At 37.1% G+C, this 72089-nt stretch overlaps 2 protein-coding genes across 3 annotated transcripts in view; both read left to right on the forward strand.

The window, feature by feature from the left end:
* LOC142339513 (eukaryotic elongation factor 2 kinase-like) overlaps positions 1 to 1957 on the forward strand; it is a 21373-nt gene extending 19416 nt beyond the window's left edge. Inside the window, exon 5 of one of the 2 annotated variants that reach the window (XM_075389599.1) lies at positions 1426 to 1957. In XM_075389599.1, coding sequence (XP_075245714.1) covers positions 1426 to 1752 — 327 coding nt within the window. In that variant the 3' untranslated portion in view covers positions 1753 to 1957. The remainder of the gene's footprint in view (positions 1 to 1425) is intronic. The other variant, XM_075389598.1, reaches the window with a different exon arrangement.
* Positions 1958 to 11913: 9956 nt separating this feature from the next.
* On the forward strand, positions 11914 to 45612 carry LOC142339514 (AFG1-like ATPase). The gene is made up of 10 exons (XM_075389600.1): positions 11914 to 12417; positions 15522 to 15588; positions 15872 to 16164; positions 16420 to 16519; positions 25810 to 25920; positions 26300 to 26324; positions 35793 to 35972; positions 36151 to 36337; positions 43530 to 43670; positions 44661 to 45612. Exons 1-10 carry the CDS (start codon positions 11947 to 11949, stop codon positions 44949 to 44951), a joined length of 1866 nt encoding a protein of 621 aa, XP_075245715.1. The 5' UTR covers positions 11914 to 11946; the 3' UTR covers positions 44952 to 45612.
* Positions 45613 to 72089: the final 26477 nt, after the last annotated feature.

Below are 72089 nucleotides of genomic sequence, written 5' to 3' on the forward strand. Positions count from 1 at the left end.
GGTTTTTTTTTTATTTCGTAGTCCAAATTTTTGCTACGAGCATATGAGGTCATAATCACTTCAAATCTGTTGTTTATTCATTCGTTCATGCAATTTCAACTGAATTGCGCGCTTGACGCCATTTTTCACTCTCATTGAAGCCAGTGTTTTGTTCATTTGTGTGCTAAGTTTTTGGTGACGCGTGACTTAACGTACTCTCAAAAATGACGTCCGGACTCTGAAACAGATTTTCTTTACTTTAATTCAAAGATATAAGGTCAAGTGAGTGCGTGTCACTCTGTTTAATAGCCGCACAGCGGTAGCTGGGGCTATTATTGGCCTTCTCTTTGTTTTTTACAATTCAAAGAATTTGAATTGTATTGGGGCGCTGTCTTTTTTTTAAGATCTGTTCACACATTTTCATGATTTTGAAGTCAAATTGGAGTGGTAATTTTGGCCACGCCGAAACAGGAAGTGGAGCGAAAAAGCGAGTGGTTTTGCGGCGTGAATTTTTTCCGCTGTGTTTGAACAAAAATTCGCTTTCTCGCTAGTGGTTTTTTGTTCACATGCGGCAATTTCACTTTGGTTTTTACTATTTTTTTTCGATTTTTTGGATCGGATTTTTTTCTAAATGGGTTTCCCAATCCATTCATAGTTCATTCCAGGTCTAGTTTTCTGTTTAGTCAATGACAACTCTTTGAATTGTACGTCAGGACTTGTCGTGCTATGTTTTTTTATTTCATCGTCATGAGTTTTGTTACGACCATATGGCGTCACAGCCACTTTTTGTTCATTCGTTCGTGCAATTTCAACTGAATTGCATGTGTGACGTCATTTTTCGCTCTTAGTGGAGCGAGTTTTGTGTTCATGCGCGTGATTAAATTTTTGGTCACACTTGACTTACCTCACTCTTAAAAATGACTTCCTCACTTTGAAATTGACTTTTATTTACTTTATTTCAAAGAGATAAGGTCAGATGGGTGTGTGTCACTCTAAATGAAGGTTATTTGAGATCAGCTAATAGAGGCAGCAATAACTTATGCAGATTTTTAATCAAAATATAACAGATCAGCCTTCAAGGAAAAGACGAATTTTTTTGGTCTGTCTTTTTTACTGTTTTTTTTTAGACTGCCGATCTACGAATCTATTGCGGCTATTTTCTGGCAATTTGCCAGCTATGTTTGAAGGTTTTGATGGTTTTTTGAGAGCAGCTAATAGAAGCAGCAATATGTAGATTCTTAATCAAAATATAACATCTCAATATTTAATAAAAAAGAATTTTTCGGTCTGTGTTTTTTCTGTCTTTTTGAGACTACTGATCTACGAAGCTGTTGCGGCTATTTTGTGGCAATGTGCCAGTTGTGTTTAAAACACGTAATTATTGCTCATTTCCTGGTTGCGTTAATTTTTCTCCAAGAAGCTTAATTTATCACTTCTCTTCTGTAGGTGTACATGGCCAAGGCGTTCGAAACAGGGTTCGGGTTGGGAACAAGTAGAGAGAAGGACTGGAGAGAATCTGCTCTCTATTATGAAATGGCAATCAATTCGCCCTCTGGTGGTTGCGTTGGAACAGATGAGCCAAGTTATAAACTGATGGCCTCCTTAGCTAATTTGTACCAATTGGGAGGATTTCAGTTAGAGAAAGACCCAAGTCAGGCGGGTGATTTGTACAACGAAGCAGCAGAAACGGCTATGGCCGAGTTCAAAGGGTCGCTGGCAACAAAGTATTTCGAGCTGGCTGAGCTTGCATGGGCAGAAATGGAAGAGGAGTGACTGACGTGTTGTTGTTGTTTCGTTACTGACAAACAATTTGAGTCAGCAGAATGTAAAATTCAGCTAAAATTCTGGAGTGGGATTTTTTATTTTGGGTTAAGAAGCTGCTCAACTTAGTTGCACTGTTGCGTCAAGTATTAGTATGAAGAGAAGTGTTACTGATGTACTGTGATTATGGTTACGTCATACCGATTTCTATAAATTAAAAAGTTGAAGAAATGAGCAAAAAGTTTACTGAAAAGATAAACGGTATGAAATGTACTTTCAAGTACCGGGTTTAAATGAAGTAAATTTTTTTAAAAAAATTAATTTGTTTTGAGTAGCCTCTTAATGGTCGCGATGTTGGGAGTGTATATTTGAACGAAAACTCATGAACGCAGTTGTAATCTTTGTTGTAATGCAAAAATGGCTCCACAAAAAGCTATTCTCAGAATCTGAAAGTGACTAACTCAGTTTGGGAACGTTTCTCAGAGTTTTCTGATGACTAACTATATTTGAAGATGTGTATTTATTTGAAGCCTTATGATTATGCTGTTGTGCGTAGAAACAGTAATGTTTCGTGGTTGCAAAAAGAGCAGAAGAGACTTAAATTTGACACTTTAGAGAACTGTCCTTGCCAACCACCCCCCACCGTACCATGATGCCATGAATAAAGTTTGTAATTCATAGACAAGCAGGATCACAGTTCGCATTTTGTTCTGATACGGGTTTTCAATATCGTAATGAGAGGTGGGGTTACCCATTTCAAATCAAGTATATACATTTATATTGGGAGGGGGCAACGGTCAATTAGAGGAGGTCAGTTTCTAATTAAACAGTTGCAAAAATGTGTTATCCCTCTGTTTCGTTTCAGTAACTTATGTTTGACTTTGTACCTCTCAGCTTCGTTTGACGCAAAATGCTTCTTAACCGGGCTGCCGTTAAAGATATAGTTCTCTCTTCTCTATCTTCGCAAAACTCTGTATATCTTCAGAAAACTTGATTATATAAATAATATCTTTGTTATTTTTATTGCTTCAAAATTTAAACGTTCTTGTTGTATAGTTTTCGTTTGCTTTAAAGCAATATGTATGCAATGGCTCGTAATCATAGTTTTCACTACTTAATAGGTAGCCAGTCATCTTTCATAGTGGGTGCTTATCAATTATAGTAAAACAGAATATCTTAGCTGAATGGAAGATGAAAGCAAAACAGCAACTTTCTTTTTACTTTGTAGGAGAAATTATTTCAGTAATTGCTCTCGAACTTTGATACAGTTGTAAGTCTGTTGTAAGAATGTCTGTCCCTTTTCGAGGCTGTAAAAAGCCATTAATTTTTGTCAGAGAAACCGTTGGGAGTATCAAAAGCGACTTATATGCATTTGTCTTTTTTGGCAGACAAAAAGGAAACCTCCTTAGCATATTCTAGAAAGATAATTGTAGTACAATTTGAAGGACACAGACACAAACAAAATCACACACACACACACACACACACACACACACACACACACACACACACACACACACACTCACTGCACATACAAAGAAAATCACATAGATACAAACCCAGGCACCAAAAAAAACATTGAAATTTTTTTTTTGGCAACTGATCTTTACTCAAGGTTCGTCAGTCAATTAGGTTTTCTTTGTTATAGGTTTCTTTGTTATAGGTTTCTTTTCTATATAACAAGATGTGGATTGGTTGAGGCAAGTGTTTCGGTAATTGTAATTTTGACTTTATACTATTTAATTGCTCTTGAACGAAGTTCATAGCAATTATTGTAAACTTGTATGTCTTTTTTTATGCAAAATTTTCGCTTGACAGTTTTGACTTATCCAGTGACTCTTACGCCCTTGACTTTTTGCGTTTCGCGTGATCTAAAATTCTCTGTCAATCACAATTTGAAGCAGCTGAATTCAATTGGCGGCAATTTAATACTAGAAGCCAAATGAAAAGTGCGCCGAAACTGGTGCCATTTTTCACTTTAAGTCTTAATAGTGGTATATCTTAACTTCTAATATTGTTATTTGAAGCCAACTATTGAACTTCTCAGTCCCATTTAGGGTCCCCCTCCCCTCCCCTCCCTCCCCCCCCCGACTAAAGCAATTTGCAATTGATTAGAGCTCCCACTAGTCGTTCGAGACGTTCGAGAGCAATTCTTCCGACGTTTAGTCGGTTATGTTTTCAATTTTTTTATTTCTGACAGTTTTACACTCTGCCCCTATTTTTTTCTAACATTTACAGGAACTAAGTATCTCAGACTAACTTTCTCTCTCTCCCTCTTACAAAAAGATACCCTATACAATGCTTTACGTAACGCTGCAATTTAAAGCCGCTGTTTGTAAGATGTTATATGTAATTTTTCTGTCTTCTTCTATTTCGGACCATTTCTGCACTGTGCCTCTATCTGTGCCTCCATTTAAAGGAAATAACTCTCTCAGACTGTAAGTTTCTGTCTCTCTCTCCCTCCTTCTCTCCTACACACATACCACATACACTACAATACATACCCTCGCACTTATTAACATATACTCAAAAGCGTACGCACACATGCACACAATCAAAAACACAAAATATTCCGACACAGTAAAACTTCTAAAAAAATTCTTTAGGGAAATTATCTTCACTCGTGGTTTGTCACTACAATTTAATCTTTTTGAATTTTCGTTCATAGTTTTGTACAGTTTTTGCACTCTGCTTCTAATTTTGTCCTACATTGAACTAACTATCTTTTTCTAAAACACACATAACACACACATTACATACACGCACACACATACATACACCCACACAAGCGCACGCACATAAGCACAAACACAAAGCTCGATACCAAAAAAATTTACAATTTTTTCTTTCTGGCAACTGGTCAATTCTCATGGTTCCTTCCCGTTATTTTTAGTCTTGTTTATTTTATTTCAAAATTAGTTGTGGACTTTTTGAGGTAATTGCACCGCTATTTTTAAAATTGACACTATAATTTGGAATCGACTCTCTGAAATTTTGTTGTTTTTGGTGTGTTGTTTTTGGTGTGTTGTTTTTGGTGTTTCATGAGAAGAAAGAACCAATTCATTTTGTTTTTTCAAAATCTCGCAAATGTGCTACCACCTGCATAAAAAAACAGTATTAGTTCTCAACAAATTTAAAACCGCAATTTTTAGCAAATGCTACGTAAGTTTTAAAATTTTAAGGTTTTTGACAGTTTTTTGTACTCTGTCTCTACTTGTCTACTTGCGTCTAACATGTACGATATCGTTAATGTCTGTCCTCAAAGACACTTAACTTAAAGTTTACTTGAGAACAATTTATTATGAGTAATTTTCACGTTTCGGTTTTTCCATGTTTTTTTTGAACAGTTTCACTTCCAATATTCTTCATAAAAACTTCATTTTTTATTTGGAGAATTTCACAACCAATACACTATTTAGTAATTTTAAAGCAGAGAGAAATTTAAAGTCATTTTCTATTTTAAAAAAATTATAAATATTTTTTAACCTTGCTATCAATGCACCCTATAACTCTCAAATTCTGTTTTGCATCATACTAGAGGAGACTAGTTCGAACGATCTGCTCCGATAACATAAGGAATACAAATAGAAAATAAAGAAAAGATGAGAAAAGATAGTTCCATTTCCGAGCATTTCTGCGCTGTGCCTCTATTTGTGTCTAATTTTTAAAGGAACTAACTGTCTCAGTCTAACTTACTCTCTTTCACACACACATATACCACATACACTAAATTACGTACAGACGCACTTATAAACATAAATACACAAGTGCACGCACATATACACAATAAAAAACACAAAAAAATTCCGACACAAAGAATAACTTTAAAAAATATTCTTTAGGCAAATGATCTTCCGTCGTGGTTTAACACTACAATTTAAACTTTTTGAAATTTTTTCCATTTTAGTTTCGTACAGTTTTTGCACTCTGCCTTTAATTGTGTCTTACATTGAATTAAATTACCCTTTCTAAAACACACATACACACACATTACATACACGCACACACATACATGCTACATCTACGCAAGCGCTCGCACGCAAGCACAAATACAAAGCATGATACCACACAAATATACGAAGCTTTTCTGGCAACTGGTCATTTCTCATGGTTCGTTCCCGTTCTTGTTTGTATTATTTGAAATTAAATTGTGGACTTTTTGAGGTAATTGCATCGGTAATTTTAAAATTGACGCTATAACTTGAAATCGAGTTCAATGAATTTTTTTCCAAAAGGTTTATCGTTTCTGATGTTTTATGAGAAGATGGGACCAATTCATTTTGTTTTTCAAAATCTGGCAAAGTTGCTACCATAAGAAAATCGGTATTAATTTTCAACAAATTCTACACATAACTCTCTATGGCATTCTGTATGGCATTATACTAGAGGAGACGAGTTCGAATGATCTGCTCCGACAACACAAAGAATCCAAATAGAAAAGGTAGGAAAAGTTTTCATCTTTACTTTTCAATAAAAAATGTGATTGATCTGATGTTCTTTTTATGAAAACTGTTTTTTAACGTCTCAGTGGTTTTTAAAACACTGATATGGTGATTTCTACTGAAATAAGATGTGCAGCAAAAATAACTGTAGAGTTCAGAAAAGAGTACATTTTTCTGCTTTCAGTTATTTCAATGTTGATTTTTGCTATTTTGATAGCTCTAAGCTGCCTGAAGTCTTCTATTTTCTAAAAATCTGTTCCATACATAAAATATTGGTTCTTACATTATTTTTTCATCAGCAGAAACAGAGAGAGATGGAAAATAATTTTAGACGAAGTTTATAATGAACAATTATTTTTTTCGAAGTTTTTGGTCGAATACTCAACTTTTATGCTTGGAACAGTACAGAAATGATCCTGACACTCAAAACTCCCTTCAACCTACCTAATTTTACAATAAGTTTCTCCGTTTGTTTTATCTTAAGTTTCAACGCGATCTGTCGCCAGCGATTTTTTCTTCGATTTTTCCTTCATAATTTTAAAGCGTTCGCCCTTCTTAAATTTTTTATAAAATTCAAAACTGGATCCTGTTGACTACAATGTTTTTCCTGTACAATGCATACACAAAAAGTGAAAATCTGACTGAAAATAGCCAGCCTGGCATGTATATAATACCCCATTTTTTAAAAAGTTGTTGGAACAATAAAAAGTAAATTGAACAACTTTTCAAACCCTTCTGTGAATTTTTTGCACTATATGCCCCCACAACACCCCCACATAACACCCAAGCTTTGGCCCCAGACTGATGGCTACAGGCTACAGTACAATCAAGTCCCATGGCTTCAAGTCTTTTATTTATTGGCAATTTTAAGCTACAGCTTCATTATCATTTGAGCTTCTTGATAATCATTAATTGCTAGCAAACAAACTTTGCAAAAGTTATGTGTTTCCTACTTGTCTTAAATTCCGGCGAAATTTGTTTTTCTTCCGATTGGTTACGAGCTGATCCGATGAAACTCAGTGACTAAATGATCCGATAATTTTTGCTTTTATGTTCTCGAAGATGCACTTCTTTTCGAAGACATGGTTTAAAACCTATTTTTGTAGTCTGTTAACTTTGTATTCTTTTCGGGTCTTTTCTTACGTTAGCTTTTTTGATTGAATATTATTTATTAATTGACCTCGAACGAGTCTGCAGAACTTTTGTTTCCATGTGTAACTTTTTATCGTTTTTTAGCTACCAATTTGGGATCAATTCTGCCCCCCGTGTTTTCCTTATGACCCCGCAATTAATTTGTGCTGTCATAAGCAGGTTACTATGTGAAATATAGCACGTGCCTCTGGGGGCATAAAAACTATATCCCCCCTAAGCAGGGGTACCGAAACAGAACAGATCCACTATTTGGATTTTCATTTTTTTGCCGTGGACATCCATCTTGCGTAATCTAAATTGCTCTTTAAAATTTGTTAGCAACCGAACTTAATTTGTGGAAACTTACTAAGACCAAGTCAAATAAATAATGACCTATTTTCCCCAATAAAACATGTTGCAATCAAACCCCCTTCTCGGCGCCAATCAAACCATCAAGTCCTATCAATGTCAAATTTTGTTGCGTTCTAGTTTTTGGAAAAATAGGAATTTTAAAATACTTTTGCGTGGTGTCAAAATATGAAGCCGGGAGCTGTTGCAAAAATTAAATGTTTCTTGTACACCTGTAATGTTTCTTATCAACTTTGTTTGTTAATATTATTTATAGGAGTGAATCCTTAATACACATTGCTTTTGATCATCAAATTGATTGAACTTTGACTTACCCTGACTTTGGTGCCAATATTATTGGTCTCTCGGGTGCTAGGTTAGGTCGCAAAAAGAGATTAATTCCTCGCTTAAGTGATCAATGGATATTACTCTGCTGAGGTTCATATTGCCTTGCCTGCTGGTTTTTGGCATTTATGCGACATTTATACGAGAGTGCAAAACGCACCAATAATTTTATCTATTTTATTAATTGCTCTCGAACGTGTTTCTTAGTGAAATGTTAGTTATCCCCCTGACTGAAGCAGCCTGCGATAGATTCGAGCTCCCTTTAGTCGTCCGAGAGCAATTCTTCCGACATTAGTCGATTATTTTGAACGGATAATTGCATCTAATATGGGACACTTTCTGTACTTGAGGCAGTCAATGCACTACTCTTGAATTTCTACTTCTGGAGCTACAAGAGCTTTGAATACTTATGATATATCGACCTGCCGAAATAGACAGCTCTCAGTTGATAGTTTTTGATGGTTTTATGTGGAACACCATCATGATTGCGGTTTCGGGAGAATAAAAGAAAGCGTATAGGAGTTTAGTTTGATTTGAACCGGTGTCTTTTTGAGGGTTCGCTTTCTCGTGGTAGTGGTTTTAATCAGTATACGAATTTCTCTGATAAATTATTGGATTTAATCTGTTTTTGCTTTCCCTATAATTTCAATTTTGCATACATGGTTCTCGATTTTTCTGATCGTGTTTCAAATTTTCTACTTTTTGGTTTTTCCATTTTCGGTTCTAACAAAACTTACTTTTTGTTTTATTCCTTCGTATTTTCTTAAAGTTTCAACTGATTTTAGTTCAAACTATTTTTCTGCACTGCATTCAAAAATCGCCGTCGCTTCGTCAAGTTAAGTTTAATGGAATCTTTAAAAGTCTATCCTGGGTCGCAATGCTCTTGATCATCAAAAATTTTGAACTATATGAATATTTTGGTGCAAATATGATGCGTCTCTCAGTTATTAGGTAAGGTGAATTAGATGGAAGGTGAATTTACACTAATTGTATAATTGTTGTCTTGACTGCTTCTCTTTGGTATATTAAGATCTCAGGTCTTTTAATTTCGCATGATTTTGAAAATGATTGTACGTGGTATCAATTTTTGAAGAAATGGAACTGCAAAAGGCTCCAAAAAATGAATGTCCCACGTACAGCTGTAATGCTCCTCTGGAGTTTTCTTCTAGACATTGTTTTTCCCTAATAGTTATCATTTAAGTAGTATTTATATAATATCATAGTATTTATCAAATTCTGTCTTTAGTACACATTTTTTGATGATCAAAGTTTAATGGAACGCAAACTGCATTTAATTTTTTTGTTTGGATTTCTTCCTACTTCCTTTTAGGCCATGGTCAAAGCAGTAGATTTCGAATCAGCATTTTCTTGCTTTTTTGATTTGGAATTTTGTGTCGAGTAGTGATGTGACTCATTGGAATTGGAATTCGAAATGATTTATAATACAAAATTTTAAATTTGGTAGATGAAAAGTGCGAAATTACCAAAAATTGTGTTTTTCACTCATTTCAAGTATCAATGCTCACAAGTTCATTTGATGTAAACTTGGCAAATTTAGTTTTCAGGACATTGTGAAAGAGCTCAATAGAGCCTTCGCCTTCCTGTGAAATTATTTTCTTATTGGTTTTTTTTTCAAAAAATCGGCTAATCCGTCGGTAATTTTTTTTTTAAAAAAACGTTAAACTTGATGATTTTCATAAGTCGCGCTTTACCGTGCTTCTGACTGGCTGATCTAACACATTTGAATCAACTTGATCTAGATATTTTAGGCGGTTTAGCCAGAAGGAAATTGATTGTGATGGCGTACTAAATTTTCTACTCAACAGCTTAGTCGCTCTACCACTTCAACTTCACCTACATCTCTAAGTTCGTGTTTTCCTGTTTAAATTTTTTTTGCGGCTTTAAGTCTTCAGCTGAATATAGTGCATTAAAGAACGTACTCGATACAGCTCCGAAAAAAATGGTTCAATTTTTTTAATAATCGAAACAGCTGTTGAAATATTAAACGAGACTGAGATGTTCGCGTCAAGCGTTTTGCGAACTCATCGTGTTCTCCCAATGAAATACATAAAAAGTTATCCAGTTTGTTCTCTGGTTCCACAAATTTTATTACTGGAAAATGATCTGGAAGTGTTAATCAGAAAAGACATTTTTGTTATTTTTCCTACCCACTTTAGCTGGGGAGGAACTATATAGTGGAATGGATTTTTGTTGAGTTAATTTTGACCGATCGATATATTCATCGTTGAGGGTTGTGAGTGGTATCATTAGAAAGACCGTCCAACGTAGAATAGTTAATTAAAAAGATTTTGTAATTTCGTTGTTTCCGTGTATTTATTGAGGTTAAAAATTTATTGAACATTTTACCGATTTTCGTTGTTTTTGTGCACATTTTCCGTTTTTATCAATTTTTTTTTGCAAAAAATAGGTAGAAATTATTAGTGATAGTGTTGTTAGTTTTACCTCTAAAGATAGAAGAGTGTTGTTGAACAATTTGATCAAATTTTTGGCTAAAATTGTTGGTAATTTTTTCAAAGTACAGCTTTTTCGTAAATTGCGCCAAAAAAGTCTTTAGCGCACTTTGTTTAAATTTGCCGGAATAACACACCTAAAAATTTCTGACATAATTTTCGTTAACTCCAAAGAAAACTTGTTCTCTTTGCACTTCCTTTGAGAATGTTATTGAAATAAAACAGATTTTAATGTATCTAATGAAATTAATTTTTTTGCGGTTCACGTTTTAAACTGACTTTTCGGCTGGGATATTACGAGGTTTCACACAAAATTGATTTTCGGACATTATCCCATTATCGTTTTGCACGGTGTTGACACCGTCTTCTAGTAGAATTTAATAGCGTTTTTCAACAATTTTTGTCTAAAATTGTCGGTCTTTTTGTTGTCTCATAAAAAGTTCTGTAAAATTGCAGGTCTTAGCGGCTTCCTTTTAATGAACAAAGGAATGTATTTATTGATTTCAGTTGGTAGCTAGACTTTTCCATGGCTTTTCTATGAAATCAAATGTTTTATCACTTTATTCGTTTTCAAAGAAGGATTTACTGGTTTTATCCGTGATTTACGGAATAGATTATGGTTTTATTGGCTTCGACACCGTTTTTTAAAAATGTTTATTTTAAATGTATGGTTTTTGCCGGTATTTGTCGTTTGTTTATGTATGCGACATATTCTGGATAATGACAGGTTTCAATTTCTCCATATGGAGGTATAATTGAACATAAAACTATTTAAAGATTTCAGCTGATATCAAAATGGTTTTCATTAATTCAAAATTATTTACTTTATTCATTATTATAAATAATTTATTCAAACGTTTTTTAACTTTGCCGTTTTTGTTCTTCTTTGTCTACTTTGAGTCTCATTGAGGATCGGTCCCATGTTTTTGTTTTTTAGGTGAATTAGAAATTATTTGGATCAGCTCAGCTTTTTTTCACGCTATTTTGAATTGGTTGTTAATTTTTTAATTAGAGTTTTGGATGTAATGTTTGCTATTTTTGATTTTTTTTGTTTCTCTTGTCTTGTACTCTTAATAATGGAAGGTCTCATCGGCTTTGCAAGGTGGCATTGTTTACGTTAATAAGTGATTTGAGTTGGTAATTTTTTTTGTTCGTACACCAGTTATTTTTGAACAATATTTGAATTTTTGAAAGTATGCTATCTCTTCCTCATTCGGTAGACAATTACGCCAAAAAATGTTGATGACCGGGGTCGGAACATTATGTTCAAACTCACATTACCAAGCTTCCTTGTTGGATTCATATTTCACTGCAAACAAACTCGGAGATATTCGTATTGAAAATCGGGATTTGGCGTGCGGATGTTTTTTTTGCAGACTGCTGATAGTCAATAGTGACCAAAATAAGAATTCGATAATAAATATTTTTGCAGATAGCAGAAATGTGAAACTTTGCGCTTCAATTGAAACATGAGTAGAACTTCCGTAAAACGTTGTCTTATAGTCTGTGGTAGGAAATCTGTGGCAGAACTGAGCAACGGGAAACAGTGCTTTCGACAGCCCATTAGATCTCTATCAAGTGGTTCCTGCTTCACTGGGTCAAGTGCTTGCCGTGGCAAATTTATTTCCAAACCCATTATTAGTCACCATTCTTGGAGCCAAGTACTGACCAGGACTTGTTCAGTCCAAATTGACTCCAAATTACTTGACGGCAATGAGCATGAGGTAAGATCAGGTCCTCTGTTCGATTACCTGGAGGTGACGTCAGAGGAAGCCAATGCAAGTACAGAGCACCCTATTAAGTTTGATTCGAGGCAGGAGAAAGTGGCTGAGAGGCTGCAGCATCTGTACGAACAATTGAAGGAGGAAGTTGATGAGGTTAAGGAACAATCTTCTCACGTGATCATTGATCCCACGGAGGAAGAATCTCTATACACACAGGTGGGCTAAAATTGGTGTTAGGTGAAAAATAGAAGAACGGTAAGTATTACCTCCCGCGCACTTCTGTTTTTTAATAGCAGCTAAGAGAAAACTGAGAACATTGCTAATCTTCTCGTGCGTGGAATTTGTACACCACGCACGAGCGTGGCAAGGGAGCAATGGCAGCCTTCTTTTAATCATTCGAGTAGAGTTTGTACTTAAAATGAAGTAAAAAAACTGATCCAACAAATTTTTAGCTGAGCTATACACATTTTGCTCATTCTATGGCATTCTGACTTTGAGTGTTTTTTCAAGTGAGCAGTGCACATGGAAAACCGATTTTGCCTTTTTTGCCCATTTTTTTTACATAATCCTTGGATTCATCTTTCATTATAAAATTTAGTTTTGATCAAGTCCTCAGAATTAACAAAAAACTATAGAATTTTTGTGCTTAACTCGGGTTTTATTGGGATTTTTTTCTTTTACAGTTCAAAGCTTTTGAATTTTATTGGGACACTGTCTTTTTTTACGGCTCGCAGAGCAGTATAGGCGGAGCTTCTTTGATCGACAATTGTTTATTTGAAACACGAAATGCAGCTCTCGAAAGCAAAATTTTTAGGAACTTTCAAACAAAGAAAAGAGCAGACAAGAGTGAATCGGGTTCTAGTCTGACCATAATTTTAATAGAGATGGAGAGAGAGAGAGAGAAAAGAGAAAAAAAAGAAAAAGGAGAAAATTTTTCGAGTCCAGAGATTTTTTCTACGCGAGGCCTTTAGAACTTTTTAAACTAGCTTGAGTTTTTTTTACGATGGTTTTGGTAGGTCACAGTTTAATTCTTAACATTGGTTTTGAGCTTTATAGTTAATGTAGGTATTTTTGGTTTTTGTGATTTTGTTTTGCGTTTTCAACAATTTGGACTTTTTCGACTCCTTGTTTTTCTAATTATCATGTTGATAAAAAACTTTTTGACTCGCATACAATTTCGAGGTAATGCACTTTTCAATTATACATTTTTTTTGGAATTTACTATTTTTCGAGTTCTGTTACACATTTGGGTTCTTTTTTGTACATGAAATTCAAATTGAGCTTTTATATTTTACTTCGTAAATCAAAATAAGTTGCGTGTTGATTTCGTTTTCCCTTATTTTATACAAGGCTGAGAGTTGTCATTTGATTAGAAAACGGTTCAAACAAAATTTTTAGATGCCCTTCTATTTTTTAATGTTCCTTTTTTGCTAATAATTCGCTTATGGAGAAGTCAGATAAGCCTTCTCACCAATACATATAGAAAAGGAGCGTACTTCCTGATATTCTTAAGTTCTTTTTTCAAAAGTGTTTGTCAATTATGTTTTTTTTTCTATTTACATTGCAGTCACAATTGAGGTTATGAGCAACATTTACGCTAATTTGTTTGGATGGAAACTAATTGTTGCTGAATAATTTTTCCGGGTGAAACTTTTGATAGAAATTTATTTAGTTCGGTTTTTACCTCAGGTGAAATTTGAAGCATTGCGATGTGCATTGTGTGTGGGCTAGACAATAATTGTAATTGGCTTTTTAAGGTTTAAATTATGGTTCGTCATATCAAGCTACCTGATAAATCTGGTAGAACGGTCCTTGTATATTTTAGCTTAAAGTAAAAAACAAATAGGTAGTTTGCTGCTGTCTTTTTTAGGTAATTTGCTGCTGAATTTAGCTAAGTTTAGGTAATTTGCTGCTGAATTTAGCTGCTGTCTTTTTGAACCTACACTGCACAAAAACTTGATATCGCTCAATCTCCAGGTTTTATCTCAAAATATTTTTTATCGGATTCTCTTCGTTTTTTTATTTTGAAAATAGCTTAAACTAGTTTTTTGGATCAATTTTGTACATTGATTTAGTACTTGGGTGGCAATTCATCCTTTGATTTTTGTAAATGTTCTAAGAATCTGATTTGTATTGGGGCGCTCTCTTTTTTAAGATCCCTAGACACATTTTATCATTTTAGAAGTCAAATTGAAGTGATGATTTTTGTCATGCCGAAACTGGAATTGAAGCGAAAACACGAGTGGTTTTGCGGCGTGAAATTTTTTTGCTCGATTTTTGAAGTGGAGTAAGAAAGCGGTGTTCGATTAAAAGTTAGCTCTCTCTTGTGATTTTTGTCTTCTGTTTTTACTGTTCTTTCTATTTTTTAGCGTATTTTTGCTAAATGGTATTCCCAATCCTATCATAGTCCATTCTAGGGTGTAGTTTTGTTCAGTCGAAGAAAATTTTTTTAATTGTATGTCAGGACTTGTCCTGATATATTTTGACGTTTTTTTCCCTGTCATTGAGAAATCGTTGGATTAGTGATTAAGTCACGCTGGAGTAGTAAGATTTTGAATTGTATTGGGTTGCTATCTTTTTTTAAGATCATTGGACACATTTTTATGATTTTTTAAGTCAAAATGAAGTGATGATTTTCGTCATACCGAAACAGGAATAAGGAGCGAAAAAGCGAGTTGTTTTTTTTTGCAGCGTGAAACTTTTTCACTCTAATTTTAAAGCAGAGTGAGAAAACAGGGTTTGCACAAAATTTTGCTTTCTCGCTAGTGGTTTTTTTGTTCACATGCGGCAATTTCACATTGACTTTTAATGTTTGTTTATGATCCAATTCTTTTGTAAATGAATTTCACAATCCCCTCACAGTCCATTCTAGGTCTAGTTTTTGGCTTTGTTATTGAAACTTTTTTTGAATAGGTCAGGACTTTAACAAATCTTCGCACCTCTTCTTCACTTGTTTTAAAATTTTTATAATTTAATTTTAAGTGAAAACTTTTTGATTAATGTTCTAATCGTTTCTTTTAACTTTTTCTGATCGGTTGTTTTTTGAGAATGCATTACAAAGTCTCGTTTCTTATTTCAGTTTTTTATTTTCTCGATCAATTTAATTCAGGGCGTTGTATGATGTTTTTTTTTTCGTTATACAATTTCTTAGTGTATATATAGTATCTGCTTTCTTAATGAAGAAGAAAGTCAATCTTATCTTATGCAAAGTCGGATGGCTTTCATCGTCACTGCTCTATCATCTCTCGGACTCTGCCGAGCTTTAATCTACAGTGCAAAAATTTAATTTGACCTGATGGGATAGGATATTCCTGTTTCAGATATTTGGAACGTCGGAAGACCTCAATGCTCACAGACTCAAGGGGTTTTACATTCACGGATCAGTTGGTAAGCGCGTGGTTCAATGCCAATTTGCTTCTGTTACCCAAAGTGAAAATCGGAATTTCATATTGTGGTAACGGTCTATTACAAAATATGCCAAAATATGTCTCGGATACATGACGCAGTCTACATTATTTCTAGGTTATATGATGAAGACACTGAATACTTCTGAATGAGGCTAAAATTGACACCCTCCTCCTGGCTTGTTGATTAAGAACAATTCAAAGACATTTGTCTCCCTCTTTTGGTAATGCTTATTACATTTGGCAATGAATTATCATGTGTCTAGGGTGTGGAAAGACGATGTTGATGGATCTGTTCTTCGACAGTTGTCCAACTCCTGATAAACTGCGTATCCATTTTCACGAATTCATGGTGGATGTGCACAAACGAATCCACAAGGCCAAGCAGGAGTATTACCAGAGTAGGAAGAATCGTACCAGAGGGAGTGGAGGAGAGAGGGCATTTGGTTTGTTCAGGCCTCATCAGCACTCTGGCCGAGAAGAGGCTTTTGATCCGATTCCCCCTGTGGCAGATGCCATCGTGCAGAAGTACAGAGTCATATGCTTTGATGAGTTTCAGGTAACAGCTCCAAAAGTGGTCAAACGTTTGCTAGCGAAGTCAATAATTTCAGAATAGTTTGAATGACGTATTTTTAGACTGAGATCGCTTTTCAAAGTTCGTTCATTTTGGAATTAAATGGGAATTTCTGAGGGCGATTAAACTTAATTCACTTATATAATTCACGATATAATTCACGAATTTGATTCACGGGGAAACTGGCAAAAATAAATAGCCTATATTTACTGATTGAAGGTTGTGTAATTTTTGTTGCAGGTGACTGACATAGCTGATGCAATGATTCTGCGCAGTCTCTTCACCAATCTTTTCCAGAGGGGTCTCATCATGATAGCAACCTCCAACAGAGCACCGAAAGGTAAACAACACTTTAACCTATCTTGACCGGGTTGGCAGTTTCTCAAAGACCTATCGATGTGTAAATGAAATTCCATGGCCGAACAATACTCACCATATTTATAACAGCAGTCATTTTCTATTCGTGATATGGGAGTTATTGATCGTTGTGGAAGCTCACGTTGAACGTTTTTAATAGCCGCGAAGCGATAGCGGCTATTATTGGGGACATCGTTGTTTTTTTTACAACTCAAAGGATTTGAATTGTATTGGTGCGCTGTCTTTTTTAAGATCTGTTCACGCTTTTTTTTCGGCTTTTTCACGTCAGTGAGAAGTCGAATTAGAGTGGTGATTTTGGTCACACTGAAATATTAAAGAGAGTGAAAAATTGAGTAGGTTTGAGGCGTGACTTTTTTCAAAATACCTTTAAAGTGGAGTGAGAAATTGGTGTTCGAACAATTCGGCGGTTTTGAGATGATTTTTTTTCAGGTGCGTCAATTTGACTTCGGTTTTCAGAGTTTTCTCTCCTTCAGTAATTTTAGGACGGTACATATGTCTTCTAATTGTGCCTATTCGCCTTTGTTTGAAATCATTAAGTGGCAGCTAAAACTTGTTATGACTTTGCCACTATTTGATGTCATAAAATATTGGTGAATTTTAGATTTAGCCCCATTTTTAAAAATTATCTATTGTCCTTCCAATTACTATCATCAATGACAGGTCTGATTGTGTGCTAATGAGGCATAAATTAACCTGATTAATGGCTCGAGTTAATAGCTAGTGGTTTTCATGACCTTGACACTACTTTTTCTCAAAAATTGTGAGTGAATTTTCGAATTCTGCAAGTATTTATTAATAGCCGCACAGCTATAGTTGGGGCTATTATTGGCCTTCTCTTGGTTTTTTTTATTTCGTCGGTCGCGATTTTTGTTACCACCATATGACGTCACAACAACTTCAAATCTGCTTATTGTTCATTCGTTCATGTCATTTAAACTGAAACGCGTACGTGACGTCTTTTTTCGCTCTTTGTGGAGAGAATTTTTTTTTGATCATTTGCGTGATTAAATTTTTGGTCACACTTGACTTACCTCACTCACAAAAATGACTTCCTCACTTTGAAATTGACTTTTTTTACTTTAATTCAAAGAGACAAGGTCAAATGGGCGTGTGTCACTCTAAATGAAGGTTATTGGAGAGCAGCTAATATAGGCAGCAAAAATTTATACAGATTTTGAATCAAAATATAACATATCAGCCTTCAATGAAAAGACGAACTTTTTTTGGTCTGTCTTTTTAACTGTTTTTTTTTGAGACTGCAGATCTATGAAGCTATTGCGGCTATTTTCGGACAATTTACCAGCTATGTTTGTACTTTTTGATTTCTTATCATTTAATCTCATTGGGGACAGGTCTCTGATGCTGCTAATAGGAAATAAGCTTAGCGATTTAATCGTTTTTGTTCAAAGCTAGTGCTTTTTTGACTTTCACACTAATTGTCTTCAATAATAGTTATCGAATTTTTTGGTTTTTTCTTTTCCGCTTGGTCATCTTTTCTCTGTGTCTCATTGGTTGCTAACAAGCCTATTGCTTTTTGTGACTTGTACTTTTATTCGTATTTTTAAAAATCTTACTCATTTTTAAATTTGCTGGTATTTGTTGTACTTATTGCTGTCTTATCATTCATTCTCATTGATGACAGGTCTCATCAACATTGAATGACAGGTTGCTGATGAGAAGTAGAGCAATATAGTTCGCAGTTTGAGTTCATAGCAGTTGTTTTCTGATGTTGATCCTGTCTTTTCGGAAAAATGAAAGTTGAGTTTTTAGTCTTGCTTGTTTTTATTGTTCTGGTGTTTTTTATTGCTTAAACTCATTAATAACAGCTCTCATTTGCCTTTTAAAATGGAGTTAGTGATGATCAGGTATTAAATTAATACAATTCTTTGAATTTATTTCAGGACTTGTCCTGCTATGTTTTTTAGTTCGTCGTCTCCATCGATGATTCTTCCGAACTGACTTCTAGGAATTGACTTTTTAAATGACTTCAGTGACTTCTACTGCTATAAAATATGTGTGCATGACGTCATTTCTGCTTTTGGTTCAATTGAGTGACTAACCTCACTCAACAAAATGACTTCTGAACTCATGGAACTTTAAATTTTATGAATATTTACTAATTAAAGGTCAATAGTTTGCATCTAAGTAGTGCCAAACTTATATGCTCTAATTCTTGAGTATCAGTCTTGAGTTTTTGATTTCGAACATCAATTTTGAAAAAGCTCTTAAGGTTTTTTTCCTTATAGATCGTATGTGTCATAAAATTGACAGACCGAATCTAATCCAAAAAGTCTAGTGGTCTATTAAAGGCTGGTGATCGATCTGTCTATCTTATTTCCTTATTTGTTTCAATTCATGGAAGGCCAAAATTGTCTATCGGGGCTTTTTTATATTTTGAAAAATGAATTTTAAATTCTCTTATGGGCCCCTAAAAACTAACTCGGGGAACAATTTTATCGAAATCATGCATTAAATTTTTCCTCACAAATATCAGAGCAAAGTTTTGTCAAACAAACCTAAATTAGTAATCCTTATTCTCCACGACTGCATGTTGATGTCAGTAATAAAATGATAGAAAAACATCCCCATTTTTAAAAGAAATTGGATGAAACTATATGAATAATTTTGCAGCGTACTGAATGGCTCTCATGAAAACAAGTTGAAGTCCTTCAGTTGTAAATTTGACATTCGAATGCTAGCAAACTGATGGAGATGGTGCAAGAAATTTTAATTGAATCATTAATACTTTTTCCCCTTGAAACCTTAAAATGAGAGAGCAAAAATGGATTGGATTGGAAGTTTGAACAATGTCTGCAAAAAAAAAGAAAAAAAGTTGGGAGCGGTCTGAAGAACAATAGAAATTTGTTAGAAGAGTAATGATAAAGTGCTAGAGTTTTATGAAAAGAAAGTCGCTCACGAGACTGGTCACGAGAACCGTAGATTTTTCAAGAATGTTGGCGATGTCGTAAACAAAAACTCATAAGATGAAACGGCCGAAAATATATTCTTTGAGGAAAACATCGAGAATCTGAATGTTTTATTACATCGTTAGGCAGTCATATGGCGAAGACGTTTCCTTCACCAAAACAAACTCAGAGGGCAAACCGATAAAATCACTCTTTTTCACAAAAATTTTGAAGGAGTTTGTTGCATCAATCGCCAAGTCATAGAATAGAGCTCATTCTGCATGAGCTTAAACTACGTTTGAACTAAGTTTTTGAGCCAGGAGTTTTTCCAAATGCATTGAATTTTGCGTCAATAGTTCCAATTTTAAAGAAGGTGACAGAAACGTCCCTGAAAAATGCAGACCAGAATCACATCTGCCAATTATTGGAAAAAAGTTCTGATTTTTTTTTTACTTTTGATGAAAACAACCTTAATTGAAAAGGACGAGATCACCAAATGCATGTGTTCAGATCTATATTATGTATTTCCGATCAACTCAAAACCCTAAAGAGGCATGCCTTTATCACTATGTTGGAAGATGTTAGAAAAAGTAAATAAACACGAAGCTTTTAGCGACTTCAAGATAACATTTTTAAAGCTGAAAAAGCTTTCGATACAGTTGATTGTTCCATCCTTTCAGAGAAATATTTAGATTTTGCTTGAGGAGGAAACGATTCAGCGAATTGGAGTCGCTTCTAGGAGACAGAAGTCAACTAATAAACTAAAAATCTTTAAAACCAAGAAAAGTAACATTTGGTATATCTCAACGATCCACTCTTGTTCCGGTACTATTCTTTTTAGTTCAAATGAAATTTTGTGTAACAATGTAGAAAAAATGCGATATCTATTTGCTGGTGATACATCTATTAGAACCAAAGGTACAAAAACAACGATAGATAGCAAACACCGGCTGACTTTATAATTGTTCCGACCCTCTTGAGGGGGGAGGAACTATATACTCAAATGGGTTTTTTTTGTTCCGTGAATTTTCGCCGCTCGAAATATTCATCGTAGAGAGTTGAGACTGGTATCATTAGAAAGCTCGTCCAGCGTAGAATACGGAATTAAAAAGATTTTTTAAATTTTCGTTTTCTACAGGGAGTTATCGAGGTTTAAACTTCTGAGAAAAGAAGAGTGAATTCACGTTGTTTTTATTCACATTTTCCGGAATTTTTTGCCTAAATTTTCGTCAATTTTGCTCAAAATTTGTTATAATTTTTCAGAATAGTGTCGTTGATTTTATTTTTGAAGACGAACAAGCTTTGTTGATTGTTTTGTTTTAATTTTTTTTTTGTCAAAAAATCTGGATAAACATTTCAAAATTTAGCCTTTTTCATCAAAAACAGCACGAAATAAGCTACTTTAGTCCACTTTGATTAAATTTGCCGACAGTACACCCCCAAACAACACTCATACAATCTTTGTAGTCTCAGAGGGGGGCTATTTCTACTTCAGAGTCCGCTGAGAGTGCTCTGTAGTTAAAACTTTGCCTTTTTTGCTAACTTTACTCGTTGATTATCAAAAATGAAGAATTTATTTTGAGTTTTCAACTAACAAATTATCTATATCTACAACATTCGAAAAATCAATTGTTCCTAACGGACAATAAGCATTAGCAGGGATAGTTTTGGGCCATTCTTGGACTGTTACAATCCAAAAAAAAATCGGGTTGTAATCAGTCGGTCTTTTTTTTTAAAAAAAGACCTTTTTTTTAATAATAAAGAACAAAACATATCAAATCAAAGCTCAGGAGTGATAGGTCCAACCAATTCGCTTGCTAAGCAGCTCCAAGCTAATGCATTTAGTTTTTTAATTGAAAGTTTACGGTTGTTTCTTTTTTTAAAAATAACTGACTTTTCAATAAATAATAGCTTAATTAACTTTTCCTCTATTTTTTTCTTAATTTGTTCAACTTTGAGCTTAGTGTCAGCAAAGAAAGACTGATTCTTCTTTCTACTGATTTAACATTTATTCTCGGTGGCAGTTTAAAGCCTGAAGTTATTGTTTTCTGGCTTTGATTCTACAAGATTTCAGATTTTTTTTGTTTTGATATTTGCCAGTTTTTCTTGTTTTCTAATTTTGTCACATTATCATATTTTTGACAGTTCTCATGTCACCTTATTAGCATTTAGAATAAGGCACAATTGAACATATTAAAATCCTGAAAGATATACATCATCGTTTTAACGGCCTCGACGCCTCTTTCTTGAAGAAATCAATTGAATTTTTTAATTTTTGTCTCTAACTGTCATTTATACTTTGTCGTTTCGGTCGTATGAAATTTTCTGTATAGTGATAGCTTTCATTGGCTTTTCATGGAAGAATAGAAGAAGCGATATTCTGATATTAGTAGATAGCTGATGGCTTTCATGGATCCAAAATTAAAAAAAAACTTTTTAACTTTGCAATTTTGTTCTTTTTATGTTTCTTTTTGTTACCTAATCTCGTTAGTTAATTACAGGTCAAATATGACCTTATGGGTGACAAGGGAATAAAAGGGATTGGTGTCCCAAAATCTTTTTTTAAAGAATTTGTTATGACCTTAATGGCTTCGACACCGGTTTTTCACAAAAAAAAAGTAAAATTAGTTTGGTTTTTGTCATATTTGACGTTCTTTTTTAGATGCAAGAAATATTCTGGATAATTACAGGTCTCGAGGGCTTCCTTTTCATGAATAAATGACCCTATTTAAATAGCTCTTTTTGTAATTAATGCCTTTCATGACATTGAATGTAATTTTGTTTCAAAAAAAAAATTAAAAGTATTACATACTTTAGCACTTCGCTTTTTTGTCTTCTTGTTACCTAGTCTTACTAATGAATGGCCACGTACTACATTATAGCTGTTTGAAAAAGGCGCAATCAAATATATTTTGAATGCCAAAATTTGGCTTGACGGTTTTGACAGCGTTTTCTGGCAAGTTTCATTTGAAATTTTGTTTGTTCTTTGTTGTTCTTTTTAGCCGCTTTAAAAAATGAATAAGACAGGTCCTAATGCCCTTCTAGAGAAGCAGTGGTAATCGTAAATTTGTGGTAATATTAATTGATTCCTAATGGTATTTATTACTTTGAAGGTAACTGTTTCAAAAAATTAAGTTAATTTTTTTACTTTACTGTTTTTGTTCTTTTTTGTATAATTGTTACCAAACCTTTTTATGGACTGGTCACATATGTTTTCTGGTGATTTATAAGTTATTTTTGTTTAGTTTTAGGTTTATCTGACGGTATGTTGACTTCGTTATTAAATTTAGTTTTTAAGAGGGACATAAATTTTTTGATGTAATTAATATTTGTTGTTGTTGTTGTTGTTTGATTTTGCTGTTCGTCTTGACTCGCTTTCTTAATATTGACATCTTTTTTGGGATTCGCAAAAAATAATTTTTGGGTTTTTCTATCTGTTCCTCATTTGGTAGACAATTATCCCAAAATTGTGGATGGGCGGGGTCGGAACCTTATGTGCCATCGCACATTACCGAGCCGCCTTGTTTCACATAGTGGTGCAGAAAAATGCAAAAATAAACACGGAATTTGATCATTGTAAAAAATGTAGCAGAAATATCAGCAGCTTCTCAATGAACTTTCAAGAAGTGGAAAATATGAACAGCTTCAAGTACCTAGGTGTGTCATACTTGATCACCAGCTAAATTTCAGAGAAACTTTTCAAAAACTGAACGAATTCACAAAAACTGAACGAATTTTGAAAAGTTTCAGAGAAACTTTTCAAAAACTGTTTTCATAGTTCGAGAAACTTTAACATCGCCGATGGTTAAAGCATTTCACACATAAGTGGAGCCATTAAATCATTATGGCGTCCTACCTAACGGCGCAAGAAACAAAAGAACCCGATTGCTTATTGTTTTCCTTAAGGTTACCTGTTTTAGGGGGAAAAATGGCTCAACTTCAAACTTACGCAAAAAATAGAGTATACAACAGTCCGGAACTCCAAATCTATAAATTGCTAATATTTGCGACGAGATTATTTCGAAATGGCAAAATTAAGCACCTAAAAGAATCTTAGCATCGTCTTCCCTAAGCTCTGTGGAACATGTCACAGCTAGCATGAGTAAATTTTTCAACCGCTTCTTAGCTTTGGACTGCATATTGTTTGCAAATTTAAAAAATATGAAAAGTAAACAGCAGAACAATTTGCCCACGTTTTTCTGAAATAACGCGTTCGTAGTCATTAAGAACCAATTTTTGGGTAAATCAACCTCATAGTATCCAAAACTGCCCTTGTTGATCTTGCCAATTGGATGTTGACGATCCATACATACTTTTTGATGTTTTGCTAGCAGAACGATGAGCTCAGAGAATTATTCTTCGGGTTCAGTGATGTCCTTTCGAAAAATTTCTGAAGTACTAAAATAGTGAATTGTTTTCAATAATATAAGTAATTTCTTAGGTGAATCTGTAAAAATTTGTTTATCGACGGCAGTTGACAGCATAGCACTTTGACATATCTGTGATAAGGGAGGAGTTTCCAGCGCTTTCAACGTAGCAGCTTTAATTCTGCGTAATTCAACTCAGAGTCACCTCGAATTCCTTTTAGAACCATACACTAATTTTTTTTTCATCCGTGACATTCATTGCCCCGGCATGCGCTCGATGAGATTGATCGAGTGTTTTAGTCAAAATCACAACAGTGATTTTTGCTTTCATATTTTTTTCCAAAGATTTCTTTTAAGATGCCAATACTTATAAACTTTCCACGATAAATAGGTGAAATCCGTTATCCCTAAAGCCAAGGTAGGGGATCAGCACCGGATCATTTTTCAACAGGTGACCGGATCCAGCGCTGTTAAATAAGTCTGCGAAAAGCTTTTTGTGTCGCACCCCTAAGATCAATTTTTTCGTATTCACTGTTTTCTAAACTTGTCAGGTAATTTGCTGAGCTAACAAAAGTAGATCTAAGTTTGTTAAGAAGCAACTCCTCTTCTGACACAAAGTTTTAGTCAAAGAATTTGGCCATTGCTTTTAAAATGCCGATGTCTGATGAATTCCTATTACCTAATGCTCAAATCTATGGAACAACTCTTGTATAGATGATTACAAACGAATTTTTTCGAGAATTTCTGATTGTATATTCAGTAAACTCATCGTGCAAAAGTTTGTCACATCAGTTTTATTCACATCTTTATTTGATTTTTGTGCCTATTTTCTCGAAATTGGAAGTGCAATTGCACTATGGTACCAAAAATCTGCCTGCAGCATGAGTTCTGTTCTTTACTCATGGTTTCAGCTGTGCAAGAATTATTTGTAATAAGGCGTGCAAACAATTTGAAAATTGCTCTATGTGCTTAATCAGAGAAGATGATTTATTCGCTTTGTTCTTCCACGGTAGACCCGCAAATGTCAATCTGAATAAGATAAGATAATGTATTCGTTCAAAACTGTGTATTAACTTTCTCAAGAAGCCTTAATCTTTCTGTCAGAGTGTAGTACTTACTGATGAAATTAGAGTGCGCATCTTCAGCGACGGAATGGTTCTAGTTCTGAAGAAATGGAGCAAGATGCCTTAAAAAACAAAATAAGGCAAAAAGTTCGAACAATAAAAATTACGAAAAATTGCGTTTATAAACATTGAGTGGGAGGTACTGAATTGACCAGCATAGAATTAGTAACTAGTTCCAACTAAAATTTGTTGAAGCAATTTTGAACTAGATTACAAAAACAGACCGTTGTTTTGAAAATCTAGAAGAAAAGAGTCGGAATTTTAAACGGAATTGAGCTGATGTCGTTAAGAACTTCTATTAAATCTATACAAACTGTCTACTAGATGTTTAAAAAGCTACGGGCGTAACGATTCGTTACTAGAGAGCTCAAAGTTTTGTCCGATTTGATGTTTGTTGCGCCTTTTAAGAAATTCGTCAAGTATACGTAGTTTTTTCGGGTAGCGTAGTGTGCATAGAATTCCTTGGAATTTTTTCTTTGTTTTTCAGTGGGTCCTGTTTTTGATCGGAATATATGTCTAAAAATCAATCCCAGCGATATTCTTGCAATTTTCATGCTATGTTTTCTAAAGTTTTCTAAAATTTTGATTCCATTTTCAATTTAGTTTTTTTGCCAATAATCTTTTTCCACAATTGCAATGTTGCTAGTGTGTGGAGTTCAAATTTCACTTGAAATTCTTGAAATTAATAATGCCCGAGTAAAATCCTCTTCTTCTGCTATGTACGTTTTTATGCACGAGTTCAGACTGAACTGTTTTTTCCATATCTTTTTGTTTGGTACATGTCCGCACAGCTTATCGTAGTCAATTTCGTATTGCTCCGTCAGGTTTTGTCATGTTTTTAGCGGTATTTTTTAGATCTGTATAAGAATGGGTTGCAGAGAGCCAACTTTGTGCCTTTCATTGGTGTGCTGAAGAAACACTGTGAGGAGATCTGTCTTGACTCTGACACCGACTACAGGCTGCAAGGTAAGAATACGAGTGTTTATTGATGCGGCATACGAGACGTATTTTTAAATGTTTATTGATGAGATTACCCAAATTGCACTTCTGCACAACGCTCATTCCGTTGTTTGTATTGATACTGAATAAAAAATGTCTAAGAATGCATAAATTTTCAGTTGCAATTACGATCTTACTTAATTGCCTCAAAGCGTCAACATGGTGTTCAGACTCTCCTTAATTATTGGTCTAATTCTTAAATAATTTTTTTAAAATTTATCTTATGATACAGTTAATTTATGGGCTGCCCTACACTTAGTATTTCCCTGTTCGCAATTCAATTCTCTAGAATTAAGCAAGGTGTTGTTAAAGGCATCGTAAATCATCAGCAGTATTTTTGTTTCAGGCAAACCCAAACAGACCTTCTTTGTGTAAGTCACTCTTTCCATCTTCAAATATTGCTATAAACTAGCATTGTGACAACTGTTCAAAATAATGCATGTTATGCTAGTCTTCGGTGAGAAACGCCGCCGCAATAGAAAGCCATTGCTTGACCGGGTAAAGGATATTAACTCAAATATACTGTGATTTGTGCGGCGCTTCAGTTTAATTATAGTTTGTGGTGTTTCATTTAGTCGAGTTGTGTCTTTTTTATTTACGAAAAATTTTCGTTTGACCGTTGCTGAACGATCTCAAACATTCTTTCGCTACTTGAGTGATTTAAGTTGACTTTTCGTCTTCAGCTGGGGGCATTAGGTCTCGGAATAGTTCTTGTAGAGGTTGAGTAGGCTCTGTGTACGGTTCAGCAAAGCTGCTGATGAACGCTTGAGGAGGCAGATTTTAGATTAGGGTTATTCATTTTAGAGCATGAAAATGAATACTAAGCTGGCTTGCTTCTCAGAGCGGAAGTTTGCTGCAGAAGATCATGTCATTCTTATTCCGCAATTGCTTCGATGTTTAACGGTTATTTGAAGTAAATTTTGCATTTCTTTGTTTATCTTCTTTGTCGTTGGTATCTCTATTTATGGTAGTTATCATTTATTGAATTTTTGTACCATCCGATTAAGGAATAGGGTTGAATGTTTTTGAGTTCTCAGTAAGCTAAATTGTTTTTTTTTATTCACTATTTTATGCAACTAGTGCCAAAATTGGTTTCATCTTTTCACTAAAATGTATGTTATTATACTGTCTATAATAACTTATAATAGCGTCACCAGAAGCCCAAATGTGTGACAAACTTTACAACAGATCCGATTCCCCCTTTGTTGTTTGACATTCATCGGATATGTCTATTCTACTATTTTAGTAACTATTTCAGGGCAAATTATTTTTATTACTTAATTATTACTAGATCATTTAAAGGATTTTGCCTTTATATTCAAAAGTATAAATGTTTTTCTTTGAAGATGTTTAATTGCTCTCAAACGAATTTTTAGCAATTGTTTTTAGCAATTATTTTTAGTCATGTGGATTTTTTTATGCGATTTTGTGCTCGACCAATTTTCCGTCTGACCCTTTTAATTTTTCGTCCCCAAAAACGGGATAAACAGGTTGAGCTCGGAGTCCATTAAGTTGTCATAGAGCATTGCTTCTTATTAGTATGCGATCCACCAAACCTGGTTATGAAGGGCTGGCTGTTCTTAAGAGTTTGACCTTCTTACTTTACCCCCCCCCCCCCCCTGCCTTCATCCCCTCACCTCACTCCCTCCACCTCTCCCGTTATACAACAAGCCCCCCGCCGCGCGCTCACACCCCCAGGCTCACCACACGCCTTCTTCAGTTCAACTTAAGCGATCCTCCCTAAACTGCAGCCGCTCTTCAGTTATTTGCGAGCAATTCACCCGACGGTAGTCGGTTATGTTAAATTTTGTGACCTATCAGTCGAGTTTTATCTACCGAGATTTTTTTCTGGATCTTGTCTATCCTAGGTTAAGTTCATTATGGGGTCAGCTATCAATATGTTTGGCGGGCTTGAAATGTACGAAGCGTAGTTCAATCTTGGAATGTACAGACTTGTCCGAGGTTTTTGGATTCAACAATAATTTGATTTCCTTGCCAATAGCTTCGTTTTAGCTTCAACGACTGTATGTTGAGATTTTTTCGTCTAATTGAGGTTTTTTTGGGGGAAGCATCTTTTGACAATCAATGGAAAGCAGATATAAGTTGATCTTCGTGCCAAAAGATTGACCATTTTGCTATCGGAGACGATCGTTTTTCTGATAACAATTAGAAGACGTACGGAGAGTCTTGGAAAATAAGAACTATTTCATCTGAAAATTTGAGTGTTGATGACATCATGAAGTACACAGGAATTTCGAGTCAAACTATAGTCTTAGTTAGAAAAATAAGAAATTTGAACTTACCAGTTTAATCAGACAGGAGCAAATTGATTCAAGTCCTTAAATTGATATGAATGAATCTTCAGAAAATGGTGTTGTGAATCAATACTCATTTCAAACTGATGATTCTAAAAGGTTAATATTAGATGTAAAATCTTCCGGGCGTGTATGGGATTATTATGATACCAGCGGAAGTGAATGAATTCTTAGAAAAATGCAGATATATTCTATATATGGTATGCGAGTGATTTTTGGACTTTTGCAGAAGCAAACCATATTGGGTAACCCTTGCGATCCCCACTAAAAGTCTTCGTGCTTAGATTAGTTTTGTATCTTGATTTCTTTGCAGTGATAATGGATATATATATATATATATATATATATATATATATATATATATATATATATATATATATATATATATATATGTAGCTGATTTTTCATCCCGAAAATCAAATCACCATCTTGATCTATTATTCAGATCCTTCCTTTAAATCCCCAAATTTTATTGTAAATTATCATTTTCTCTCATTTGAGAGAAGTTAATTCTTTTACTTAGTTAAAAACGCTTTTCATTCCGCCTGCGAAAGTCCATAACACAACACTCAAATTTGGTACGCTTAGTTTAGTGTCTTAAGTCCTTATTGATAGTCTAATAGGGAAGCAGTACTTAATAGTGTTTATCTGATGACCAATTCAAGTGATTATTTTTTTTGCTTGAATCAAAATTTTCTGGCTCAAAATAGCTGCCATTTGAGGCTGGCAAGCGGTTTTGCACGACTTAATTTAAGACAGAATACTATCAAAGTCAAAGCGGAAGTGTTCCTATGGTAACTCTTACTTTTTAGTTATTCCCTAGGAGGGTTTCTCCTAACGTTTAGGTTTCCGGTGCGATTGTTTCCCTTTTCAAAATATTTTCTAAGTGTTCGGGTTCGTAAGCGTCTGGTATGCTGCTGAGAAAAGAAAATTTTAAAGTTCTGAAGATGGTGAATAGTGTTGAGTTTTACAAGAATCAATTTTACAACGAATAATAATTCGTGCGATGCATTTCAGATTTATACCTTTTATTTATATTTTCGTCCAATCAGAATTGAGTTCATTCTATTAATATATAGAAAATATTTCCCAAGTTTTTTTTCAGTCTGAGTGTTCATGCTCGATAGTTCCACAAAATATTATTCACGGGTCCGGTTTAATTATTTAGAATGAACATTCCTTATTGGACTGTAACACTTCATTTGGACACTGGGTAGGGTAGAGCCCACTGTCGTTTGAGAGCATGCTGGTGATTTTTGGTTTTGGCGTAAGGTCGAAATTCATTATTTCCAAGGATGAGTTTTAATGTTTTATTAAAACCACAATATTCAAATTCTTGCTGCTTTCATTATTGTGATTTTATTGGTTGACTCTGCTATGAAAATCCTGATACCGTTCAAAACTTTATCGACTGTAAAGGATCGTTGAAAACTTTGCCGTGTGATGAAAAGCTGAATTGTACATACATTTTAATACTCTTCCTACCCTTCGGTTTTTGTCTCTGGTGCTTGGAATCTATTCCGTTCCCCAACCCCCACACCTCCCCCTCTCCCCCCCCCCCGCGCTTTTATCTAAAGCCCCCAGGCGCACGTGCTATTTTTTTTAAAGTAACGTGCTACATAACAGCATATAATTTGTAAGGGGGCGTAAAAAACACTGGGGGGGGGGGGGGATAGATCCGGTTTTTGATATAAAAAAATTTTATTGCAAATCTATTTCAAGCAGGATTTAGAAGTGAATTTAGAGCTGTAGTTGATGCTCGATACTTAGTACATGTTGCGATTACTGTTCGTCAACTTGTGCTATCAACTGGACTTTAATTAAATGGAGTACAAAAGTGCGACCCAGGTGTTTTGGGACAGGTAGATATTTCTAGCCGCAAGTAATGAACAGTGGTGGTGGTGGGGGGGGGGGGGGGTATAGTGGAGGGGTAAAAAGCCGGATGGTGTCAAGGGAAGCTGGATTTGTGGTGAATGCGCGAGTGCAGTGTTATGTCTGTGTGTGAACTAGTGTGGGTGAGTTGTCACACACTCCTTAGAGGATGCCCACTGCCAGGGCCACCTTTCCACACGTCTCTGTCTACAACACAGCTACACTACACTAGAGACTGTACCTACTACACTGCGGCATATCTACTGAATTGTGTTGTGAACACTCTTGTATGGTATTTACTAGTAGTGCTCGCTTGCTTTCTCTTACAGTGTGTGACATTGTGAGTGTAGTAATGAACAGTCTCCGAGGCAGATTCGAACTAGCGGTCCTCTCGTACAAGCTTGTATTTGTGATTAAATCGAAGTATCCCTTTGACTAAGCCGGCCTGATTCTCGTAAACAAGCTGAATATAAAGCTAGTTTCAGCTATATTTGCGTGTTTAAGCACCACCATAGCTTTGCTTTCTTATTTGTTTTACCACGCTAGATGTATAATGTGTTATGAACAGCAACAACGGCGGCGTATAAACAAGCAGTACAAAACTAGTAATATGAATGATGGTAAATAAGACGACAGCAAAGGAGGCCTAAACAGTTTGATGAAATGAGGTTTCAATGGTTACTCAAATATACGCCTGACCAGCCAACTTATTTAAGTTCATTGTAATTGTTGCAATTGGTGTCACCGATATGCAAAATATCGTGAAAACGAAGCAGTCGTTTCAGACCTTCATGTAGAGGTAACATTTCAAGATCTATATGTTGTTTTTTGGGATCTTTTCTGTTTTTGCCTTCCCCGCTCCTATATATCCAGTCTGCTTGCACCCCCAAATACGTACTTGTTGGTCCATAGAGATCCCTTATTTTAGTCATAATAAATTGCCGGCACCGGTACAAGAAGGGATGGTTTTTTGTTACCGGTTGTAAAAAAAATTACTGCCTTAAAGCCAACCCTACATTATAAGTAATTTTGAATTACTGTATGTGTTAATTTGAAAAGTTCGCTGCATCATTAAATTTTAAATGCCGTTTCTGCATAATTGTATATGTAGCAGTATGAAATGCTAACAATATGCTATGACACGTGTAAGTGGGGGTGCAAATGGACATGGCGGGGGGGGGGGGGGGCAAAACAAAAAGATTCGTTTTTTGGATCTTTTCTGCTAGCGCCCCCCCGCTTAGTTAGGCACCCCCCATTTATAAATGTGTAAACATATTGTTAAAGCTAAGTAATCTTATACGTGAACATATATGAGCAATATGCATTTACTAAAAGCTAGCACAGCTATGATTTGAAAGTATTACGTATTCAACCAAAAGTTGTTGCATATAACGTAAACATCAATAAAAATTTCTGCATTAGATCATTTTTGATGTTATCGGCTACAATAGGGCTTGATTTTTTAAACCTTTTTAAGGAAACTAATCTAAAAGTGCCTTCAATCTACCTAGACACCCTTGTTTCAATGAAATGCAAATATCGCTCTTACAATTCGCGAAAACTTAGGTTTTGGGGGGTGCAAATTTTAACGGCTATATAAGGCTGGGGGGGGGGGGGGGGCGCTAGCAGAAAAGATCCCGTTTTTTGTTAGCCAATTCGGGATTTTTGGTTTATGAGCTATTATCTCCCTTTTGCCGTCTTAGATAAGTTTGTCCCTGAAATGAATTTTATTTAGGCTTAGAAAAGTTTTGTATGCTACAAAAGCAAAAACTAATTGCACGATTTTCAAACAAGCTGGATGCAGTAGATTCCTGGTGATTGCCAATACAGAACTGGTAATTTATTGCAAATTATAGGTAATATTTTATTATAACCAATTTAAGCACACGTTTGTCTGTGGTGGTCTCGGAAAAATAACTTGAACAACTAATGCAACCGAGTTCATTTTTAAAAAGCGGTGTCCTGTTTTTCATTCCTATTATTTTAACCTCCTATGTTTGAACCCCGATTTTATAACCCTTAGTCATTTCATCCGATTTTATTCTGTAAATTAATGGCTCAAATTTGTCAAGAAAAAAAGCTAAATACTCGAGTTTTAAAAGTAAAATTACAAACATTAGAGAATAGGTATCTCTTCTAGTGGATAATAGGGCGATTGAAAAGTGGATGGAACTCTAGAAACTTTCTTGTTTTATTTCCAATTTGAAATCATGATAACTGCTGACTTCGAGTTTTTTAAAAGAATTGTTTTGTTGAAGGCCATGAGTTTTAGTTAAGAGTAAGTAAATTTACCACTGCCTGGAATTGCTCAAAATGTCAAAGCGACCCCTGCCGCATTTGCACAAGATTGCCAACTTTTTCTCGTAAACGGTGAACACAATCGTAATGCTTCTATTGGAAAGTCAGCCACTCAAAAATTCATGAAAGAGATCAAAGAGACCTGACTTAGAATTTAACGCCCGCACAAGCTGTAGCCTCCTCTGTTTCATTAGTAACCGGAGTTCTCTCGACATAGCATGCGTTGCCGTCAAAACCAATCTGACTATTGCAGCGCTTAAGAAACAGTATGCAAACAGTAATAATGCATGAACCGGTGGATCGGCATATTTTTCATATTCGATATAGTTAGTTTTTACAGTTTGACAGCGGAAAAGATTACCAGGACCTTATCTTAAGTTTTTGGTAATCCAAGTATGCTATCAGTACTCGAAGGCTCTAAATTTAGTTCGCGCATGGAATTTTTAAGTTACCATTTTTAATTGCTCTCAAACGAAGTTTGCAGCAATTATATTAGTCCTGTCGGTCTTTTTTATGCGATTTTTCGCTTGACCAATTTTTCGTCCGACTAATTTAACTTTTCGTCCTCAACAACGGGATAAACAGCTAGATAACGGGCATTAGGTGCTCTTAGAGCCTTTCAGCTCACTGGTCTTTAAGCATGCAATTCACAGAATCTGTTTTTGAGACTTATACTTATGGTGCGAAGGGTGGTTCTTGAGTGTTTTCCCCACTGTTGCCCCCCACTGTTGCCACCCCATCAGTCCCCCGGTGCACCACCACCCACTGCGCTGCGCTCACTTACGCTCCTTCAATTAAGCTAAAGCTAGCCTCACTAAACCGTTCCTTGCTACTGACGAAGCCAGCCGCTCGCCGGTCGTTTGAGAGCAATTCGCCCGTCGTTAGTCGGTCATGTTTATTAACTCTTTTCTATTATTCATACTTTTTTTCTTCCCGAATTTAACATTTTTCTCCGGCAATGTTTAGATTTTAAAACAATAACTCTTTTCTGTCTCGATTTTTCATCGTAGTAGGTTACAATTTATTAGTATGTTCTTAAAAACTTTTTTTTTAATTTTCACTTCTTTTTTAGTTATAGCTTAAGAAGTTGAATCGGGAGACAAACTTTCGGTGGTGCAATAAGGGTTATGTGGAGTCCTTAGGTTCAGTCAACGTAGAACCCTAAGAACCGGGGATTATTTAACCATGATTTTGCGGTAATTTTAAGAAACCGGGTTCATACATATTTTGAAATAAGAAACACAGCTTAAATGAAATGGGCTGTGCAATTGCGTACAATGTTTAGCCCGAAAGTTTTGACTTTACGGCTCCTTGTTATCCAAAGGAGTTCGTATTAAAAAAGAAACTCTTATTGACGGAATTACGTCAGCCTACTTGTCAATGCTCTAAAAAAAGTATTTGGCTGGTATTGCAGGTCTGTTGTTTTTATTGTAAGTTTCATCATTTTTTGTCTGTCTGACAATTGACTTTTCATTTCAATCTTCTGAGCATAGATTGGGTCTTTCCCATAATATACATAAATACAGCGCCGAGGAACATATTTTGATTTATTGCACATATGTTATCTAATTATTTGTTAACGAGGTTTTTGAGCAATATCACTTCAGCACATTCTGCCATACGGTGCCGCGGAGAATTTATAACATGCCAGCACATTTCATTTGTAGGTCATTTCCAGCATTCCAGGCTTTCTTGCCTCGCAGTTAAACGTTTCAACATGATCACCAGGCTATGATAAAAGTACAAATGTAGGCCTCCACTCATGTAGAGGATAGCTGCTCAAAAACTGATCATTGGGTCGCTGAAATAAGGGGAGGGGAGGTATATATTTCTTCAAAGAGGCTTCCAGGTACTTCCTTTTAAAAGATCTGCGCAGCCTTCCAGAGCAAGTTAGGGCTTTCTTTCTGTTGCTCTAGAATTGGGCCTCGTTGTTCATGAAGTTCCCTTGATTTAGACCAGAGGACGCCGAATTATTCACTATGGCCTTCCGAACAGCAAGACGTTTCGGGGCAATGGGCCAGTCTATACTTTCCATGTCCCCCGATGTCTGACTTCATTGTTTTTGAGTTACGGGTTCATTTTTTTACACGCAGGAGTGTACTGAAAACCAATTTTGTCACGCCATCCGTCTCATTTTTATTTTTAGAGTAAGTTCTGGAGCGTAAAACAAGAGCGATCTTAGAGTCATGGATTTTTTGCTTAGAGAAGCTAAAGTTATTTCTCTCAGAGTCTATAGTGGTCAACCAACATGAGTGGAGTCTTGGAGTTTCGAATGTTTAATTGTTCTCAAACGAAATCTGTGGAAATTATATTAGTCGTGCGGTCTTTTCTTAATTCTCTAAGTTAAGTATTGGTTTTCTACAGGTTTTTGTGGCCGAAGCTATGTTGTTCATGACTTGAACTTTTGATTTGTTTTCGAACATTGACGTCTGTTTTAGAACGTTGACTCCTGTTTTTTCTTAAATGGGCCTTCAACTGTAGCTTAGTTACTAAAAAATAGTAACCAGGAAATGCTGGCTTTACTCAAGTGCGGAAGATCATTTTGAGCTGTTTTCTTGCCACAACAGTCCTTCCTCTCTATATAAACCACAGAAAACTCACCCGGCCTCACCCCCTCTACCGGCTGTTTTTTAATGAGATTTCTTGCTTGTTTCGTCTGACCCGTTTACTTTCCGCCCTCAAAAGCAGGATAAACTGGTAACGCCGGTGGGGCATTAAGTTTTCTTGGAGCCTTTCGGCTTCCTGGACACTAAGTATTTGATTCGCCGAAACTGTTTTGGAGACAGTAACCGCTGGCCAGTCATTTGAGGACAATTCTTCCGACGTTAGTCGGTTATGTTTTTTTTTCTGGCGCTGATATTTGTTCTAACTGATTTTATAACTCGTTGTTCAGCTTGTGACGCTAAAACTACTAAATATTAGTTTACTATACTGTTAACAATTTACAATATGATATTGAAAATCGAAGCAAAGGTGAGAGAAAAGGAACTTTTACCCCGTTTAAATGATTTAATTGGTCTCAAAATGACCTATTAATTTTAAAACCACAGTGCAGATGAGGACCCCAGCTCTGACAGGAAACAAGTCTTTATCCACCTGCCATTGTTTCAAAGCAATCCGTCAGATATTTATCGGTAATTTCTGATATTTTTTCCTGATTTTAATTTCAAACTGTACGGTAACGGTACGGTCAACAAACGTTTTTTTTGCATATATATTCACTGTAAATGATTATAAGGCTTTAAAATATACTTGATTTCAAAAGTTAGCTCTACCAGTAAAATTTAACAGTTTCGGTTTTTAAAAGACAATGTCAGGTTGTAATTAATGGTTCTATTTGAGTGGTGTGTTTAGTGGTGAGTGTAAAGAGACAGATCGCATTTTGGACAAGTACTTCAACTCACTTGTCAATGCACAGTCCACCTCCACCAACTCAACTGTCACCAATTCTAGTGATCAACAACAACCTTCTATTTCAACACTATCAACATCATCATCATCCTCTTCAGGGACCAGGACATCAGTAGCTGACAGGCATCTTGTTACAATTTATTAACCCTCATTTCATTCTTTAAAACGGTTTCAATTAAAACGGATTACAATAAAGCAACAAGAAATTTTTCTTAGGTTCTAAATATCACCATTCTTTTGCAGAAAAGTCTAGTTTACCTTAAATTCATACCTGTTAACAAGATGAACTAAATGTGATCAGGAGTGAACCAGTACCAACAGCATCTTCATCGTCATCAGAAGCAGCATTTGATGTGGATGAAGATGATGGAGAGGACGAAGTGTCCCTGGTAGTTCCCTTCACTCTGCGAGTCCTCAAGCGAGAAGTAGTCTTTCACAAGACATGCGGAGGAGTGCTTGATTGCACTTTCGACGATCTTTGTGCAAAGGTTACATTTCTTGCAGTACACGCAAAATTAATTTCCTTTAATGGACTGCCAGTTTTTCTCGTATGTTTTGGTGTTCCACATCAATCAAAGTGCTGCGGAGCTGTAAGCTGAGCGCAGCGATGTTCTCGGCCTTTTACAATTACTACTGAAAGAATTTATCTTCAAAAAATGGAATATGGCTCTCCTGTATTTTTTTTTATAAGATCTGACCTCAAATTCTTGCTGTCTTCGAGATTTTAAAACGGAATAGAACTGATGAATCTTGAGATCTCTAGAAGAGTGGCTGTTTAATAGCCGCCCTCATCTTCTCAGCCGGCTATTATTGCGCTCCTATTTCTTTTACAATTCAAAGAGTTTGAATTGTATTGGGGCGCTGTCTTTTTATTACGACTCGAAGAGGAGTATTGGAGAAGTCCTTTTTTTTAATCACTTTAGTTGGAGTGAATTTTGAAGCGGGAAATGAAACGCGTGAAAAAATTTGGAGTGATTTTGGTGCTGAACACAAGTGAAGAGCAGAGCGAAAAGAGAGTGGTTTTTGTTCATACCGCTGTTCTTGAGAGAGCGAGAAATTGATGTGTGAAAAAATTTTCTGTAAACGAGCGAAATTTTTTTGTTCACGTGCGGCATTTTAAAGCAGTTTTTTTTATTTGTTTTCGTTAAGAGGTTTGGTTATGATTTTGTTTTAATTTTAGGCTGGTTTCGGTATTGGTTTGAATGTTTCTGGATATTCATATGAATTTTATGATAATTCGGTGATTTTTAATGTATTTTGCTGATTTTCGGGCTAATTTTTGACGATTATTTTGTTTTACTGGCTCAAATGGGTATTGAAGAAACTCCTTCTAATTGAGCAATATTATAATAACAATTGGTTACAGTTTTGTGGGTAAGAATCATTTTTTTGTTGAGAAATATGACAAAAAAATGGTGAAAATTGGAACTATTTTTCTTATTTTTTTTGCAGTTTTTCGCTTTTTTTAGTCTTTAGCTAAGTTTCTCTGCCTATTATGACTTGCCTATTGTTTTGCGAGCATCTGGATACCCTATTGGCTGAAGGGAATTTTTCTTTGGATTTATGTTTTTTGAAATATTAAAAAAAATTAGTAACTTTTTCCAGTTTTTCAGTGAAAGTTGTTTTTAAGAGCTTTTTTTTCATAATTTAGCCTAAAGTATTTTTTCAAAATTCACATAAGTGGTTTTTGTAAGTACTAGTTGGTTTCATGAAGTTATTTTGGCAGAGATCGTTTTCTTCGGGATCTCAATTTTTAAAAAAATTTGATCAGATTTTTTATCATATTTTAACAGATTTGATTTTATTGTTTTTACTTTTGTTTCATGACTTTGTTTCAAGATAATCATAAATTAGTGGGGGCACGTTTTGTTTGATGAGTAGTTGGATGGCGTTTAAATGGATTTTCATTTCGAGTCGTTTCCGGAATTCTTCCGGCTATGTTTTTTTTTAAGATCTGTTCACACATTTTCATGATTTTTGAAGTCAAAATGGAGGAGTGATTTTGGTCACGCCGAAACAGGAAATGGAGCGAAAAAGCGAGTGGTTTTGCGGCGTGAATTTTTTTGCTCTAATTTTAAAGTAGAGTGAGAAAACGGTGTTTGAACAAAAATTCGGTTTCTCGGTAGTGGTTTTTTGTTCACATGCGGCAATTTCACTCTGATTTTTACTGTTTTTTCGATTTTTTGGATCGGATTTTTTTCTAAATGGTTTTCCCAATCCATTCATATTTCATTCCAGGTCTAGTTATCTGTTTAGTCAATGACAATTCTTTGAATTGTACGTCAGGATTTTTCCTGCTATGTTTTTTTTTACTTCGTCGAACTTTTTTTCGCTTTACCATTTTGCCGCTTTTTCGACATTTTGCGTGAAATCTTTTTGACTTCTGTAGAATAGTTTCTCTCTTCACTCATTCTGCAAAAAGTGAATTTGAAGATCAGTTGCTCAGCAAAGCAATTCAAAATGAACAGAGTCAGTATAAAAAATTGAAGTCAGAAATAGAAACGGGATAAACCCATAAAGCCCAATTTTAGATGCCCGCTATTTGAACGTCGTTCCTATTATCCTTAGTTACCATCTCTTATGCTCATTGGTGTTGATAGTAGCCCCTGTAGCCTCTCTTTAAGAAACAGAAGTGTGTTCAACTACGAAATGCCATCGAAATAAATCGGATTTGAAAAATTTTTTTGTACAAAAATATTTTTTTTTTCAATATCTTCTATTCGTTCAATCCCAATCATGCTTATTGGAATCAACGGCGGCTATTTTCCGGCAATCTGCCGGGTATGTTTATAGCTGCGAAGCTTTAAGCTGAGCGGAGCTATATTGCGATGCTCCTGGTTGTTTTTACAATTCAAAGAATTTGAATTGTTTTGGGGCGCTGTCTTTTTACGACTCGAAGAGTAGTATAGGGTTTCTTCAGGTTTTTTTTTACCGGAAGTACTATTTATTCAAATGGCCTTTTGACCTAAAAGCGAAAATGAGTCAAATTTCCGTATGAACAATTTTTTCTGAGCGAGAGAAGTTATTTCATTATCCAGTGCGTTGAGTGAATGCTTTTTCGGCTTTGAAGTGTTTTTGAGAGAATGACTGATACAGATAACCGTTTTTAGCTGTTTTTTCCGTCCAGTTGGCCCAATTTTTTTATTAATAGCCGCAAAGCGATAGCTGAGGCTATTAGTGGCCTTCTCTTGGTTTTTTTTTATTCCTTAGTCAAGATTTTTGTTACGACCATATAACGTCACAATCTCCTCTTTGTTCATTTGTTCATGCAATTTCAACTGAATTGCGTGCGTGACGTCATTTTTTCATTCTTAATGGAGCAAGTTTTTTTTGTTCATTCACGTGATTAAGTTAGTCACACATGACTTATCTCACTCTCAAAAATGACTTTCTCAGTCTGAAATTGACTTTTCGTTGCTATAATTCAAAGAGATTAGGTCAAGTGAATGTATATCACTCTAATTGAAGGTTCTTTAAGAGCAGCGAATAGAAGCAGCAATAAGTTATGCACATTCTTTGTCAAAACTGAACATCACAGCCTTTTATGAAAAGAATAAATTTCTTTTTTGGTCTGTCTTTTTTTGAGACTGCAGATCTACAAAGCTATCGCGGCTGTTTTCTGGCACTCTACCTGCTATGTTTGTAAATTTTTTCTGTCGAATAAGTTTCCATCTATGCTGCATGACTATGTAGCCTTTTGAAATTACTACCACAATGTTTTCGAGCGCCCAATATTGTTTCAAGCGCAAAATTGGAACATATTTCTTTTGGCTTTTCCATTAATTTTTGGCTTTTTTCCATTAATTTATTTTTTTTGGAGCTTTGAGTGGTTATTTCTACCCTTTCAGTAAACGTGGCAATATAATTTTGATAATTTATGATTTGAATCCCTCTTTTTGACGTGAAATATTCTTGTTTTTACAAAATTGTACATTTGGCAATTTTTGTCGAAGTTTTTTAAGTTTTTTGTGTGTAGGTTGCAGTTAAATACTATTAAAACCCTTTAAAGAACTCTTCATGTGCACTGTCAGCTATTTTAATTTCGTTTTAGTTTTATTTCAAGTGTTTTTTTGTGATAAGCCTTTGATATTGTGTGAAAGATTTGATCATTTATTATGCATTTCTTTTCAATTTAATTGTTTTTTGAAATTGAACTCTTTTCAGTTCTTTCTGAGACAGGAACATGGGTATGCATTTTTTTGAGATTCCATTGGGAAATAACGAAAAATCTGGGTTTTTCTGCTCAAATTGTTTTCAATTATATTTCTAATTAGAAATTCCATGTTGATTTTTAATTCTAAGTTTTGAAAGTTACGATTTCTTTTTCTTTTCTTTATTACAATGTATGTATTCACACTGTAGCATGTATCTTTCCAACCATCTCCTAACGTTTAGAGTTTTTATGGCCCTGGTTTTATTAGTTTTAAAATATTGATTTGAACTAATAATTTAAGTCCTGATTTTTGTTTTTAAAATTTTCATTTGCTTCGTTTGTTTTCAGTTTTTCGCTTATTTTTATAATACAATATAGCCCTTAGTTTTTGCTAGGCTTTTTCTTAAAATTTTTGAATGACAGTTTTGTTTGATTATTCATAGATCTACGTTTTGGTAATATTTTCCTTTTGAATTTTGATTTTTTTTAAGTCTTTCATGATTAATTATGATTAAAACCATAATTACTGCGATAGTTTTTATGGTATAAAATAAGGTTTTTATTGCGAAAAATTACGGAAGTTGATTAAGTTTGATCGGAAAATTACGGAAGTTTTTTAGTTATCTTTTTTAGTAACTACCAGTTAATTTTTAATTTTTTTTCAGAGAGGCAAAAATTCGCTTTCTCGCTAGTGTTTTTTTTTGTTTTTTTTTGTGCACATGTGACATTATTGCTTCGATTTTTACTGTTTTTTATTTTAGAATTTTTTAATGGTTGGCCCAATCCAATCATAGTCCATTCTCGGTAGTTTTTTTTCCGTCGATGAATTTTTTTTGAATTGTAGGTCAGGACTCGTTTTCTGTTTCGTTCTCTGACGCAATCTTCTCGTTTTACATTTGTTCACACAGCAAAGCTGAAAAAAAGTAATTTTTTGAATGACTACTTATTCTTACTAACGGCTTTTGCGCGCGTGATGTCATTTCTCACCCTCTGTAGCAAAAGTGATAAAGTCATTTGCGTCATTACATTTTGATCATACGTGATTTACCTCATTCAATAAAATGACTTTTGCACTTTAAAACTTAAGTCTAATTCTAATTTGAATTAGTTTAATGTCAAAGGAATTGATGTGTACTGTAAAGTTCCCCAATGAAAGATGTAATGAATGTTAAAAAGCTTTATTAATTTATCGTTGCATATGTTTTTACAAAGCTTTTTGAGCGGCGTCGATTTTTTAAATTAAGAACAGCATCTGTTTCTTTTTTATACGGCACGCATATTAAGGCTTAGGGTTCTCTTGGAACCCTAAGCCTTAATATGCTGTAAGAATGTGATTCACCAAAACTGTTTCGAGGGGACAATTTCATGGTGCGAAGGGTGGTTCATAATCTTGACCCCCCTCAATCACTTCACCCCCCAGCAATCAGTCCCCCTTACCCCCTCAACACTCCCATTGTCCACCCTCCTTCACATCTCGATTAGAACATCCTCTCATCCATTCTTCGCCAACCTACCCCCTCGCTGACAAGGTACTGATAGCCGAGTGGTTAATGCATCCGTCGAGGTGTCGGAATTGGACTCAGGAGTTCGGGGCTCGAATCCTACCGTGGGCATAGAAAAATTATCTAGGCTACAGCCCCTGAATTAAAGTGTGCTGCATGTCATTCGTGAGCAATTTTTCCAACGTTTGTCAATTTATTTTTTTTTAAAACGCGTTGAACATTCCTATTTGAAAAATTTTGTTGAACATGTTTCGCAAGCGATTTTTTTTGCACATGCAGCACTCTTGACTTAATTTCAGTTTTTTCTTGAGTGCTATTTATATGATACACGTGTGATCCAATTGCGCTTATTTGCAATCGTTGGAACTCATCATAGGGCAGCTTATGCTTTTTATTCAAAACTATATGTCATAGAATATTAGCGAATAATTGATTTTTCGATTTATGTTTTTTGAAAAACGCATTGAAAATTCCTATTTGAAAAATTTTTGTTTTTGCAAACAATTTTTTTGCACATGCAGCACTCTGACTTAATTTGTTTTTTTTCTTGAGTGCTATTTATATGATATACGTGTGATCTAATTGCCCTTATTTGCAATCGTGGGAACTCATCAAAGGGCAGCTTATGCTTTTTATTCAAAACTATTTGTTTTCATAGAATATTAGCGAATAATTGATTTTTGCCCCGTTTTATCATTCGTTTCTTATCATTTATGACAGGTCTCACTGGTTGCTAAGGAGCACTAAATTAACCCTATTGTTTGAGATCGCGGCTAGCGGTTTTGTGACTTTGATACTTTGTTCTCAAATTTTTTTTAATGATTTTGTAGTTTTGCTGGTATTTGTGGTACTTTTTGTTGTCTTATTAGTGAAGCTCAATAAGGACAGATTTCATAGGTTGCTAATATAGTAAACTTATTTTTCAATTATTTTAGTTTCGCGAGTATTTAATGTTCAATTTGATGCTGTATTTCTTTGTTTCTTTAATGACTGTTGTGGTCTGTTGCTAGGGATTCCTAATTTAACGGAAGTAATGGTATCTGTTCATTATTTTTTGCTTTTTGTCTTATACGCTTTTCGTTATTAAAACATGTTGCTAAATTTTTGAGTTTCGTTAGTGCTTTTTGTGAGTTTTGCTCTCCTATCACTTAAGCTGATCAGTGACAAGTTTCATTGGTTGCTAATGAGACTTGCTTCTAAATAGTAGCTTGAGTCCACAGCAGTTGTTTTTTATATTCTGACCCTATTGGAGGTATATCTTAAATCTTGCAGGTTTTTGTCGTTTTTCTGGTGGTCTTGGCTCTTATTCGAAAAATTGCGTATTCATACTGCACTCTGAGTGTGGCGCATTTTAGATCAATATATTGGTCCTAACTTTTAGCTAAGGTCTTCCTTTGATGGGATGCCCTTTTTTTCGAAATGTAAGTGATATTGATAGCCGTGCCTTCATTTGTAAGGCTATTGTCCCTTCTTCCGCCATTAGACTTGCTAAAGGGTATTTTATGTTTTCTTAGGTTTCCTGATGTGCCGTGGTTAAGGATTTTAGCATGCAATTAGGAGGTTCTTTTAGTTTGAAACCACTGGCTTTCAAATATATTCTGATTTTTTTTAGTTTTTCCTTTTTTGCTTTGTCTCTCATTGATTTCCAGAAGCTTGTTGTATTGTATACTCATTATACTATATATATAGAGCCAATATTCTCAAAAAGTGTTATTTTTAGTTGTTAGTTGTTCTGATCAGGTCATTAGTTAATTCTTTTCATTCGACTGTAACTCAGTCGTGTTTTGTTTCACGTCGTCCTGCTGTGTTTTGTTTTGAGGAGTCCGGCTGTATTTTGTAGATGCCCGCTACTTGAACTTTGTTGTCGTTAGTCTTAGATACCATCTCTAATGTTTTTTGCGTATATACTTCGCACTTTAAAAATGTTGAATCCCTTTTTCAATCTTTTTTGTAAAAAAGCAATCGTATGAATTTTTTTAGCTGTGTCATATTTGCTTACCTTGATTCTACCTTACCTTGTTGTAGCCCCTTGGCGCCGCGGACTATCTTGGATTGTGTGAACATTTCCACACAGTCATCCTACGCAACATACCACTGCTCACAGCTTTCAAGAAGACAGAAGCCAGACGATTCATCACTCTCATTGACGCATTCTACGACCACAAGGTAACGTCTCATTTTTACACTTGGTTATTTTCTAGTGAAATAATTTCTCCACACTTTTGACTCAACATATGAAATGTTACAGTATTTTTTAAGCATTGGTTACTTGGTCAGGCTGCTTTGCCGAGTTACACATATACTTTTTGCGAAAAGCAAGACTTATTAAAAAGATTTTACGTCGCTAGCATCAATCAAATTGAAATAAAGGAATTATATTACAACAGGAGATAAAGGAATTATACAGATCAAAAGCAAAAGATTGTAAGTTTCTCAAAATGACATATTTGAAGCAATTGCTCGCAACTATTCTAATGGCCGATAATCGGGTGTGGCACAAACAATTCACTTTATTCTGCCGTGATTCTCAGTTGCTTTAACATTGTGCTTCCCCCTTTTGTTGCGCCACGGAAAATTCTTGAAGCGCTTGTCGCGTATGGCCTCCAAGAATTTCCAAACATCGGGCGTGCTAATTTGAAGCATTAATTTGACGCGGACGCACATAAACGGTCCGCCGTTTTTAGTTCTGCGTTAACCTTGTGGTGTTTTAGGGACAATTTTTTGCTTGAGAACTTCAAATATTCGCCAATGTGATTGTATTGTTAGAAGTTGTGAACTCTGAGATCATTAGAGGTCATTTAATATGACTTAAATAACACATAGTATTATTTTCAGTTTGATAGTGAGTTAATGATGGAATTCTTTCATTGCACCTCCTTTTCTTCTACGCACAATAACTGAAACTATCTTTTCATCTCTGGGTTTTTTTTCCATCGGGTAGAATATGTGTTGCAGTTCATGCACAAATTCTGACAACTGTTTATATGAATTAAATGTTGATTATGTATGAGAAAACTAACAATGCTGATTTTGCTCAATATACTGATGTTGCTATAGCGCAACAAGTAGTATGAAATTTAGTTTTAATTTCTTGTCAAATTGTTGGCAACTTTCTCGAATTTCTAAAAAAAACCACTGGGTTTACATTATTTTTAGGTTCGGCTTCTCTGCTCGGGAGCGGGAACTGTTGAGGAAATATTTGCGGGATGTACTACCACCCCCTCCCCTGATTCGGTGGATCTGAGTCACCACCTGGAAAGTCTCGGATCTATGCAGCTCAGTTCCTCCTCCTCGTCTGATGGAGGGAAAGTGGAGACAGCGAGTATCTTCACAGGAGAGGATGAGGTGTTTGCCTCTCAGAGGACTTTGTCGAGATTGTTGCAGATGCAGACTGAAGAGTACTGGAGTGCTTGTGAAGAACAGTTTCACCAAAAGAGAAAACTATAACTTTTAACTTAAATGATAGATAGTAACTGGTGTGGAATTATCTGATCTGTTTATGTTAATCTAAATCTTGCCCTTCTTGCTTCTTCGGAGCTGGTTTTTGAAATGATGGATTTTTGCTATTGGAACGATGAGACTGATATTGTTGAACGGAAAATAAATGTTACCGGAGATCTAAAATGAGTGACTATAATCGGAAAAAGATCAAAATTGTAGCAGACTTGCGCCCGGGAGTTTTCACATTCCATCTGCACCCGTTGCTTAGCGGTCATATAACGTATAGGTAGCCCCCGCCGCTATCACCGTAAGTATACCATAAATGGGGCTATAATTCTGTGGGGTGGGGGCTATATTGGGAAAGACCCGCGCTCTGTGATAAGCACCTCCATCATCCACAATCACTCTTGTTTGGTTTTATTTTGGTTGGAAGAAACTGGTCTGACTAAGAAGCTGAGCTGAAAGTGTTTTTGGAGATATGGTGGATTCTAGTGTTGTTTATATGTCTCGAAAGTGTCAATTGAATGGGTGGATATAGTTGTTATGTTCTGGTTTAAATAATTGATTGTTTTTTATATTTAACTGGAAGACTTTCATATTCAGATCTGCTCTGTAGATGTTTTAGCTTTACTATTTGTTTTTATTTATTGCAAAAATTTAACCAGAATTGTTTTGAAAGACATCACCAGTTCGCTAGATTAGTGAGGAGGGCTTATCGAGGTTAACCTGACTAATGCAAGAAAATTACAGTTTACTCACCTGGTTCAGTGGTACACAACAACTTAAGATCTTTAACTTATGCAGCATATCTGAACGAGTGCTAAATGGGTGGTATCTTTGTTAGCCTTGCAAGAAATTTTCCAGATAATTAGTTAGCTGTATATCTCTTGGCTGAAAATGGGCATTCATTACAAATTAACTATGGTCATTCTTCTTTATGTGAGTGTTAAGATCCAGAAAAAGTAGACCAGAGTCGAAGTCATTGAGATTAAATTTTGCTACCATCTAACAATATTTTATCTATTTTTAAGGGCCCCGAAACAAACTGGTGCTCAATCCTCGTTCGTGGCATGTTGGCAGTCCCTAACTCAAGCTTTTTTTAAACGATTTTAAAGCTAAGAGTGCCATTTTTGATCAAGTATTATTGGTTCTTTTGTTATAGGGTTATGGAAGTACTGAAAGTGCACCAATCAGTTATAAAATTCCCACAAGTTTCCACACATTTTGCAATTTCCTGCAAAATTACTTACAAGGCAGTTTTCTCCGACGATTATCTGAAAGCCCAGTGATGGAGAGAGAGAGTACATTTTTTTCGAGGGAAGATAATTGGAAATTTCGGTCCTGAAGCAGAAAAAATCGGGAGTCACGGTGTACAGAAATTTACAGAAATTTAGTTTCAAGTTTTAGCCCTCCCAAAGATTAGTAAGATCTGCTCTCTTCAAAGAAGACATGATCAGAGCAGCAACTGAATCGAAATAATTCAGACCTCAAGAAATTGAAAAATTTAGCGAGATTAAGAATCCTAATGCCAGAATGGAAAAAAGTTTTCAGTCGAGCAACAGGCTAGTTGTATAGAAAACAAATAGTGCTACTAAAAGTTTAATGGGTTTTCTTCCGCATTGAACAATTTTCGGCCAGGAGTCTACAATTAAATTTCAGTAAAATTTCTAAAACACAAATGACGGGACCAAAACCAGTCTCATTGAAAACTAGATCAAAATGCGCTCTTAGAGCTAAAAAAACAAAGGGGGAGGGATTTCATTAATTGCTCTTGAACAATTTTTGAGGCAATTATTAAAGATATGTCTTCTTAATGCACAATTCTTGAGTGACTTCACGCTTCCTAATTGAGAAACTATGTCTTGCTGAAACAAAAACGATTATAAGATCAGCCATCTCTAGGGACTGACAGCCGAGTTGTTAATGCTTTACACCACAACTCCCGAGGGCGTGGGTTCGAATCTTTCTCAAGTCTGATATTTTGCAACCACTCAAAATTTATCTAAGCTCCAGCCGCGTATAATATAAAATGCCCGTAGTTCAAGAGCAATTTGTCCGGCGATTGTCAGTTTATGGTTGAACTGCTCTATGAGCGGTTTTCCAAAGAGTAAGAATTGTTGGACCAATGGATGTTGTTTTCCATAAATAGTACACCAAATCAGTGTGCTAAGCTGTGACGGCATGCTGATTGTTCCAAACTAAAAAAAACATATTTTTTGAATTTCTGCACTTTGTTTTCAAAACTTCCTAGAATTTTTTCAATGCAATCAATGAAATTTAACGTTTTTTGAGTGAATCTGCGAAAGCGTTGATTGAGCTGTTCAAACTGTTTATATATCGATTAGCATGGTTCCTGAAGTAGAGCAGTGGTTTCAAAAATTTCTGTTTTTTTATATGAAATTTCTTTCAAATAGAATTTTTGGCAATAATATTAATAGTCCTCTGTTCTTTTTATTAATTGCTCTCAAACGAAGTTTGTAGCAACCATATTAGTCCTGTCGGTCTTTTTTAATGCGATCTTTCGCTAGACCGCTTTTCGTCTCACGCTTTTGACTTTTCGTCCTCAAAAACGGGATAAACAGGTAGCGCCCAGCGGCATTAAGTGTTCTTAGAGCCTTTCAGCTCTGTTTCAGCTCAAACTGTTTTGGAGACTTATACTTATACTTATGGTGTGAAGGGCGGTTCTTAGAGGTTGAAGACACCCCAATGTTAACCCCCCCCCCATTGCCTATTCCCCCCTTGTTGACCCCCCCTATAAGTTTCTGAAAAATTTTTTATGGCCCTGGAATAGTTCTTCAACTTTTTAATGTCACAAATTTTAGCAATTTTTTGATAAAACATGCTTTTTTTATTTTTTTTAAAATTTTTTTGTTTTCTTAATTTTCAGCCACGAAACCTCCTCTAGGGTTTGAAAAAAGGTTACTGAATAATTTCTAGATTAACTGGAATGTCTTGCAAGATTTTAACATCACGAATTTAAGCATTTTTTTGATATTTTTTTTCCAATTTTTTGACATTTATAGTCTTTATTCAGATTTTTTGAGCCTCAAGGGTCAAAAAGCCATCGTTAGAGTTTGATAATAAGTTACTGGAAAATTTTATTTGGTCATGGTTTAAATTTCAACTTTTTAATAAGTTTAAGTTTTAGCAAAATTTTTAAAAAAACACTTGCAATTTTTTTGAAGTTTTTTAAACTTTTTGTCATTTTTTAGGTTTCTCTTGCCTCAAGTAGCACGGAACTTCCTTTAGGGTTTGATAATAGGTTACTGCATAGCTTATAGATGTAACTTATGGAATGTTCTTCAAGATTTTAATATCACGATTTTAAGATTTTAAAATAATTGCAATTTTTCATATTTTTGAATTTTTCTCGGCAACAGATGCCATGGGACGTCCTCCAAGGTTTGATAATAAGCTGCTGCATAGTTTCTAGAGTTAATGGGATGTTGATCAATATTTTTTTGTGACTCCAGTTTTAGTAATATTTGGATAAAATTTAAACTTTTCAAATTTTTGGAAATTTTTTCATGTTCCAAGTGTATGGATCTTTATAAGCCTGTGAAACTATTTCAGGCTTAAAACGGGGATACCGGATAGTCTCTTGAGACAATGAAATGACTCCTAAGACGTTAGTGTTTTGTGTTCTTGCAATATTTTCTTAAAATTTGAAAATTCAATATTTTTTGTCCTTTTCTGAGTTTAACGACCATTACTGGCCAACGAAACTTTTCAAGTCTCAGAGATGAGTTACTTGACAGAACTTTCGAGACAGAAAATGGTTTTGAACTTTTCGTCTGACCCATGTGACTTTCGTCTTCAGAAATGGGATAAAGAGCTAGCGCCCTGAAGTCACTAAACCGTGGCTAGCTGTTGACCAAGCCAACCGCTCGCCGGTCGTTTGAGAGCAATTCGCCCGACGTTAGTCGGTTATGTTTGCTATTTTTGTCAGACCATTTCTTTGTCTGAAGCTTTAAGTTCTACTCACAAACGAGATAAACATCTGAAGCCCAGAGGACATTGTCGGTGAGCACTGTTAGAGCATCAGAAGTGTACAATTTAGCGATGATGCTGAGAAAACACAATCATTTTGTAAAGCGCAGTTTTTGGTCTTTTCGGAACCACTCTTCCGGTTCCCCCACTACCAGGCAGACCATTACCAACTCTAACCGCTCCCCGCTCATTTGAGTGCAATTCCCAGGATGCTTGTTGGTCATATTTTTCCAAAGGTTTTGGGCCAATTAAATGAATCAGACCAGATTTCTGAACGTCTGTTAATATTATATATCCAATCAACTAAAACATTTGTCTGCATAAATTAGGAACCTCAGTCCTTAATTTGCGAAGATTTCTATATTCATATGTTTACAGTGTTTAGATAAAAGCTAACACCATTCCATAGGCAAAAAAATATTGCGTAGGTTTTATCTGTGTTGAGAAATTTAGTTTTTTAAAATTCTTTTTATTAATTGCTCTCAACCAAAGCTTGTAGCAATTAAATTAGTCCTGTCGGTCTTTTTTAATGCGATTACTCGCTCGACCGATTTTTCGTCTTGACTCATTTGACTTTTTGTCCTCAAAAACGGGATAAACAGGTAGCGCCCAGTTGGCATCAAGTGCTCTTAGAGCCTTTCAGCTCACTAGTCTCCAAGTATGCTTTTCACAGAAACTGTTTTGGAGACTTATAGTTATGGTGTGAAGAGCGGTTCTTAGAGTTTGAAACCTCTCACCAGCCCCCTCATTCACCCCCCCTCCCAATCCACAACCCTGCACAGGGTCCCAAAGACCCACCATTGCCGAAAGACCCTCCATTGTTGCCATCCCCCACTGTTGCCCCCCATCAGTTCCCTCGCCGCTGCGCTCAAGTAAGCTAAAGCTAGACTTGCTAAAACGTGGCTTGCAAATGACAAAGCCAATCTCTCGTCGGTCCTTTGAGAGCAATTCGCCCGGCGTTAGTCGGTTATGTTTATTTCTTTTTTAAATTATTTTTAGCTGTTCATATGTTAAAACGTATGCAAATGGGGAGGAAAAATTTGGCAGGCAAAATAAAACCACGAATAAATTATACAAATTAAACTTTTTTCATGAAGCAAATGTTACTGCGCAATTTTACTGCGTCAGAGAAGGTAGACAGTTGTGTGGAAGTGGAAGAAATAATTAGCATTTCATTAGGTTTTCTACCACAATGTGCTTTGAAGGGCGAAATCTGTGTTTATTGTCTACCTACTCCAAAATGGTATATAACAGGTTTCAGAAAGGATTCCAAAATGAAGGATTTGGCGAATTCTTTGTTACATGCATATCGGCGTTTTGACATTTGAGTAAGGTTTATACGAGACCAACCGATCGAAGATTATGAACAGATGTGCCTATTATGTCAAAATTTTTACGGGTGCAAAGAGAATTAACTTTATTACCGAGTAAACATCTAATAATAATAATAATAATAATAATAATAATAATAATAATAATAATAATAATAATAATAATAATAATAATAATAATTGTGGTTTCTGCGTAATCGCAGTGGAACAGCATTAGGCCTACAGTAGCCTGTTTTCAGCTGCCCTTTTTCTTATTCTTATTTTTTTCTTATTCTTATATCTAGCTTGAGCAAGTCTAGTTGAGCAACTGTTATACTTAATCCTATTGAATACTTTAGGATTCGCGTTGCGAATACTTGTGTCGAGATTACGATAGGAATTGCTAGGCGAATACACAATTACTTGTGTAATACGAATTCTGATTATTGGAGACGCGGCGCGAATCCGTTGTTAAGTCTAGCTTAAGATTATGAAGAGCGTTTGCAGAGTAACTTGAATTCAGATAACTAAATGAAATTATGATTACTTATGATAAACTAGTATGAACAAAATATGAAAAAATTTAGTAGACTTACGGGAATATTAATATAGGTGAATAAATAGAAGTCATAACTTTTAGTTATAAAACGCATGATATAATTATAGATATAGAGGATAAATAATTTAGTACACATAGGAGTTTCGATATATAATAGGTATCCATACGTATCACATTTCCCTCGTGACAAAAAAAATTTTAATGTATTTACAATTTTTAGATTAACACAAAACATGTAACCGAGTTGGATGAACAAAACTGAACACAAAGTTGTAGAAGTACTACGAATGTGAAATTTAAGAATAATTAACAATGAAAATTTTAGCATATGCGAGGCTTATACCTCTAAGAACATTCAATTGCACATAAGCTGTGTGAGTTAATGCATATAAATTATCATCACTTGACGGATAATTACAGCACATAAGATTCTCAATTTTTAATAATTTTGGAATTGCAAAGCGAATACGCTTCAAAATTCTGAACATGGAAACCGAGTACATGAAATGAAATAGATTTAGCGCACATACAGTAATGAATGGATTCACAGGGCAAATACTTGAATAAATGTAAAACTGACAATAGGAAAGCAAATGTTATAAATTAAAGCAAAGTTAACATTAATTTTAGATTAAAAGTGGAAACAAGGTTAAATAAATGAATTGAGTTTTTGACAGTTTTGTTGAGTTTTTAACTTAAATCTCATTTTCTGCATCCCAAACAGATAGTTCTCTCTCTTGTTCATATTCATGGTATCGAACTCTAGAATCTGGTGGCGAAACTTGGCCGATTTGAATTTCCGGTCTTGGGGGAGATGTGATTCTTGAATGTTCCGCATTTTGAATCATGGCTACTACTGTATTTGCGGTTGCTGCCTCTTGCTTCTCTTTTTTCGATTTACGTTTTTTCTGTTAACCGGAACTGGTAGAAGTCAAGGAACTTGTAGGCGAAATATCCGCGTCCGTGAAACCGTAGAATTGGGGTCGATTTCGTTTTCGGGTTCCTTGTTGTTTTTGTGGTTCGGGATGTGTGTCTTGAGACTGTTCGTTTTGAGAGGAAGACGTTTGCGGAGCGGGTACTATTGATATTAATTGTTGTTCCTGAACTGTCGCATTATCATTGTCGTTGATTGGAGCTGCATTTCGACGACTTTTGGGCTGTGGTTTTGTAGGTTTGCGTACAGTGAGGGCTCTAGACACGTTTGAATTGACTGAGGAAACAACTGAGGTGGTGTCTCGATGCCGATGTCGAATTTTGATTTCCCCTCGCTTTTGTTTTTTAATGTCGTTGCTGTGCTTGGCAATCTTTATTTCAGTTGTCTGTTCATAAGGCGCAGGACGCCTTTGTGCATACGTCCAGAGATTTGTAGATCTTTCAGCCTTGGTGCCAAACTTTGCCAGATCACTATCTCTGACTTTGACTGGCGTTCGCCCCGGTTCATTAATTATGGTTGTCGTGGGGGAGGATTCAGTGAAGAATGAGCCGGGTTTTAAAACTTCATAAAGCCCAGCAAGTTGTCGTTTCGCCCTCTTTTTGTTTGGTATCTTTCTGGCCAGCTTCACACTTAATGATTTTTCTGTTCTCGGAATGGGGTTCGTAAGTTTGGGGTGGATTATGAACCGCGATTCCTTGTCGTCAGAGTCGCGGTACCGGAGGCCTGCGTCTTGTTGTTCTTTATTCATAGCCGTCTCAATTTCCAGATCGCTTCTCTCCGGGTTGACCCATCCAGCATCATCGAGGTATTTGGCTACAGGAACTGTATCAGCATCTAAATAGTGATTAATAATTTTTTCATATGTTAAATTTAGACTTGATGGACATGTGCTAATATTACGCAACGGAGTATTCACCAGACGACCAAAATGAGCTTCGAATGGAGTTATCTGTGTTGTTTTCTGTCTTGTTATTCGTAAGTCAAAAACTATCTGTTTAATTGCTTTAGATGTAGAAAATGAATCTTTATTTTCAGTTTTCATACAGGATAACCGCCGTTTAATTGTCTGTACCATTCGCTCCACTAATCCAATTGCTCTATGGTCTCCGACTGGCGCGTCGAGAATGTTAATGTTATTTTCATTACAATAGTTTGTAACTTGTTTACCTACTAAACAAGTAGCTTGATCTAGGCGGATTGTTCGCGGGATTCCATAAGTATAAGCATAATCGCGGAGAAATTTTACCACATTTGTCCCATTTGCATGTTCAAAAATTCGAGCTGTTGGATACTTTGAATAACTATCTATACATGTCAGAAAGTAAATATCTTTATCTTTATCATTTGTTATCGGGCCCCCAAAGTCAATTTGAATTTCTTCATTTGGTTCTTGACAAGCCTTGTGAGGATATCATTTAGATTTTGGTATAATAAGTTTCAAATTCTTACCAATATCTGTACACGGACCGCAGTCTGATGGTTTGGCGAGAATCTATCTATGCATATATGGCCACCATGCATACTGAGATAATGAAATCATGCCCCAACTACCAGGATGGGTCATGTGTATGGATTCCAGTACCGCGTCCTTTATCGAATTAGGTATGGCGACGCGCTCATCCACACACAAACAACCGGACCTCACGTGAAGGTCCTTCCAGAACGAATATATATAGGGGCTAACTTCCTTACAGCGGTTCTCGTCGTCTTGGAGGACACAATCTCTAATTTCTTTTAATACTGCGTCCTTACTTGTTAGGACGGCTAAGAAGGGTTTTGTAAATAGTTGGTTTAAGTTACTTTCAAAAATTTCCTCTTTGGACAATTCAATGTCTTGTATTTCGGGTGATGATGAAATTGGGGTGTGAATGTTAGGGCTTGTACTGGTTGTCGCTATAGGGGTTGATTGGGTGCGGAAAGTTACTTTGGGAGCAGTAGTAGGAGTTGGGGGGTTAGATTGAGGCACTTCTTTTGCGGACATTGTTATGTGGTTCACTTTATTTTCTGTTTTTGCGGCTGAATTACAATTAAATTTATTTGGCTGGATTCGTGATGCGGATGCAGTAGTGTTTTTAATCAATTGATTTGCAAGGCAATTAAAGTTGGAAATGAATTCAGAATTGTAATTGTTTATTTGTGCTCGAGGAATGAGTGGATTAATTGAGGTATTTGAGTTATTCGTGCTAATTTTAGCAGGTTTGCAACTGTGGACGCGCGTCTTGTTTTTTGTTGGTTATAATTACTGGTTATGTGCCGCTTTTGGAAAGGAATTTTATTCGCGTGACTAAATAATGATGTAATTGCGTCGCGAATACGGGAAATTGTTGCTACCATGAATTCCTCATCGTATTGATTGACACTTTTAGCGTTTTGATTTGGTTGACGCGAAATATAATCAACTAAACCCATTCTGGTACCAGGAATATGTTCGATGTTAAAATCAAATGGTAACAAACGATCAATCCATCGTGTTAATCTACTGTTGTAGGATTTATTAGAACGGTGTGATTTTAGAACTGAAAGAAGTGCTCTGTGGTCTGTTAAAACTGTGAAAGTCTTCCAAAATAAATAATATTTAAAATATTCAATGGCCCACACCACCCCAAGTAATTCAAGTTAATTTATACTATAGCGTTCTTCGTTGCTATTAAGAAAACGAGACGCAAAAGCTACTGTTTTCCACCCTTCACAATCTAATTGTTCAAGCGCAGCGCCTAAACCTTGGCGAGATGCATCGCATTTGATCCGCGTTTCCAGTGTTGGATTAAAATGAGTGTTTTCCGTAGCATTTGCAATAACAGTTTTGATGTGTTCAAAATGTAATTGATGAGTTTCATTCCAAATAAATTTTTCGTTTTTCTTTAATAATGGCCGAAGAGGATGGCATATTTTGGCAAGATTGGGTATAAATTTGCTTAAGTGATGAACACTACCTAAGAATGATCGTAATTGTTTCAATGTTTTTGGAGCTTTGATTTCCGCTATTGCCGCTGTTTTAGATTCTTTAGGTTTAACATCACTCTGTGAGAATGTGAAGCCAAGCCAATTTATTTGATGTTTTGCGAAATGACATTTACTCAAATTAATTCGAAGGTTATCGGATTCGAGTTTTTGGAGACATTTGTACACGTATTTGAGGTGCGATTCCTTGGTACCTTTGCTAACTACAATTATGTCATCCAGAAAACAGTATGTGTTAGTTAGTCCAACCAATGTGTAATCCATTGCCTTTTGAAACTCAGCCGGCATATCCGTAAGGCCATAAAATCCCGTTTTAAAACGATTTGTGCCAGTTGCATCGCCGCAAATGATATTAAAATTGCAATGACGTGCGGTATCCGGATGCAGTTTTAATTGACTATAGGCATATTTTAAATCAATCGTTGAAAATTAGACATGATCTCCTAGGTTTGAATTATTAATATGTTGTGAGATTGAATCGATAAGACTATCTATATTTGGCATTTGGTACTTGTTTTTGTGGATCGCTTTATTTAATATTTTTGAATCAAGAGCTAACTTTACAGATTTGTCCTTTTTGACCGTGATTACAATGGGAAAAATGTAGTTTTTATCCGAACATTCTTGTAATTTTTCGATGTGTCCTTGTTCAGAAAGTTTCTTTAGCTCAGCAGATACTTTGTCTAGTAAATTTATAGGAACACGACGGCCCTTTTGGTGGGATGGAGTAGAGTGTTTGAGGAATTTTGAACGAACTGTATGTACTTTGGACTTACCAATTCTGGAGATTAGATCGGGATAATCAATAGCAATCTGTTTTTTGATTGGGCAATATTCTTGATCTACCTGATTAATTGTTACATTGTTACTTGATTGATGTATTGAGAGTCCAAGAGCTGGAAACAAATCTTTACCCAATAGAGAACGATGTCCGTCTGCCACTACTTGAATTTCTATTGCATTTGCGTACCAATTACTGCTTTGAATTGAAGTTTGAAGAATGCCCACCGTATGAATAGGTTCGTTTGAAAATGTTTTCAATTGTTTAGGATTCGCTTCGCGTATCCACTTCGATTTTGAATCATGGGAAATGATGGAGTTTGCCAAGGATTCATTTATTATTGTGCATACGCTGCCCGAATCCACCAAAACATTTGTTGATGTTTTACCAAGGATTACGGGAAGATTGATTGCATCCACTGAGGTTGTGGAATCTGTTGAAGATACTGCTGCTACAAAATTATCTTCATCTGAAGAATAGTTTGATTCCAAATTAGGATCAAAGTTAGCCGAAATCTGATTGACATCTTCATTTTGATCGTCCTTTTCTACGTTATTGACCCGCGGTTTAGGTTTTGGGTAGGAATTGGGATCTTTAGGTTTTCGGCAAACTTTTGCGAAGTGGTTCTCAATACCACTGTTATTGCATCTTTTCCCCCGAGCGGGAGATTTATTTCGGTGGTCAGAGGTCCAATTGGATCCACAGAAATGGCAGGTTGTTGGCTTTTTCCGTGCTGTTGTATTCATATTGGAGAAAGGGATTGCATTTGCGATGCGCATCCGTTGTACTTGGTTAACAGTTGAATGTGACCCGGTTTTACTTGCATTCATTTTTAATTGGTTGAGCGTACCCATCTCGATATTGATCGCTATTGCCAATGCTTTTTCCGGGTCTACTGTTTCTTTAAGGAGCTCATTTTGAATGTCTTCATTTTGCATGTTTGCGATAAAGACGTCCCGGATGATCGTGTCTCCTTTATCTCCAAGGTCACAGTTTTCCGAAAGTTCTTTGAGATGTCCATAGAATTTCTCAATAGGTTCTCCCTTTTGCTGTTTTCGGGTGAGGAAGAGGTATCTATCAAGGTTATATTGTGGATCCGAATGAAGGTTGTATTGAGAATATCCCAGAGATCTTTCGTTGAAATTGTTTCAAGATTGATGGTCGAATTCTTTGAGTTGAATACGCGCCGACCTTCCATGCTTAAGCTCAAGTACATCAAAGAGGATGCTTTCCGATCACATAACTTCCACGTTTTATCACCGCAAAGTATACCAACTGCTGTAACTCGTTGACACTGATTCTTCCACGCTGTTTTTGCTTGTTCATTGCGGGTACGTCGGTCTCGCTCTGATTGTGCCGTCGGGTTGTCAACTGCATCTTCATATGCTGGTTCAGGAGGTAAGAGGACATGGTCTGGGGGGTCCAATAAGAGGAGATCCACTTCAATTCCTTCTCGGGCGAGAATTGCGAGTTTCAATTGTATTCTTCAAAACTCCCAGCGAATTGGGGGTTCTAGTGTTGCCTTTTCCCAAAAGGGTTGAATTCCAAGTGGGGATTTGCCGCTGTCCTTTGTCGCTGACTGCGCCATGTTATACTTAATCGTATTGAATACTTTAGGATTCGCGTTGCGAATACTTGTGTCGAGATTACGATAGGAATTGCTAGGCGATTACACAATTACTTGTGTAATACGAATTCTGATTATTGGAGACGCGGCGCGAATCCGTTGTTAAGTCTAGCTTAAGATTATGAAGAGCGTTTGCAGAGTAACTTGAATTCAGATAACTAAATGAAATTATGATTACTTATGATAAACTAGTATGAACAAAATATGAAATAATTTAGTAGACTTACGGGAATATTAATATAGGTGAATAAATAGAAGTCATAACTTTTAGTTATAAAACGCATGATATAATTATAGATATAGAGGATAAATAATTTAGTACACATAGGAGTTTCGATATATAATAGGTATCCATACGTATCACAGCAACAAACACCATCCGATTTATAAATTTTGCAGCCATAATTAAGAGGCCATAAAATCCAGTTTCAAACAACCCGTTTCAGTCAATTCACTCATTATATTAAAAATGACAGCGGTTCGTTTTATCAAGATGTAGATGGAGTTCGCTATACGCAAATTTAAGGTCGACTGTCAAAAATAGGTTACTTTTGATACGGGAATAGACTTAAATGTTGGGAAATTGAATCTACTAGGGTAACTTATGTCGGCATTTGATAATTATTCCTGTCAGTGGCTCTATTGTGTACTTCTAAGGCCAACTTAATGGTCTGATCTTTGTTAACTGTCGCAACTATTGAGAGAACGAAACACTGACCGGGGCAATATCTTAATCCATCAATGTTTTTCTTCAAGTAAATTTGTTAATTCAGAGTTGACTTTATCTTTTAAAAATGATTGGATTTCGTCGTCTTATTTGATGTTTAGATTCGAAAATTTCATGAAATTCTAAGCATGCAAAATCGATCTTTGGGCTGCTAGTATGTTGTAGATTAGGAGATAAGTAGAACATTTGGCAAGCAATTTTAATGCGGAAATTGTGCAAAGACAAATTTTTGCCTCATGTTATCGGAGATGATTTTGTGACGGCAAGAGCCAGTTTGTTGAAGTCAGTTTCGTCAGGTCAAAAGTCCCATGCGGGCTAAAACTACTGCAAATGTTCCATTGGGAATATGCCAACGATTACTGTAGGCTGGTGCATGTATTCATCATTGTGTCATTGTTGGCTCACTGGAACTCCTCTAATCAACTAATTTCAGTTGTTTTGTAGGAGACTGAGTTCAGCTCTCGCGTTTTTCTACATACTCTTTCAAGTTTTTCTTGAAATTGATTGTGGTTGAATTGTTTTCAAGGTGCTTGCATTTTTCCTTATGTCTCGGTACCCGACAAAAACCACTGTTCCGACAGTGAGTAGACGACAAATGGGAAACATATTCCGGGATGATAAACGAGGAGAAACCATTTGTTTGTTGCGAATTGATAGCAATTACGCTGGGCGAAATCATGGGATTTTCATGGGCGAAATCATGGGCGTATTCATGGGATTTTTATGGGCGAAATCATGGGAGTATTCATGAGATTTTCATGGGCGAAATCATGGGCGTATTCCTGGGATTTTCATGGGCGAAATCATGAGCGTATTCATGGGATTTTCATGGGCGAAATCATGGGCGTATTCATGGGATTTTCATGGGCGAAATCATGGGCGCGTATTCATGAGATTTTCATGGGCGAAATCATGGGTGAATTCATGGGATTTTCATGGGCGAAATCATGGGCGAATTCATGGGATTTTCATGGGCGAAATCACGGGCGTATTCATGGGATTTTCATGGGCGAAAACATGGGCGTATTCATGGGATTTTCATGGGCGAAATCATGGGCGTATTCGTGGGATTTTTATGGGCGAAATCATGGGCGTATTCCTGGGATTTTCATGGGCGAAATCATGAGCGTATTCATGGGATTTTCATGGGCGAAATCATGGGCGTATTCATGGGATTTTCATGGGCGAAATCATGGGCGCGTATTCATGAGATTTTCATGGGCGAAATCATGGGTGAATTCATGGGATTTTCATGGGCGAAATCATGGGCGTATTCATGAGATTTTCAAGGGCGAAATCATGGGCGTATTCATGGGATTTTCATGGGCGAAAACATGGCCGTATTCATGGGATTTTCATGGGCGAAATCATGGGCGTATTCGTGGGATTTTCATGGGCGAAATCATAGGCGTATTCATGGGATTTTCACGGGCGAAATCATGGGCGTATTCATGGGATTTTCATGGGCGAAATCATGGGCGTATCAGTGGGATTTTCATGGGCGGAATCATGGGCGTATTCATGGGATTTTCATGGGCGAAATCATGGGCGTATTCATGGGATTTTCATGGGCGAAATCATAGGCGTATCAATGGGATTTTCATGGGCGAAATCATGGGCGTATTCATGGGATCTTCATGGGTGAAATCATGGGCGTATCAATGGGATTTTCATGGGCGAAATCATGGGCGTATTCATGGGATTTTCATGGGCGAAATCAGGGGCGTATTCACGGGATTTTTATGGGCGAAATCATTGGCGTATTCATGGGATTTTCATGCGCAGAATCATGGGCATATTAATTGGATTTTCATGGGCAAAATCCATGGGCGTATTAATGGGATTTTCATGGGCGAAATAATGGGCGTATTCATGGGATTTTCATGGGCGAAATCATGGGCGTATTCATGGAATTTTCATGGGCGAAATCATGGGCGTATTCATGGGATTTTCATGGGCGTATTCATGGGATTTTCATGGGTGAAATCATGGGCGTATTCATGGGATTTTCAAGGGTGAAATCATGGGCGTATTCATGGGATTTTCATGGGCGAAAACATGGCCGTATTCATGGGATTTTCATGGGCGAGTTCATGGGCATATTCATGGGATTTTCATGGGCGAAATCATGGGCGTATTCATGGGATCTTCATGGGTGAAATCATGGGCGTATCAATGGGATTTTCATGGGCGAAATCATGGGCGTATTCATGGGATTTTCATGGGCGAAATCAGGGGCGTATTCACGGGATTTTTATGGGCGAAATCATTGGCGTATTCATGGGATTTTCATGCGCAGAATCATGGGCATATTAATTGGATTTTCATGGGCAAAATCCATGGGCGTATTAATGGGATTTTCATGGGCGAAATAATGGGCGTATTCATGGGATTTTCATGGGCGAAATCATGGGCGTATTCATGGAATTTTCATGGGCGAAATCATGGGCGTATTCATGGGATTTTCATGGGCGTATTCATGGGATTTTCATGGGTGAAATCATGGGCGTATTCATGGGATTTTCAAGGGTGAAATCATGGGCGTATTCATGGGATTTTCATGGGCGAAAACATGGCCGTATTCATGGGATTTTCATGGGCGAGTTCATGGGCATATTCATGGGATTTTCATGGGCGAAATCATGGGCGTATTCATGGGATTTTCACGGGCGAAATCATGGGCGTATTCATGGAATTTTCATGGGCGAAATCATGGGCGTATTCATAGGCGAAATCATGGGCGTATTCATGGGATTTTCATGGGCGAAATCATGGGCGTATTCATGCAATTTTCATGGGCGAAATCATGGGCGTATTAATGGGATTTTCATGGGCAAAATCATAGGCGTATTCATGGGATTTTCATGGGCGAAATCATGGGCGTATTCATGGCATTTTCATGGGCGAAATCATGGGCTTATCAATGGGATTTTCATGGGCGAAATCATGGGCGTATTCATGGGATTTTCATGGGCGAAATCATGGGCGTATTCATGGGATTTTCATGGGCAAAATTATGGGCATATTAATTGGACTTTCATGCGCGGAATCATGGGCGTATTAATGGGATTTTCATGGGCGAAATCATGGGCGTATTCATGGGATTTTCATGGGCGAAATCATGGGCGTATTCATGGAATTTTCACGGGCGAAATCATGGGCGTATTCATGGAATTTTCATGGGCGAAATCATGGGCGTATTCATAGGCGAAATCATGGGCGTATTCATGGGATTTTCATGGGCGAAATCATGGGCGTATTCATGGGATTTTCATGGGCGTATTCATGGGATTTTCATGGGTGAAATCATGGGCGTATTCATGGGATTTTCAAGGGTGAAATCATGGGCGTGTTCATGGGATTTTCATGGGCGAAAACATGGCCGTATTCATGGGATTTTCGTGGGCGAATTCATGGGCGTATTCATGGGATTTTCATGGGCGAAATCATGGGCGTATTCATGGGATTTTCACGGGCGAAATCATGGGCGTATTCATGGAATTTTCATGGGCGAAATCATGGGCGTATTCATAGGCGAAATCATGGGCTTATTCATGGGATTTTCATGGGCGAAATCATGGGCGTATTCATGCAATATTCATGGGCGAAATCATGGGCGTATTAATGGGATTTTCATGGGCGAAATCATTGGCGTATTCATGGGATTTTCATGGGCGAAATCATGGGCGTATTCATGGCATTTTCATGGGCCAAATCATGGGCTTATCAATGGGATTTTCATGGGCGAAATCATGGGCGTATTCATGGGAATTTCATGGGCGAAATCATGGGCGTATTCACGGGATTTTCATGGGCGAAATCATGGGCGTATTCATGGGACTTTCATGGGCAAAATCATGGGCATATTAATTGGACTTTCATGCGCGGAATCATGGGCGTATTAATGGGATTTTCATGGGCGAAATCATGGGCGTATTCATGGGATTTTCATGGGCGAAATCATGGGCGTATTCATGGAATTTTCACGGGCGAAATCATGGGCGTATTCATGGAATTTTCATGGGCGAAATCATGGGCGTATTCATAGGCGAAATCATGAGCGTATTCATGGGATTTTCATGGGCGAAATCATGGGCGTATTCATGCAATTTTCATGGGCGAAATCATGGGCGTATTAATGGGATTTTCATGGGCGAAATCATAGGCGTATTCATGGGATTTTCATGGGCGAAATCATGGGCTTATCAATGGGATTTTCATGGGCGAAATCATGGGCGTATTCATGGGATTTTCATGGGCGAAATCATGGGCGTATTCACGGGATTTTCATGGGCGAAATCATGGGCGTATTCATGGGATTTTCATGGGCAAAATCATGGGCATAATAATTGGACTTTCATGCGCGGAATCATGGGCGTATTAATGGGATCTTCATGGGCGAAATCATGGGCGTATTCATGGAATTTTCATGGGCGAAATCATGAGCGTATTCATGGAATTTTCATGGGCGAAATCATGGGCGTATTCATGGGATTTTCATGGGCGTATTCATGGGATTTTCATGGGCGTATTCATGGGATTTTCATGGGTGAAATCATGGGCGTATTCATGGGATTTTGAGGGTAAAACCATGGGCGTATTCATGGGATTTTCATGGGCGAAATCATGGGCGTATTCATGGGATTTTCATTGGCGAAATCATGGGCGTATTCATGGTATTTTCATGGGAGAAATCATGGGATTTTCATGGGCGAAATAATGGGCGTATTCATGGGATTTTCATGGGCAAAATCATGGGCGTATTCATGGAATTTTCATGGACGAAATCATGGGCGTATTCATGGGATTTTCACGGGCGAAATCATGGGCGTATTCATGGGATTTTCATGGGCGAAATCATGGGCTTATCAATGGGATTTTCATGGGCGAAATCATGGGCGTATTCATGGGATTTTCATGGGCGAAATCATGGGCGTATTCACGGGATTTTCATGGGCGAAATCATGGGCGTATTCATGGGATTTTCATGGGCAAAATCATGGGCATAATAATTGGACTTTCATGCGCGGAATCATGGGCGTATTAATGGGATCTTCATGGGCGAAATCATGGGCGTATTCATGGAATTTTCATGGGCGAAATCATGAGCGTATTCATGGAATTTTCATGGGCGAAATCATGGGCGTATTCATGGGATTTTCATGGGCGTATTCATGGGATTTTCATGGGCGTATTCATGGGATTTTCATGGGTGAAATCATGGGCGTATTCATGGGATTTTGAGGGTAAAACCATGGGCGTATTCATGGGATTTTCATGGGCGAAATCATGGGCGTATTCATGGGATTTTCATTGGCGAAATCATGGGCGTATTCATGGTATTTTCATGGGAGAAATCATGGGATTTTCATGGGCGAAATAATGGGCGTATTCATGGGATTTTCATGGGCAAAATCATGGGCGTATTCATGGAATTTTCATGGACGAAATCATGGGCGTATTCATGGGATTTTCACGGGCGAAATCATGGGCGTATTCATGGGATTTTCATGGGCGAAATCATGGGCGTATTTATGGGAATTTCATGGGAGAAATCATGGTCGTATTCATGAGATTTTTATGGGCAAAATCATGGGCGTATTCATGGGATTTTCATGGGCGAAATCATGGGCGTATTAATGGGATTTTCATGGGCGAAATCATGGGCGTATTCATGGGATTTTCATGGGCAAAATCATGGGCGTATTCATGGAATTTTCATGGGCGAAATCATGGGCGTATCGATGGGATTTTCATGGGCAAAATCATGGGCGTATTCATGGGATTTTTATGGGCGAAATCATGGGCGTATTCACGGGATTTTCATGGGCGAAATCATGGGCGTATTCATGGGATTTTCATGGGCAAAATCATGGGCATATTAATTAGATTTTCATGGGCGAAATCATGGGCGTATTAATGAGATTTTCATGGGCGAAATCATGGGCGTATTCATGGGATTTTCATGGGCGAAATCATGGGCGTATTCATGGAATTTTCATGGGCGAAATCATGGGCGTATTCATGGGATTTTCATGGGCGTATTCACGGGATTTTCATGGGCGAAATCATGGGCGTATTCATGGGATTTTCATGGGCAAAATCATGGGCATATTAATTAGATTTTCATGGGCAAAATCATGGGCGTATTAATGAGATTTTCATGGGCGAAATCATGGGCGTATTCATGGGATTTTCATGGGCAAAACCATGGGCGTATTCACGGGATTTTCATGGGCGAAATCATGGGCGTATTCATGGGATTTTCATGGGCAAAATCATGGGCATATTAATTAGATTTTCATGGGCGAAATCATGGGCGTATTAATGAAATTTTCATGGGCGAAATCATGGGCGTATTCATGGGATTTTCATGGGCGAAATCATGGGCGTATTCATGGAATTTTCATGGGCGAAATCATGGGCGTATTCATGGGATTTTCATGGGCGTTTTCATGGAATTTTCATGGGTGAAATCATGGGCGTATTCATGGGATTTTCATGGGCGAATTTATGGGCGTATTAATGGGATTTTCATGAGCGAAATCATGGGCGTATTCATGGGATTTTCATTGGTGAAATCATGGGCGTATTCATGGTATTTTCATGGGAGAAATCATGGGATTTTCATGGGCGAAATCATGGGCGTATTCATGGGATTTTCATGGGCAAAATCATGGGCGTATTCATGGGATTTTCATGGGCGAAATCATGGGCGTATTCATGGGATTTTCACGGGCGAAATCATGGGCGTATTCATGGGATTTTCATGGGCGAAATCATGGGCGTATTCATGGGAATTTCATGGGCAAAATCATGGGCGTATTCATGAGATTTTTATGGGCGAAATCATGGGCGTATTCATGGGATTTTCATGGGCGAAATCATGGGCGTATCAATGGGATTTTCATGGGCAAAATCATGGGCGTATTCATGGGATTTTCATGGGCGAAATCATGGGCGTATTCATGGAATTTTCATGGGCGAAATCATGGGCGTATCAATGGGATTTTCATGGGCGAAATCATGGGCGTATTCATGGAATTTTTATGGGCGAAATCATGGGCGTATTCACGGGATTTTCATGGGCGAAATCATGGGCGTATTCATGGGATTTTCATGGGCAAAATCATGGGCATATTAATTAGATTTTCATGGGCGAAATCATGGGCATATTAATGAGATTTCCATGGGCGAAATCATGGGCGTATTCATGGGATTTTCATGGGCGAAATCATGGGCGTATTCATGGAATTTTCATGGGCGAAATCATGGGCGTATTCATGGGATTTTCATGGGCGTATTCATGGGATTTTCATGGGTGAAATCATGGGCGTATTCATGGGATTTTAATGGGTGAAATCATGGGCGTATTCATGGGATTTTCATGGGCGAAATCATGGGCGTATTCATGGGATTTTCATTGGCAAAATCATGTACGTATCAATGGGATTTTCGTGGGCAAAATCATGGGCGTATTCATGGGACTTTCATGGGCAAAATCATGGGCATATCAATGGGATTTTCATGGGCGAAATCATGGGCGTATTCATGGGATTTTCACGGGCGAAATCATGGGCGTATTCATGGGATTTTCATGGGCGAAATCATGGGCGTATTCATGGGAATTTCATGGGCGAAATCATGGGCGTATTCATGAGATTTTTATGGGCGAAATCATGGGCGTATTCATGGGATTTTCATGGGCGAAATCATGGGCGTATTAATCGGATTTTCATGGGCGAAATCATGGGCGTATTCATGGGATTTTCGTGGGCGAAATCATGGGCGTATTCATGGGATTTTCATGGGCGAAATCATGGGCGTATCAATGGGATTTTCATGGGCGAAATCATGAACGTATTCATGGGATTTTTATGGGCGAAATCATGGGCGTATTCACGGGATTTTCATGGGCGAAATCATGGGCGTATTCATGGGATTTTCATGGGCAAAATCATGGGCATATTAATTGGACTTTCATGCGCGGAATCATGGGCGTATTAATGGGATTTTCATGGACGAAATCATGGGCGCATTCATGGGATTTTCATGGGCGAAATTATGGGCGTATTCATGGAATTTTTATGGGCGTATTCATGGGATTTTCATGGGTGAAATCATGGGCGTATTCATGGGATTTTCAAGTGTGAAATCATGGGCGTATTCATAGGATTTTCATGGGCGAAATCATGCGCGTATTCATGGGATTTTCATTGGCGAAATCATGGGCGTATTCATGGTATTTTCATGGGAGAAATCATGGGATTTTCATGGGCGAAATCATGGGCGTATTCATGGGATTTTCATGGGCAAAATCATGGGCGTATTCATGGGATTTTCATGGGCGAAATCATGGGCGTATTCATGGGATTTTCACGGGCGAAATCATGGGCGTATTCATGGGATTTTCATGGGCGAAATCATGGGCGTATTCATGGGAATTTCATGGGCAAAATCATGGGCGTATTCATGAGATTTTTATGGGCGAAATCATGGGCGTATTCATGGGATTTTCATGGGCGAAATCATGGGCGTATTAATGGGATTTTCATGGGCGAAATCATGGGCGTATTCATGGGATTTTCATGGGCGAAATCATGGGCGTATTCATGGGATTTTCATGGGCGAAATCATGGGTGTATCAATGGGATTTTCATGGGCGAAATCATGGGCGTATTCATGGGATTTTTATGGGCAAAATCATGGGCGTATTCACGGGATTTTCATGGGCGAAATCATGGGCGTATTCATGGGATTTTCATGGGCAAAATCATGGGCATATTAATTAGATTTTCAGTGGCGAAATCATGGGCGTGTTAATGAGATTTTCATGGGCGAAATCATGGGCGTATTCATGGGAAGTTCATGGGTGAAATCATGGGCGTATTCATGGGATTTTCATGGGTGAAATCATGGGCGTATTCATGGGATTTTCATGGGCGAAATCATGGGCGTATTCATGGGATTTTCATTGGCAAAATCATGGGCGTATCAATGGGATTTTCTTGGGCGAAATCATGGGCGTATTCATGGAATTTTCATGGGCGAAATCATGAGCGTATTCACCGGATTTTCATGGGCGAAATCGTGGGCGTATTCATGAGATTTTCATGGGCAAAATCATGGGCATATCAATGGGATTTTCTTGGGCGAAATCATGGGAGTATTCATGGGATTTTAATGGGCGAAATCATGAGCGTATTCACCGGATTTTCATGGGCGAAATCATGGGCGTATTCATGAGATTTTCATGGGCAAAATCATGGGCATATTAATTGGATTTTCATGGGCGAAATCATGGGCGTATTCATGGGATTTTCATGGGCGAAATCATGGGCGGATTCGTGGGCTTTTCATGGGCGAAATAATGGGCAAATTCATGGGATTTTCATGGGCGAAATCATAGGCGTATTCATGGGATTTTCATGGGCGAAATCATGGGCGTAATCATGGGATTTTCATGGGCTAAATCGTGGGCGTATTCATGGTACTTTCATGGGAGAAATCATGGGATTTTCATGGGCGAAATCATGGGCGTATTCATGGGATTTTCATGGGCAAAATCATGGGCGAAATCATGAGCGTATTCATGGGATTTTCATGGGCGAAATTATGGGCGTATTCATGGGAATTTCATGGGCGAAATCATGGGCGTATTCATGAGATTTTTATGGGCGAAATCATGGGCGTATTCATGGGATTTTCATGGGCGAAATCATGGGCGTATTAATGGGATTTTCATGGGCGAAATCATGGGCTTATTCATGGGATTTTCATGGGCGAAATCATGGGCGTATTCATGGGATTTTCATGGGCGAAATCATGGGCGTATCAATGGGATTTTCATGGGCGAAATCATGGGCGTATTCATGGGATTTTTATGGGCGAAATCATGGGCGTATTCACGGGATTCATATGGGCGAAATCATGGGCGTATTCATGGAATTTTCATGGGCAAAATCATGGGCATATTAATTGGACTTTCATGCGCGGAATCATGGGCGTATTAATGGGATTTTCATGGGCCAAATCATGGGCGTATTCGTGGGATTTTCATGGGCGAAATCATGGGCGTATTCATGGAATTTTTATGGCCGAAATCATGGGCGTATTCAAGGGATTTTCATGGGTGAAATCATGGGCGTATTCATGGGATTTTCAAGGGTGAAATCATAGGCGTATTCATGGGATTTTCATGGGCGAAATCATGGGCGTATTCATGGGATTTTCATTGGCGAAATCATGGGCGTTTTCATGGTATTTTCATGGGAGAAATCACGGGATTTTCATGGGCGAAATCATGGGCGTATTCATGGGATTTTCATGGGCAAAATCATGGGCGTATTCATGGGATTTTCATGGGCGAAATCATGGGCGTATTCATGGGATTTTCACGGGCGAAATCATGGGCGTATTCATGGGATTTTTATGGGCGAAATCATGGGCGTATTCACGGGATTTTCATGGGCGAAATCATGGGCGTATTCATGGGATTTTCATGAGTAAAATCATGGGCATATTAATTAGATTTTCATGGGCGAAATCATGGGCGTATTAATGAGATTTTCATGGGCGAAATCATGGGCGTATTCATGGGATTTTCATGGGCAAAATTATGGGCGTATTCATGGAATTTTTATGGGCGAAATCATGGGCGTATTCATGGGATTTTCATGGGCGTATTCATGGGATTTTCATGGGTGAAATCATGGGCGTATTCATGGGATTTTCATGGGTGAAATCATGGGCGTATTCATGGAATTTTCATGGGCGAAATCATGGGCGTATCCATGGGATTTTCATTGGCAAAATCATGGGCGTATCAATGGGATTTTCTTGGGCGAAATCATGGGCGTATTCATGGGATTTTCATGGGCGAAATCATGAGCGTATTCACCGGATTTTCATGGGCGAAATCATGGGCGTATTCATGAGATTTTCATGGGCAAAATCATGGGCATATCAATGGGATTCTCTTGGGCGAAATCATGGGCGTATTCATGGGATTTTAATGGGCGAAATCATGAGCGTATTCACCGGATTTTCATGGGCGAAATCATGGGCGTATTCATGAGATTTTCATGGGCAAAATCATGGGCATATTAATTGGATTTTCATGGGCGAAATCATGGGCGTATTCATGGGATTTTTATGGGTGAAATCATGGGCGGATTCATGGGCTTTTCATGGGCGAAATAATGGGCGTATTCATGGAATTTTCATGGGCGAAATCATAGGCGTATTCATGGGATTTTCATGGGCGAAATCATGGGCGTATTTATGAGATTTTTATGGGCTAAATCGTGGGCGTATTCATGGTATTTTCATGGGAGAAATCATGGGATTTTCATGGGCGAAATCATGGGCGTATTCATGGGATTTTCATGGGCAAAATCATGGGCGTATCAATGGGATTTTCGTGGGCGAAATCATGGGCGTATTCATGGGATTTTCATGGGCGAAATCATGGGCGTATCAATGGGATTTTCATGGGCGAAATCATGGGCGTATTCATGGGATTTTTATGGGCGAAATCATGGGCGTATTTAGGGGATTTTCATGGGCGAAATCATGAGCGTATTCATGGGATTTTCATGGGCAAAGTCATGGGCATATTAATTAGATTTTCATGGGCGAAATCATTGGCGTATTAATGAGATTTTCATGGGCGAAATCATGGGCGTATTCATGGGATTTTCATGGGCGAAATCATGGGCGTATTCATGGAATTTTCATGGGCGAAATCATGGGCGTATTCATGGTATTTTCATGGGCGTATTCATGGGATTTTCATGGGTGAAATCATGGGCGTATTCATGGGATTTTCATGGGTGAAATCATGGGCGTATTCATGGGATTTTCATGGGCGAAATCATGGGCGTATTCATGGGATTTTCGTTGGCAAAATCATGGGCGTATCAATGGGATTTTCTTGGGCGAAATCATGGGCGTATTCATGGGATTTTCATGGACGAAATCATGGGCGTATTCACCGGATTTTCATTGGCGAAATCATGGGCGTATTCATGAGATTTTCATGGGCAAAATCATGGGCATATCAATGGGATTCTCTTGGGCGAAATCATGGGCGTATTCATGGGATTTTTATGGGCGAAATCATGAGCGTATTCAACGGATTTTCATGGGCGAAATCATGGGCGTATTCATGAGATTTTCATGCGCAAAGTCATGGGCATATTAATTGGATTTTTATGGGCGAAATCATGGGCGTATTCATGGGATTTTCATGGGCGAAATCATGGGCGGTTCATGGGCTTTTCATGGGCAAAATAATGGGCGTATTCATGGGATTTTCATGGGCGAAATCATGGGCGCATTCATGGGATTTTCATGGGCAAAATCATGGGCGTATTCATGGGATTTTCATGGGCTATATCCTGGGCGTATTCATGGTATTTTCATAGGAGAAATCATGGGACTTTCATGGGCGAAATCATGGGCGTATCAATGGGATTTTCTTGGGCGAAATCATGGGCGTATTCATGGGATTTTCATGGGCGAAATCATGAGCGTATTCACCGGATTTTCATGGGCGAAATCATGGGCGTATTCATGAGATTTTCATGGGCAAAATCATGAGCATATTAATTGGATTTTCATGGGCAAAATTATGGGCGTATTCATGGGATTTTCATGGGCGAAATCATGGGCGGATTCATGGGCTTTTCATAGGCGAAATAACGGGCGTATTCATGGGATTTTCATGGGCGAAATCATGGGCGTATTCATGGGATTTTCATGGGCGAAATCATGGGCGTATTCATGGGATTTTCATGGGCTAAAACGTGGGCGTATTCATGGGATTTTTATGGGCAAAATCATGGGCGTATTCATGGCTTTTTCATGGGCGAAATCATGGACGTTTTCATGGGATTTTAGTGGGCAAAATTATGGGCGTATTAATGGGATTTTCATGGGCGAAATCATGGGCGTATTCATGAGATTTTCATGGGCGAAATCATGGGCGTATTCATGGAATTTTCATGGGCGCTATCATGGGCGTATTCATGGGATTTTCATGGGCGAAATCATGGGCGTATTAATGAGATTTTCATGGGCGAAATCATGGGCGTATTCATGGGATTTTCATGGGCGAAATCATGGGCGTATTCATGGAATTTTCATGGGCGAAATCATGGGCGTATTCATGGGATTTTCATGGGCGTATTCATGGGATTTTCATGGGTGAAATCATGGGCGTATTCATGGAATTTTCATGGGTGAAATCATGGGCGTTTTCATGGGATTTTCATTGGCAAAATCATGGGCGTATCAATGGGATTTTCTTGGGCGAAATCATGGGCGTATTCATGGGATTTTCATGGGCGAAATCATGAGCATATTCACCGGATTTTCATGGGCGAAATCATGGGCGTATTCATGAGACTTTCATGGGCAAAATCATGGGCATATCAATGGGATTTTCTTGGGCGAAATCATGGGCGTATTCATGGGATTTTCATGGGCGAAATCATGAGCGTATTCACTGGATTTTCATGGGCGAAATCATGGGCGTATTCATGAGATTTTCATGGGCAAAATCATGGGCATATTAATTGGATTTTCATGGGCGAAATCATGGGCGTATTCATGGGATTTTCATGGGCGAAATCATGGGCGGATTCATGGGCTTTTCATGGGCGAAATAATGGGCGTATTCATGGGATTTTCATGGGCGAAATCATGGGCGTATTCATGGGATTTTCATGGGCGAAATCATGGGCGTATTCATGGGATTTTCATGGGCTAAATCGTGGTCGTATTCATGGTATTTTCATAGGAGAAATCATGGGATTTTCATGGGCGAAATCATGGGCGTATCAATGGGATTTTCTTGGGCGAAATCATGGGCGTATTCATGGGATTTTCATGGGCGAAATCATGAGCAAAAATCACCGGATTTTCATGGGCGAAATCATGGGCGTATTCATGAGATTTTCATGGGCAAAATCATGAGCATATTAATTGGATTTTCATGGGCGAAATCATGGGCGTATTCATGGGATTTTCATGGGCGAAATCATGGGCGGATTCATGGGCTTTTCATGGGCGAAATCATGGGCGTATTCATGGGATTTTCATGGGCGAAATCATGAGCATATTCACCGGATTTTCATGGGCGAAATCATGGGCGTATTCATAAGACTTTCATGGGCAAAATCATGGGCATATCAATGGGATTTTCTTGGGCGAAATCATGGGCGTATTCATGGGATTTTCATGGGCGAAAT

This window comes from Convolutriloba macropyga, chromosome 5, assembly GCF_964194025.1.
Source record: "Convolutriloba macropyga chromosome 5, txConMacr16.3, whole genome shotgun sequence".
In the NCBI taxonomy this organism is placed as follows: domain Eukaryota; kingdom Metazoa; phylum Xenacoelomorpha; order Acoela; family Convolutidae; genus Convolutriloba; species Convolutriloba macropyga.

What these genes read in the sequence shown, in the direction of transcription:
- LOC142339514 (XM_075389600.1), top strand. Translation starts at nt 11,947, where the DNA reads ATGAGTAGAACTTCCGTAAAACGTTGTCTTATAGTCTGTGGTAGGAAA. An exon ending in AGGACATCAGTAGCTGACAG is followed by an intron (nt 35,973 to 36,150) that starts GCATCTTGTTAC and finishes AAATGTGATCAG; the next exon opens with GAGTGAACCAGTACCAACAG. An exon ending in ACGCATTCTACGACCACAAG is followed by an intron (nt 43,671 to 44,660) that starts GTAACGTCTCAT and finishes CATTATTTTTAG; the next exon opens with GTTCGGCTTCTCTGCTCGGG.